Source organism: Pieris rapae, chromosome 9 (assembly GCF_905147795.1).
Source record: "Pieris rapae chromosome 9, ilPieRapa1.1, whole genome shotgun sequence".
NCBI classification, from domain to species: Eukaryota; Metazoa; Arthropoda; class Insecta; order Lepidoptera; family Pieridae; genus Pieris; species Pieris rapae.
Genome location: NC_059517.1, coordinates 10,579,680 through 10,640,627, shown reverse-complemented (window position 1 = coordinate 10,640,627; position 60,948 = coordinate 10,579,680). Strand labels below are relative to the sequence as shown.

The window sequence follows — 60,948 nt, the reverse complement described above, 5'->3', positions numbered from 1 at the left end:
GGAACGATATTCATTTATACATGAAATCTGCTCATCCAGTTACTAATCAATGCGCTCAAATCGATTTGTAAAATGTACAACATATGTAACTGATATGGAATTACATTTAACACCGAATAGAGGAAGTGTTTTAATTAAAAGTACAAATGCAAATGGCATAATTGACCTACGCTGCATTCGGTATGGGTCGCTAGTTTTTGGATCTACGGATAACTTGAATAATTTTCAGACAAGTTAACTGCTCGCATAGAAACCCCGATATTCCCCTCAATAAAGTTCACTATAAACAATCAAGTTCAATATAACAATAACTCCGCGCTACCATCGACAAAATTTTGTGAGAGAATGATACAGTATCATTCTCTCACAAATCAGGCGACATACGCCATGCTACATAGAAGACGCTGCCTCGTCCCACTGTAAATTAGACCTTCAGCCTTACAGAAAATTTTATCTGGAAATCAAGTTATTTTCACCTATGGATTAGTATCATAGGGCAAAGAGCGAAAATAAAATAGATAATTAATAATCAATAAATGTGATAAAAATAGATAAGAATAATAATTTCTCCTCGTGATTTCTCATTGCACGTCAGTTACACGAGGGATTATTTATTTTGTTAATTACTGTATCCGGTTCCTACATTCATATGGTTCTTGAAAAATAGCTCTATATTTATATTATCTCTGAACAGACACCTACTGGGCCGATTAAAACATATTTAACTTTCATCACTTTCAAGAATGCCACATTGTCCCCGGTATCAAATCAAATCAAATCAAAAAATCATTTATTCATATAGGTAACATAATGAACACTTATGAACGTCAAAAAAAGAAATATACATTAAATGATTCTAATTTTACATTTACTGCCAGTTCTCAAATCAAGGGCGTAGAACGGAAGAGAAGAACTGGCAATAAACTCTCCGCCACTCTTTTTAATCGCCAAGATTTTTAGACAACGTTTTAAGGAACTGCAACCATTACACCATGTAGAAACCAACTTGAGTAATAAAGAATAATAAAATAAATTAAAAACAAAGATTTGCCCCTTATCAGCAGGAGGCATGGTGAAATAGGAGCACGCACTTACATACTCGTGAGAACAACACGCAAATACGTAGTATAAACAACTAATATCACCGCATACATGAATTCAAGTACGACCAGTCACCACAAGTAGCACCCGTTCACGAGTATGACGCATGGCCAGCCATGGTATGAGATAAGATATTTTCAACGAAACAAACTTGTATTCAAAAAGCTTATAAAAATGCAATGAAAAATATATTTGTGTAATTTTTGTTCAGCTATATTTAAATAATAAAATAATATGTAATCAAGGTGACTGTTAAGATACTTTATTCAAAGGTCAGAAATAAAATCACGGATATAGAACGAAACGCTGATAAAACATCGAAACTGCCGGCTTGCTTCACTTCACGTGTAAGTTTATTGACATAGAAAGGTTTGCAAAACGATATTCCATCAAAAACCCATCAAAGAATAAAGCGATCATGTGAAATTGAATCCGAGAATTGTCGCAAAAGTTTTTAGAAAACAAAACACTACATCACCCGGTGAATGACCAAGGGATGTTATGTCTACGCACTTTAGATTACACGTGAATCATCAATGTTATTGTCTATTTTCAATATATTAAACGCCGTAACTTTCCTAAGGTTTAAAGTTTAAAAATACCTCGCAATATAGCAGATAATTAGTACTCTAGACAACCTTTTTGTTTTACAGCCAGTATCGGAGTTTTAATGACAAATATTATTAGTTATAATATATACAAATGTAATAAAGAGCAAGATTACTTTTCAATAATTAGCGGTGACGTAGGGTGAAGGGGTAAGGTGCCTTCGCGAAATATAAAGCTTTTGTGGTGCGTACACATATTGTTACCAAATAGCAACTTTTAAACATAGTTGGATATTTTTGTATCTATTTTTCTCTCCACCAAAACAAAAATTCTAAACTTTAACCCTTAAAACATCTAAATTAAATCTTCTAAGTGATTGACCTTACGGTCTCATTTCTATTAAAAACAAAACAGTTAAAATATTGCGACAAGGGATTTATCAATTGTTATTTCCGAAAGGCTTCCTAGAGACACTGCGTTCGCAATTAAGATAATACTCAAAGTTAACAAAACAAGTAAGTGTTTATTAATTTTAATTAGCAGCTCTCAAAACGGATATTATTGTAAGAATAATTTATTTACACTGAGAGCTCGTTGGCTATTTAAAGGCAGTCGTAACCCTCCGAAGCGAACTCGAGATCTTATTATTTCTTTGAGACATGTGGCGAAGAAAATGTAAAGTTTCTGGTAACTCAGCTGGCAACAAGTCATTTATGTTGAGGGTATGTGTATGGTGTTACAAGACAGATCTGTCTTTCATCATACCCTCAACGTATGCAATAGGTATTTATATTACGTATATCTGTTATTGGGGTGTACGCGGGAGTGTCGGCCACTCCCATAAAGGTCAATCCTCACACTGAATCGCGAATCGTATGACTTTGGCATACTCGTACGATTACGTTTTTATCTATTATTATTAAAAGATATGGAAATTACATAATTTCACTGTTTTAACTTTTGCACTTTTAATCTGGATTGAATACATTAAAAAGACGTGCGTTGTAATTCTGAAAAACATTTTATTATTATTAGCGTTATGATTTATTACGTTTTATGAGTTGTTCAGAAAAATGTTTTTTTTAATACACGAATACGAGATTCTAGGTGGCAGGGGAGTGTCAAATCTCCCAATCAATTTACTAAAAAGGGACTTCATTTGCTTAAACTTAGGTCTCATGGGATTGCTATCTCCAGGACCAGGGCATCAGAAATATCCTCATGACATTAAAGGGCGATTGGGAGCTCGCTGGCCGATGGAACCCGCGAAACCTCTTCTAATATTCATGTTTGATAATTCTATGGCAGAATTGTGCCAGCTACCTTCTGTGCTCGAGAAACGTATCGGATAGCGCTTTGATACGTCTCGAGCACCAGATCCCACCGGCTCTTTCGAAAGGCGGACAGTCAACAGATAAAACCCCGTTTGGTAGGTCTTTCGTCGGTCCCAACTGGGGCTTGTCTTCACTCGATTCGAATGCGAGAGTGGCTGAGCGTAGTCAAATATGTTATCTATGTCATGTATCGATTATCGTTTTTTTGTCTATAGGCAGGGTTCGGAACAATAGTCTATGACAGTCTGTCATAGATTAGACCTTGGCTGTTGCGTGGAGTAGTCGTCTTGTATTTTTTTTCTATTTTGTCCCTTGCTATACAATTTTTTTAAATATGTACTAAATCCTTTTTTCTCGCTCCCTAGACCTATAGGCTCCTACTACTGCAGTGTATAAGGCCGCAATGCTACTAAATCCTACCCTATCAAAGATGTTTGATACTTCTAAGCTAGAAACATATTTAATTATATTACCAACAACAATGGAAACTAAACAACAATGGTGGATCGTAGACAAAAGCAGATGCAGACACTATGAGGGATCTAGCAACTACTCGGTACTATTTAAACAAAGTACACAATGTACTCAGATATGCGCCTGCGCACATAATTCATGAGAGTTGTATTGTCATTCATTTTTTTATTTAATCGAAATAGAGTTAAGTTATCGTAATTTAAGGTAAAGAAACAAACATTTATTTGATCAACTGACTTTTATTAATTTTGTTGAATATTTACAAATTACAATTTTCAGGATAACATAAATTGCTGATGACGGTGGCGTTTGTCAGGTACAAGAAATTTGAGGCCCAGACTTAAATATTTGTGGTGCCTTTGATTTATTTCATTTTAAGTCCCAAAAAGGTTCAGAACTAAAAAGATACGTAAATAATCTCGTATCATTTAGATGAACTAACAATAGAACATGAAGTGGCTTGAATATATTCAGACGTGGGTGTAAAAGTGGGGGGCGATCTCCAGAAGCCACTCCTTCTCGATCGTCATCATCTCCCTCATGAACACCTTGTCTCCCGTGCTCTGGACGCTCGCGAACACCACCCTGGAGACATATCACCATTGCTTGGGTATTTTACTTTGCTCGAGACAAACTTATAGTCAGGTTTATTTTAAAATACTTAATTAGGGGTTAATTGTAGAGGGGTGGAAATTAAGGTATACATGTATTTTTGTGTATCATAAAAAAATTAAACAAAAAAAGAATTCTAAAAATAAATTATTGGGTTGGACACTCCTTAACGCATAGGTAGATATATATATATATATAGTTCGAAAGCTAGATTCTCAGACCTACTGAATATGGATAATAAAATTCATAAGAATCGGTCGAGCCATTTCGGAGGAGTACAGGAACTAATATTGTCACACGAGACTTTTATATGGAATTGATGAAATTCAATTAAACAATCGTGTAGTTCTGAAAATAAAGATGGCTCAACCGCGACGGCTGTAAGGCCATTTGTATATAATAAAGAAACATACAAGTTCTTTCCATATATAATTATATATGTATGTCTCGTAGTTAAATAAAATCTCACCAAGTAGGCTGTTGCACGTGAAAGAGGCAACTGTCGGGGCTGATGTGGAGCTTCGCCCCTCGGATCCCCTTGTAGGAGCCGTCGACGCTGAGCGAGGCAGCCTGAGGGAACAGACCGGACACCAGGCACTTCATCACGCGCCGGCTTTTGGCTGAAACATTTCATTTTGAAGTAACACTTGAGTAAGAGTTTGGTCATCGTCTCCCCCCCCCTCCTCTCCCCACTCACCGGTTCCCATGTCCAGGCCTTCGAATACTTTATTTTCAATTTTGAAGTTATCCTTGATTAACTTTTCCAAACTCTTTCTTATTTCACAGGCCTTGAACAATATTAATTGAATATTAGTTTACATTCGGTAAAAAATGTCGTTTCTTTCTGGATTTTCCTAAATTTTGAACCCTTGATTTTGGTCCCAAATAAATCATTCTTTTAAAGTTGGTTCATTGTTAAATTTTCATTTAATTAAAAAAATCATATAAATAAAATCAAAGTTGAAAATGATTTATTCATGTATGAAACACGATGCACACTAATTATCAACGTCAAAAAAGAAATTAGGTAAGAACGTCAAAGACTAGTTTTTAAATGCAGTTGATAAACAGTTATTTCCCTTATATAGACTACATAATAATTTACACCGACAGTAATATAAATATATGTATATAAAATACCTTTTCCATAACTCGGTAATTGATGAACATCTTCTGACACCAGTCCTTGCAGGCCTTCCGTTGCAACTTTTCATCTCTTTGTCTATTTTTCACTTTCGAGTAGGATTCGAATACATTTAAGTACATAATTAAGTCACCTTCGACCACCTGGAATTGTACATATGCACTATATATGTATAACATTACTGTCACATCAATTATACCATGTAACGAAAGCATATAAACCCAAAATTATTTACCCGAGACCCTACATACATCCATGCACATCATATCTTAAAAACTACTGAATCGATTTTGACAATAGATTATTGCCAACTAGATATATGATTTAAAAGTATTTATTTATTTATAATTTTTAAATTAAAAACTATGTTTAGTCAAAACGGATCAAACCATATATACGAAGTAGTTTTTGAAGTAAAACTTCTTTAGACGCATGAGTAAAAATTGTAGGGAACGTCACGAAGATGTGCAGCGTTTTTGTCGAAGAAAGGGGAGAGAGCGATTGAGACCGATGGAGAGAGAGAGAGAGAGAGAGTGAGAATGGGAGATCGAAAAAAAATACACGCTATTGGTAGATGTAGGCGTTTAGTATATTAGAATTAGACAGGTATATTATGTAAACAGTGTGATATCTGACTTCTTAGTAATGATTCATTTACAAAGAAGTTACATTTCTGACATGTGAACATCGTACGCACGCACTTTTTTGGATTAAAAAGAAAATTTGCTTTAGTCAAACAGTATGTTTTACAGTCAGTTTAAATAAAAAAATAAACCTCAAAGTTATTCCGCCTCACTACTCTCGCAGTCATCTTGTCTCTTCCCGCAACCTGTCTGACGAAGACGCCTTCCACCTGAAGCATCGACACTATCGAAAGCATTTCGTCGACGCAACCGAATTCACCTGAAACATCCACAATTGTTGAAACGGAAAATTGGAGAAATTGACAATTCAAAACACTTCACTTCATATTCACTCATACAATAATATTGTCTTGTGTGTAGTTATAACCGTTTGCCTTGTTTTTCGTGTTTTCATGTTCGCCAGTCTAGATCCCACCAGTGAACTGGTAATAAATAAAATATTAATTCACTAAATTTTTATTAAAATCAGGCAAAGTTAGGACATCACTAATATTGATTACATCCGTCCTACAAAGTTCTTACATAGATGACCCCGACGTGATTAAACAACTATTAAACAACAGATACCTAAAATCGCAAGTGTCGACTGGCTTTTAAGATTACTTGATTTTTTTTATGCAGTTAGTTATCACGATGACGTCATTACAGCAAGGTGCCTGGTCAACTTGTGCGTATAGTATTTGGAGTTATACACACACCGCTATTACACAACATCTTGGCGCACATGGGCTTGAGGGGCAGTTCGGCCATTTTGTTCCCGACGGACTCGCTCAGGTTCCCGGCTTTGTCTATCGCGTTCAAAGCGTACAGAGTCTCCAACCCCGACAGAAGACTCTTGGCCGGCGGAGGAGTTGGAAATGTAAATCTGAAAATCATTCAATAATCGATTAAAATATGAAATCAAATTAAGAGGTATTCAATTTTGTTGTCTCATTCCGTTGAGTGATTTTTAATTTAGGTTATTATAATAAAAAAAATGATATATATTATTTTATATTTAGCGCTTCTCATTCCTAGAAATATTATATTTAATAGAATTATGATGAAACAAACACTATAAGCAAATTAAAATCTAAGCTTTAGTATCATTAGATAAATATGATAAGGAAGCGGCCAAAAATAGAAAATCTATTATTATCTAGATTTTGTCAATAATATTTCTTAAATAACATACTCTCATAATGAACTTCGGACGTCCTAGAAAACTTCACACAAATTTAATTTAGACTGTTTCGTACAAGCTATTCGCACTTCAGGTATATTAATGGCAGAAGCAAAGACCAACATTCCTGAACATTCCACTTACCTCAACAAGTTGTGGATGCCCAGAGCCTTCAGCTGCAGCAGCAGCGAGGACAAATCGCTCCGAGACATCTCCGGGGGAACGCTCTCCGGCAACTTCTCGTACTCCTCTTCCGTGTACAGTCTGAAAGCGAACAATTATATCATCGACATATGCAAAAACGCATTTCTCATAATTGTTTGAATAACGAGCGAACCTGTAGCACATTCCCCGAGCCACTCTGCCCGCCCGGCCGGCCCGTTGCGTCGCGTTGTGTCGCGAGACGGGACAGACGGACATACACTCCACGCCCAGCACCGGATCGAAGTAGGGCAGCTTGTGGAAACCGCTATCTATCACTGGAAGGTCAATAGTTATTGCTTAACGTAGTCGTTGTCGGCTACCGAAGTAGAACCATGTTGACATCAGTTGAGACAAGCTGAATTAAAAATTTAAATATTTAGGCACATAACGGTTTATAATATTATATAAAAAAGTGCGTGCGCACATTTACAGAGAAGTAAAACTTCTTTATAAATAAAAAAAATAAAAGAAGAAAAAGAAATAAAGAAGAAAAGAATTTCCATCTAAATTTCTAATATGTAACTAGTAAACGAATACATCAGTTAATAGCGTGTATTTTTTCTCGATCTCCCTCTCACTCTCTCTCTTTTCTTCAACAAAAACGCTGCACATCTTCGTGACGTGCCGTAAAAATTTTACCCTCATGCACCTAAAGAAGTCTCACTTGAACAGTATTTTTTGATATGATAACAGGCAATTCAAACTTAGAATGAGTTTTTTTGAGATTATCATAATGGAAAAAATAAGATAATTTATGAATTTTGAAAATAAAAATAATAATATCAAAACGAGGCTAACCATAAACAATTCCCGGTATGGTAACACTGGTTTCGGCAATATTGGTCGCCAGTATGACTTTCCTGACGTTTTTATCTCCCATTTGAAAAACCTTAATCTGCCGATACAGCGGGAGGCTCCCGTACATTGGCAACACTGTCAGATTCGCCGCTTGTATTCCGCTCGAAAAACTTTTACGATATTTATTCTTCTCGTTATTTTCTTCGGCATATATTTGTAGAGTTTCGAGAGCTGCGAGGATTTCTTCCTGAAATATTATTTATTGTGTATTTTAATTTGTCCTTTTAAGAACATGCAAAGTACTTAGAGCCTACTACTTTGAGATTGTTAATAATCTGCCATGTGTCAAAACTGACGTTTTATTTAATTGTAATATTGGGAGTTTGTTGGTTATATATATATGGTTGGGTATTATCATTTGAATTCGAGAAGATTTTTTGTTAGTTCCTTCGGCTTGAATTAAGGGATTAAATTTATTATTTTAAAGAACTTTTACGAAATAAATTATTTTAAAGATTCCATGGAATATCTCACTTGTGAAGTCAGAAATGCCAAGACATCCCCAAACGGCTGGTTTTCGTGTATCTTGATGACCGTGTCCACCGTCGCTTTGACGTAGTCCGCTACTGGTTCTGAAATTATTCATCAAAGACTAAAATATAAATTATCTATTAAAATTTATACTAAAATATATATCAAAACTCTAAAAATATAATTTATCTTTTAAGTCTTCTACATCAACAAATTACCCACATCTTTTCCTTCTGTTTAATTGTGACTTCATTTATTAATTTCAATTATATGCCTTTATTATTTAACTTCATAACATACTTTATCCTTGGTATTTCATTTCTTTTTCCTTACCGTTAGAGTTAGAGTTGCCTAGAAGAGATTCCTAGTTAGCGATAAGGCCGCAGGTGCGCCTATGTTAAATTCATATTTTAATATATAAATGTGATAAAATACAAAAATCCTTCAGTTTTGTGTCTTATAGCATGAGGTTAAATAATATAAAAATGTGTTGAAATAAGAATAATGTAACCCTAATTTCCAACTCATATAACTAGTACATATTTATGTGAAATCTAATATAACCGAAAAACTATATGTAGCTTTATACATATATGTATAGGTTTTAGGCTATATTAGTGTACCTGTATGTCTGTGATAAAAATTCTCTCAAAAGTTCTACGTTTACGTATTTTCCATTTAAATCATCAAAATGATCACGGTTTTACCTTCCACGTAGAACACGTCGATTGGATGCGTCCTTCCCTGCATGGACATAATAACAGATGTGTCAGTGTGGCTGTTCTTAGCGCCTAAATTGAAGAAATCTTTTAGAAACTCGGCATCCATTGTCGCCGATGAGACGACGATTTTTAAATTTTTCCGTTTCTAAAAAAAAACAATTCCACAAATCAATTATCAGGACAATTATTTGGACGCTGAACCGAGAATTGGCAATTTCATTTTTTTTTTTGTTCTTAAACATGCCTCTTTATTTACGAACAATTTCAAATCAATAGGAGCATAGCAACAGACTATTGCACCCTGTTCCGGTTGAATCAGAGTCATCAGACTGAATCATAAAAAGACCAGAGTCTTCTTTTCATATCAATGATTTTTTTTTGGAACAGTGGGCAAACGGGCAGGAGGCTAACCAGATGTTAAGTGATACCGCCGCGGCCGCCGATGGACACTGAATGCAATCTATCATCTATCTATCGAAGAAAATGTGATATAAGAGATTATTATTCGATTCTTTATTATATTATTTTTATATATCTTTATAAAATCATACCTTAAACCTGGATTACCTTAGCAATTTTCTTCAAGAGCCCCATTAAAACATCCGTCATTTGGGATCTCTCGTGAACCTGAAATAATGTTGAGTAAAATTAATGTGTGTTTTTATCATTTTCTTCCTGTTATGTTAATATCAGTAATTATAGAAACAGCCAATAATCTTTGTAGGCTTTGGAGTCTAACAGTTTATGAAAGCATGGAGTTGCGATAGAAGTCGGTCTATTATCAAATCAAAAGCATAAAAACGGGCAGGAAGGTAAATGTAAAGTTATACCGCCGCCCATGGACGCCCATGGACGCCCACAATGCCAGAGGGCGCGAGTGAGTTGCCGGCCATTAAAATAAAATTTAGTTGAATTAATACCCATAATTAAAGAAACTATTTACCTCGTCTAGTACGATGCACGTGTACTGCATTAGAAGTGGTGACGCGAACATTTCCCTCAGCAGAACTCCTTCTGTCATAAACTGGAATAATTTGTTACTTTTCAAATAAAAATAAGACTGAGAAAACTTGTCCAAACGCGATAAATGTAACATATCAGGATTTCGGATTCCGTTTTTTGTTTTCAATTCTCAAACATCGTCTGTCGATCCTCTGTATGATTGATCGTCTTAAAATCGCGATCCCAAACGAATACAGACTGAATATAGGTCTTTCAATTGTAGTTTACAAAAATAATGACAAGGAAGGAATAAAATAATAAACATTTAATAAATAAGTTGTACTTATAAATGGAAATGAACTCTGATATTCATTTAAATAAACACTAAATTTAGGTTTAAATCATATACATATATTAATAATTAAAGATGGCAAAAGTTAGACGATACTTTAAAAAGTTGTTCTGTTAATAAACACTATTATATTCTATTAGGAAATAATATTTCAATAAATTCAAGGTCGTTTTGGTCATTAATTTTAAATGACATCAGTAACGATTTAGAATAAACGAGCTTTTTGTGATAAAATAATTCAATATATAATATATATTATATGATCGATTGAAATAACATTCAAAAACACCAATGCGGCTATTAAAAATGTTTCATTTTCTTCAATATCTATGTACTTTAACCTCGTCCTAAACATAACAAAAGCAAGTTTTTTTAAATATTTTTTGTCACCAGTCGAGGTAAACGTCTGACTACGTCATTTGTCAAGGGTACTTTGAACAAAAATACTTAAATTATAACAAAGTAGTACCTGGTTAATTTTAAATATTTTAAGATTTCATATGAACTAAATTCATAGGTATGGCAACATTTTGTACCTTTGAAGGTAGAATTTTCGAATAAACCTTTTATTAAATTACAGCAACGTTTGTTAATAAATTGGTCAAGTAGTTTGTAATCGATAAGAATACTTCAAACGGGAAAGTCCCCTTGAACTAATTGTACACTCAACAAAGTAAATAGATAAAGTACAATATTTTAATATGCATATATGTTTATATATAACTATAAGAATATATTAAAAAATCAAAAGCTTTAAAGTAGCACACTAGATGCTGAATAAAGTATGGGACGTAACATCTCAGATGAAACTACACAATCTGCAAAAGATAAGTCTTTGGTTAGAGCCTCACACATATTTTGGCAGTAAATTTATTAATTGTTTTATTGGCGACTCGATAATTACCTGATGCTTTAGGTTAAGGGTAAAGTAAAGTAATGTAAAGGGGTCATTGTCAAATGTAACCATGACCCTATGCCTCGGCTTTCTTTTCCAAAGTCCACTTTCAGTTTTCTATGGCAGTTGGAGGTAAGTTTGTGTTAAGTGAAAGGAATGTATCAAAATGTAAATATCGGATTGACATCGCTTGAAGGGTCAGGTCAGGGTCAAGTCATTGTAAGGTCGGTCGGTCACGACTTCATTCATTACATTCAGATTGAGGTTATTGTCTTTATTATATCATCTAAAGTGACGTAATTGGCTGACTAATCAAAATCCACGTGGCATTCAATACATAAGTTTTTCTATGTAAGATAATCTTTTATGGAAGTAACAATAATGTATTAATGTAATAATGTATTGTAGGGATGGGGTACTGGAGTAACCATTTGTTCAGTGTAAGTAAAAAGCAGATCAATTTGATCTATATACGTATGTAATTAAATAATAATGAGTATGATACTTGGTAATGTACATAACTTTATGAACGTGTGTTCGCAAATTTCTCGAAAACTAAGGTAATATCGAGCGCCACGCATATCACATTCTGTATCACCATTATACGACGAAGGGAACAGTTCAGTTTCATCGAAAATAGCTATACGTACAGGAATTTTCGAAATATAACCATATTCCATACGAAGGCAGTCAAAATTTGTTTTTTTTTCTAAAAAAATAAGCTATAAGTACCACTATGCCTGTATCAGGCGTCCTGCAGGAAGTCATGGCGGCAGAGTAACCAACATCTTCACCGAGTGTAGCCCCTCTCTCCTCAGCGACGCGACACGCGAGAGACACGCACGCCGTGACACGCGGCTGGGTCACGCACACTTTGTGACCCACTTCGTTAACATACTGAAATCAGTTTCAAATTGAAAGATAATAATATGTTTTTACTATAATAAGCATGTACACTGAAATCTATGATAAACTATTGTTTGTCACGGAACAATCTCGTTTGTTACATTACAAATTCCAAAACTTCAGTGGTCCTATCAAGGGATTGGCGAAGAGACTTAGTTCTGCAGCTTACGCGGTCAAAGAGATTCGCTCACTGACCGATTTCGATACAGCTAGGCTTTTTTCATCCTGCAGAATAGGGCTATTCGTGTAATCTATAATTTAAAATGTAGGGAATCGCTGAGAGATAAATTAAAGGATATTAAATATATTACGAGGGAAACTTACCTTTCCCTCGTAATATAATTATGAAAATTATATGTTTGTATGCAAAAATAGTGATAAGTTTACTAGAAAGTAAATCTAGTTGATAAAAGGGCTTGGGAATACTGGGCAGGCTACTTCTAATTAATTCGTTATATTTGTTTTAAAATAAGTATTGTTTGATGATTTGCTTTTCTAAAAGAGTACCGAGAGTTTTTTTACGCCGACTTTTTATCTCGCCTACAGCCATTGTCTTCTTTGCCGATGAGTAGAGATGCCTGCAGGTTCAAATTTAATGACGTTGAAAAAGTGATACCGGTTTATCTTATGTTGCATAATAAACGTATTTTATTTTATATTTATTTAAATAACAAAAAAGTTTTCTATGTTAGTAAAATGTCGAAAAAGTGGTTTCTTAGACGTTTTACATATTATCCACATGAATCTGTATAAAAGAGACCTTGACTTTAGTAAAACTCTCGATAAACTAGAAAAAATCTAATTTGAAACCAGTCAAGGGGTCGTAAAAAAACTCAAAAGTTATGTATTTGTTTGTTTTGTTTATTAATAACACACATAAATTACGTGTGCAGTGCAAAATAATATAAAGTTAATTGGAATTTGTTTAAAAGAACCAACTATGAAATCGTCGTAGACTAATAAAACACGTGTTTGTTGAAATGGTGATTAACATATTACAAAGAATATTGAATATAAGTTTAAAAATTGTAAAAATGAAATTGGTTTTAAAGTTATTTCACGGAATTACTTTACCTTTTGCGTTATTATTGTTTTTAATGTTTACAATTTAACCTGCGTGGTTAACACACGCATTAATAACACAAAAAAAAAAACAATGTAAAACCTGCCTCTGCCTTATATGCATATATTTTACATACTCAGGTCCAAATTTAGGGTTTGAAACTTCAAAGTTTAGTAAGAAAAAAACTTTATTATACAAAAGAATATTTAGGTAAATAAAGTGTACTACATATATCGGAGGTAGGTACACTAGGATTCGCTGTGTCGTGGGCAGCCTCTTCCTATTGACATGTTAAATGTAATGTACTTATGTCTGATATTTTCTGTATCAACATAGGAAGAGTTAACAAAGTGTTGTTTAAGATAATTACTTAATGTTACTAAATTCTGTGTCTCTCTTCAAGATAATACCAAAATTCACTTATTATTGCCTGCAATCACTAACGTTATATTGTACCTTGAAAAACTAATTTTAGATATGGAAATATGAAATATGTCTAAATTCCGCAGGCTATAACTATGTTACTCTCTTCCAATATATGCTTATTGGAGATAATATCATCTCACAGCTCATCATTTTAGGATCTCTGCCATTAAGTTCTGGAATAGTCTACCCGATTCCATACGATTACTACGGCTAACTCCCTAACTTCTATTAAAATTCTTGTATTTTTATTTAATGTAACGAAATGTAAATAAATATGAATATGAAATATCTATGAAGATATCATGTGAATGGAGTCGTCGTAAGAATTTACCTGAGCATTATTGATGTCTGATCATTGCAGCTAAAGCATTTTAAATATTTTTTTAATTTCATAAAATAAATAAAATTTTATCAATGCTCAAATCAAGTATCAAACGTCTATTGACTACTTGCGTTGAAATACTTGCGTTAGCTTTAAATACTATTATTGAAAAATTATTTAATTTCATACAGGCATACAGTCATAGATTATGAGGCATATACTTCAGGTGCAATTAAAAGGTTGATAAAATCTTATGAAATAAGCAGTATGTTAACGTTTTATCAAACACCTGTGCTCAGTAATTTACTTCTAATAATTTTATAGAACTATCTCCTATAATCATTTTCCAAACAATCATATGTGCACAAAAAAATGTGCCAATAGAAAACAAATTTTGTAAATATATCGAGGTAAGTCAAACTTGCATGCGGTAACCACTAAGCTGAATGATCGATATCGAGTTGTTAAATTTAAAAAAAATATATAGATATATTTTGTGCTTTTATAGAGACGTAATCGTGAGCTTAGGAATTAAAAACATTTCGTTAATATTAGCCGAATGAACTATGAATAATAGGATAACAATTACCAACAAAAATAGTTACAAATTGTAACGTATACCTAATTATAACGTAAAGTGGGTGGCAGTTTCCTATGTCAAAACGATAATGAAAAACATTTATTTTTCCTTATTATTTAATAAATAATTTAACAATATCCAAAAATAAATTGTTACTAATTGAATCTGTAATGACAATGAACTGGTCATGTAACAAAATACAACAGATGGCTATTAATGACAATACAATAGAAGAGAGCATACAGCAAAAGTGGGCAGACCAAAGAGATGGTAGACTGATGACTTGATATAAATAGCAGGAAAAGACTGGCAAGCAGACTGTTGGCAAAGATGAAACTTGAATGGAGACACGTGGAGTGTGGAAAGTCTTTACCCCAGATCTGCTGATGAATAACTAACTATTAACTAACTTGCTTTTAACATTTGAAATTGAACTTAAGCATATGGAAAGCAAGACTTTTAATTTTTAACTAAATGTGTTGTTAATAGACGTGTCAAATTTTTATACATTTTTTGAGGGAAGTTAAAATTCACAATCTGTTTACTAGCACGGGCGGGTTTTTTTTATGGACGGGCATGAGGCACGAGGATGATACCGCCGCCCATGGGCACTCTCTATGCCCGAGGGCTCGCGAGTGCGTTGTCGACTTTTTAAGAATTGTTTCTGTCCTGTACGGACCCAAAGAAGAATTGGTTCGTAAGTAATTCGTTATCTTTTTCATCTCATAATTTATTTATAATAGATAAATGATTTTTTTACCGTTTATTACGCACACGAATTACTGTATAGGTATTTAAAACAACCTAATTCTCTCAGGTGTAAGAAAGTATATTCGCACGTGTTTCACGGAGAAATCCATGCTTGAATGCTCGGCTGCGAAATGGTGCTATTGAGGTATTTTTGTAGTACCTAGACATTAAGAATAAACTCCACTAATTAAATACGCAAATTTACATTTAACTCAGCATAAATGGTTCCGACATATTCAAAATGTGTGATCAATGTATATGTTAAATATAACTTTATATTAATTAGTTTTATACTTTGCTTGCCAAAGCAAAATGAGTTGATTGTGCATAGTTACAGTTAGATGCTTGCAAGAGAATGGGATACCACCATTAAAACCTGGAGTTACAGATGGCTAATTTTTCTCTCGTCCCTTACATAAGAGAAAAAATCTACTTATAAAATTTATATTCCAAGAACATACAGGACTATAGGACATATAAGATTTACGACTATATTAGCTGTTTCCTACGAAGCACAGGTTTTTACACTCCTTCCACGTAGACAACGTCGCATCTTAATGTTATACATATATAATGGTTATTACATATAACAAAAATCTAAAAGGTTAATGCTCCCACAAAAGTGGAGCCTATAATCAAGTTTTTTTATTAATAATTGCAATATAAGTGAAATGATGAAATATAACGGTTTTTTCAATGGCAGTTACTTTACGTCGATGATTTTTCCAAACAAAAACGGTCAGTAACAAATACGACTCGCATATCCAATACGACGTAAAAAACACATAAATCAGGCGACTATTTTATAGTTAGTGGTGCACGATTTGCTAAATAATAAAAAAAAAGAAATATATTTTTTTAAAACCACCTACATTAATTACATAACCACACGAGTGATTGACACTACTAATTTAAAGTAAGCATTAGAGAAACTTTAATACTCAACGGGGCAACAGCCATTTCGGTTTCCAATTATTTATATTTAGGTATTTTATTTCATTAAAAATATGTTAAAATATGTAATGAGCTCGCGACTCGATGCCCCAATAAGGCACAGAAGGCTGATAACCTACTTGTCTATAATGAAAGTTTTGACTATTTTATTAATAGTTTTGTTTATAATAAAATAAATAAAATTGTAAGACGTTAAAAAATATTTTTATTTATTTTTTTATTACTATTTGACAACACTCGGCTGAAAAATCAATTCCTTTATATTAAAAATTAACCAAATGTTTTATTTTATAACAGTAGGTACATTTCAATAAAACTATTATTTTAATTATCTTATTCATAAAACATAATAAACACTAGCACTGTATGAACGAGTACGATTTCTAAAACGCTAATGTCATAACTGTAATTCAACTGCATTTCAATAATCGATATTACAAATAAATCACAGATAACGCTTTAATATTCTTAACACTTAAAACATAGTACAAATAATCCATCACACACAGAAATTAATACTTGACTTAACTGTTTAGCATTTCGCGTGGGTGGGGCACGGGCATCATTACCACTGATTTTCAACATAATTTTGTCTGTGTGTTAGAATTATTAAATGTGATGTTACGTGCTTCATTAATTGATTGTATAATGTGCAGTAGATTTTATGGTAAATCAACATTCGTAATTATATATACACAACATATATCTATCTCTTGTAATCGAACACGTGTGCAAGTTCATGATAACACTTAAATCTGTTTTGGATTTGATTTATGAAACACGAAACGCAATTTCGAGAAATTTGTAGCTTTATTAAATTTAACCGTCTGTGAATTTTATCATAAATATGCTAAGTGTGAACTTTGGACGGACGCTATCTAATGCTCTTTTAGAAAAACTTTTATCTCAATAAATTAATAATATCGTGAGCATTTCAATTAAATTATGGTTGATAATTTTACATCGCACAGAAAATTTAGAGATTAAAAATAATAACAAATTTCTAGAAGAACACATCCAGGTCACTTTTTATTAATTTAAATATATTATAAATACATAAATTTCTATAAACGTTATTCGTGTTAGGTTAAGTTAGGTTAACACGAATTTATAACACAACGTTTAATTAAAATCTTATTGTCGCGATAATATGTACACATATATTCTATGTTAACAATATATCTTCAATTCCAGATTATAACACATTATATAAGATCAATGTGAATTATGTTTAACTAACAGCGGAATTTATATATGAAAATCGGGCTATCTTAGAAATAATAGTAATATATAGTATGTGTTAGGAAGTACATGTTTAATAGATCACAAGTTAGGATAGGAAAAGTTTTACATATAAACTATCATCCCTTATCAATGGGGTACTATCTTCATCAAGGCCAGCCAAAGATTGGCACTTTTTATTAGACAAACAGCAATCTCTCTAAAAAGGATGAAAATAGTTTTACATTTTAGAATTTGTACATTAATTTTGTTGTTTTAATTTATTTTTGGACATGTAACTAATAAAATATGTCTCACATTAATAGAACCAGGTAGTCGGTCTCGGATACCGGGATATAAAAACCTGATACCTCTACAAAAATCAGTCAACATTCTAGCCTTGTAAACTTCCCATTGTTTTGGCACAATGGATTACTACTTCACAATATCACAATATTCACCTTGAGAAAGAGCTTTTAACAAGCGTCGACAAAAAGCTAATCAAAAATATTGTTAAAATAGCTATTTTGAAACAAGATGTCAAACAGGCATTTCGCGAAATAAACATTGCGTGTGTTAAAAACGTTCACTGGATTATTTTATTACCTCCAGGGGAAATTAGAAAAAAATACGTTGAATGGTTAAATAAAAATTAATATACCTATAAATTGTCACGTGATTACATTGTCATAGCTAAATTATAATTCTGCTTAGAGATGATAGTGACACATTTTAATAATAAAATTTAACTTGTGATAAATGCGTATCGTCAGGGCCTGATTAACCCTTAGGATAATTAGGCTGCAGCCTAGGGAGCGACCATCTACTCTAGAGTCTAGAGGGTCGCGGGCGCGCTTAAATCGCGTCTTCGCTAGGGAAGATGCTATGCATCATATCTGCAATTTCAACTAGACCGATACAAAATACTAAATGAAATAAGAACTGGAAACAGATGGCAAATTGTATTATTTAAATTAGATTAAGAATCGATGGTAGGTACCATCTCCAAAAAAATCAAAGTAAAAAGACCAAAATAGAACAACTATATCACACTGATTTAGGAGTGTGTTTGGAATGCGTCCATTCATTCTGCGACACCCCTGAACCCCAAAGGCTTTGTTGCAATTAATAAAAAAAATATTTCTTTTATGTTCCCGAATGAGGATATAATATTATTAATTTTTTGACAATGGGTGTAACGAATTGCAGCGGCGAAAGGTCTTTTACAGGACTTAAAAGAGTAAAAAGTTACTTGCGCTCCACACTTCGCCAAAAACTTCCATAGTTCTTCCTAATGTAGGATAGAAAGGGTTTTTTTACAGATTATTAAATTAAAAAAAAAAATAAAGGGGCCAATCCAGATTAATAGCCTAGAGCGGTCGGAACTCTCGATCAGTCTCTGCGTATCGTCTATGGTTTAACTGTCACAGTAATGTACTTCGGCTCGGGTACATGAGAAATAAATAGTACAGACTGTAAAGCCAAACTATAACAAAATAATACAATAATTTATTTTTAATCGCGTTACACATTTGAGGTAAACTGTTATAATTACCCGAATTATACTTGTCAAGGTCATTTAAAGTGGATTGTTTAACAGATTATTAAAAAAATAATAGTTTACCTACTATATATAGCTCTTAATCATTCTTACAAGTTACATACTATCTCACATGGACGTTTGCTTGTTGAAAATTCACAATCAGTTTCTATTAATTTCTCATACATCTAACCCATTGACGACAAAATATCTTATATTTTCGGTAAAATACTCTGAAGCCGCAGCAGCAATCACTAAGCCAATGTAACCGCTGTAGTGGACAGCTTTCAAGAAACCCCACGTTTTATCACAAAACACTGCTAAAGAGAGCAAATGAAGATAACTGTGCGGGTTGACTATCCGCCACATACCCGTCGCCACATAGAACTTTGTAGATTTGAAGGCTGTTATTCGCCTAACAATATCGTATTCAACGCAATTTTCCAACAGATTTTGATATAAGTCAATATATCTATTCCAAGCGAGGGAAGACAAGAGCATCTGCCCGGAAAATAGACCTATCACCTGAACAATTCTCTGGAAGGACACTTTAGTTTTGTATGAAATTCCTATATCAGTCGTATGATCTTTCTCGATATCTTCACTCGAGTTAATTTCCTTTAATTGATGATAAGGCAAAGTGCTCACTGGTGTACCTTTGTAGCCACGTCTCGGGGGATTATTCTTAAGATACAACATGATCCCCACCATCATACATATTACCCCTAATAAATCACAAATACCGTCGACCCAATACCCCAATGTCCCGACTTCCGATCTCTCCCCTTTAATGTGCTTTCTTTCCCTAGCCACGTGACCGTCGAGGTCATCTAAAAACATTCTTATTTGAAATAATATTATTCCAATACGCCGAGCAGCCAAGTTTTGACAAGTTAAAAGTTTGGCTCCAATGAGAGCGATAACAACATGGGTGAACGATATCATGTTCGGTGTCAAAAATAAAAGTCTATCAGATATTCCTAAAGCTATATCCAGAATCGAGCATAGCGGTCCATAAATGTAGTGATTTATGTGATCGACCATGAGTGCCTTCACGGTCGGGTGACACAAGGGATTAATGCTGCATGGGATCCAGACTTCGTCGTCATAATTCCTATAAATACTCTTGGATGTCGAGGAGTCTTGAGTGTCATTTTCTAATTGTTCAAACTGGTCCAACCCATATTTTTCTATCCGTAAGTACAGAAGCGCGTCCATAAAAATACAGTAAACGACGACTAGTAAGAGTAAAACTGTGAGAATTTTACTAGCTTGAGACGAAGGCCACATCATATTGTAATATATAATATTATTCGTTCACGCATGTGCAGGTTTATTTCTAGCCAAGGACAAGATTAACACGGGTTACGTCAAAAATAAAAACTTCTGCTGCTTCCCAAACGGTAGAACGGTTTACACAATCCAAATTCCGTAATCCCATTTAAACGCGTAGGCACGACCGCACACGTACTATTTTCGATATCACAATTTATCGTTCGTAAAAATTAACATGAATTGAAGTCCGTTCCGTTCTAAATCTTAATCCGTTCACATATAACACACAACTTTTTTATTATCGCACTGCACATTTCCTTCGAAACCCGCACGACTCTCGTAAAACAACGGCATTTATTAGAAGTCCGTTAAATCGATGTCAGCTCATGGAACGAGTTTACAATTTTATACGAAACTTGTCGGCTAAATTTGCCCGCTGCTTAGGTAAACTTTGAAGAAGCTTGTTGAATGTCTGAAGAGTATCGACAATGTTTACAGAATAATTATGGATTTGCTGGAAACGAGCGAATACGACAACGTGCGTGCGCATACCGCGGCCGCGGGCGGTAGAATGACAACAAAGTTGAAAGTTTACAAATTACAGCAGACGAACAACAATGAATTACGACCCAGCAGTTTAACGCAGACTGTTCAACATTTTCCAAATTTGTAGAAACTAAGAAAATTTATAGGCGTAATACAAGGCGTTACTAATTAAATATTTGAGCATTAGCCATTATTAGGATTGCCACAGAATTGTTAGGTGCATTAATATCTGCTTGGGTTCAATAAGCATACTCCGCTATTAAATTTTGTTTAAACAGATGTTACAGATAATTAAAATAGAAAAGGTAATGTTTGCAAGATAAATGAAGTAATTTTAAAGGATTTTTTGAAAAAATATTGATAAATATTTATTCTAAAACTGCATTTAAAAGGTAATGAGCATAATTTAAATAAAGTTAGTTAGTTAAATCTTTATAAATAAAATATTAATGATGGTCTTACGATTTTGGTGTAGGTAATAAAATTAAATCTTAACAACATCTATGGTAAAAATATCAAAATATTAGGAAACATGATGCAGGAAAAATCAATCAATAATGAAAAACAAATAGTAGTTATGTACACAACTTTTGTTTGTTTCAGCAAGTGAATATTTTGATTATAAGTAATAGTAGTTATATGATCATACCTCAATATAAAAGTCTACACTTTGTAAAAAAGATAAAAGCAGGTGTAGTAAATAATAATTAAATCATTTTAATATTGATTCATAACTTTAATGCTAAAAGGAATTACATATTTCTCACAGATTGAAAACTAAAAAATAAATTACATATATATACTACTTACCTGAGGCACTTGAGTAGACTTCCCACAGCCCGTTTCACCAATTAATATCAAGGTCTGATATTTCTCCAACAAATACAATATGTGGTTTCTATATTGAAAGACAGGGAGCCTCTGTCTTTGTGTTTCTAAAGGTAAGTGGTGATATCGATTATACACAACATTAGTTTTAGAATCTGTATCTGTCGTCAAGGCTGTATCTATGTTAGGGTTTACCAGTGTTTCTATCTCCCCACTTTTGTTTCTAACTGGGTAGAGAATATCATCAGCTGAAAAAAGTTTTGTAACTGAACATATGGACTTGTGATAACTAGATGTCAATATTTTAAAACAAAAAAAATATTAGAAACATGTCCATGCAAAGTAATAACACCTCTTATTTATTATTATATACATACAAGCTGGTAAATTATGCAATGTAAACAAAACTCAATTTAAGTGTAAACCACTTAAATTGATCCAGGTATGGAGGAACTTTAATTTGATTTATATAAATTAATAATCACTCTAGAGACATGTCATTGTTTAAAGTACTTTAAACGAATTAAGTCAATTGTTTATATAATAAATGTAAACAGGATTATGAACAATGATGTTTTGACTTATAATTATTGTCACAGGCTAGGCATAGAAGGCTTTTCTAATAAAAATTTTTCAATTTATAACCTTATAAAATAATTATAAGAAATCGACCTTAAGACTAAAGATACAGTAAACAGTTAGTAGTAGCTTAGTTTGCTTGTAGTGATGATGTGCCTAATGCCAAATATTACATACCAGGTTTTTGAAAAATCGGTTTTCGTGAAATCATTTTTGGTGTTTAATAATCATTTAGTAGTCCAACACGATTATTCTGTAACTTAAGTATAACTCCTGGGTGGACTGGTAGATGTAACTAAAAACTTTATTTCGTATTTACATTTTCTCAAAATGTTCAACAAACAAGTCGAAAAATATGCAATATGTCTGTCAAATTGTCTTTTAGTGTTAACTACTTCGTTTCTTAAATAGTAAATATTTAATAATAGTAAATGACTACCATGCTGTTTATTATTGTTCAGTGGACATTAACATTTAACATCAATGATCAATCATCAAAGATATTTTAAGGGAATACTTTTTTTTTAAAATCATTTATTCGCCAGAAACAAGTCCATAGGCATAGGGGAATACTTTATTTCAGTGTTGCCAGATGGTCTTGACGTAATACCCCTAGACTTATTTGATTTCACCAGTTGAGATAGACCCTCCTCCGCCCATTATCATATTTAGGACCACGTGGCTTGAAATCTGGGTCACCATGAGAACAACCTAAAAGTCAATGCGACACTATATATATGCGGTACATAAATACTTTTAGTAAAAAATAATGATCAAAAACCATAAATTACACAAAATATATTATATTTTCTTATATGTATTACTGAATTTTAATTTAATTGTAGTTATTTGTATTTAATTAATGTCACATCGTTCTGTGACAGCTTAAACGATTATACAATTAGTAAGGTTAAGCACGCGGGTCCTATTCTTAGGATGTGTTCGTACTTCAATTAAGTTCCAAAATCAGAACCATAGCAAAAAAACTGTACTTGGCGTTATTTTGAAATTTGCCCTAAAAAACCCCCAAATATTCTTTCCCCCTATTCTGCTCCTAGCTCGGTTGAAAAACCCGTAAATGTAGGGAAAATCTGATCTGGCAACACTACAGTTTAACTAGTGTTGCCAGATGGTTTCGGCGTCATAACGATAGACTAATTTGATTTCCGCCCAACTCGGTAAATCAAACAATATTGAGTTTGAAATTAAATCGTTTGAATTCGATTTTAAATCGTGTGATATATTAATTCTAATAGAATTGACCGTTATGTTGGACTGAGTGGTTGTCATATTATACTTTATTTTATATTTTTCTTTGGTACTTAACTGTGTCTTCTTTATAGGTGTTTCCAGTATTATACGGCGAAACGTAGCTGAATGCATATCGAATATGGTTATGTTGATGATGGTGTCTTTCACACCTGGTAAAAAGAGGAGGAGAGGGCAAGAAGCATCAACGTGTGCACTTTCGATTTGCTGTTGATTGGGAATAAAGTAAAGGAAATCTATACCTACAGTAGTAGTAGAAGGAAATTCTAACAGTAATAAAACTATTACAAATTACTCGTCAAGATTTGATTCTTGATTTCAACGGATGAAAAGACATTTTTTATTTTACCATGGATATCAAACTGGACCACAACAGTATTAATCAACACCATTGCAGTCACAAGGATATCAAACTGGACTGCATGCCGAGTTACCATCACCACCGGAAGCTACCTATTCAGCGAACACTACAATATTTAATGATGATAGTCGAGAAGAATTACAATTTTGCCTTGGTGTGAAATGAATAACAGATTAACATTATTATAAAATTTGTATTACTTTCCTCAATGTAATACCAATCATTTCAATTGAATCTAGAGGGTTCCTGAAGTTGGTATTCACCAAATAATAATTCAAGTTGGCCATTAATTCTAATAAAATTAAAAAAATTTTTTTTAATCTAACAACAACTCCCTATATTCCTGCATAAAAACTGACCATCACTATTTCTTAATGCTATAAGAGGAGATATCCAGAATCTTCTATGGTTTCTAAGTTTAATTCGGCGCTGGCGAAATAAAAGCACACGGTCGTGTGTGTCCATTGCGACGGCATATACCTATACCTTCTTGCATAGCGACGTCCTGCATAGACGCAACGCAGACAATGCGTCAATCAGATGAGACGCCGCACCGCAACGCATCAATAGGGTTCTCCCTTTTCTATCGCACGTATCAAATAAACTTTTTCATTAAAACATAACGCTTTTCATTTATTGACCATCTTGACAGCTTGTTTACGACTAATAATATACGATAGGTGACGATGGTGCGTTTTGTGACAAATACCAAAATTTCCTACGGGCAATGTAATCTAAGAATAATGGCACACGTGTTAATGCAATTAGAAATTTCGGCACCTCAAACGGTTAGTTTTGTAAGCTGATTATTAAAACAGTTAAGTATGTTGTTGCTGTCTAAATATGAAAATATTTCTTCGAAATGAAGAAAGGCTGTTGCGTTTAACAGACTGAATAAATGTATGGGTTTGTGTTAAATTAAACGTTATAAAATAAAAACGTCATGGAATTATAAAGAGTTTACACGTAGTTACAATAAATTTAAAAACCTACTTTAAGGAAAAATTAAACTGATACCTAACACTTTTAAAATATAATTTTAATTTTTAATTAAATCGTACACACATTCTTATGTAAAAATGCGAGTTCTAGTTAATAGATTTTGGCGGTACTACATTATTTTTCGTAATAAATGGTCCGACTCCTAAATAATTAGAGCTAGAGAAATGTGGATTGGAAAATGGGTATTCTATAGACCTGGTATTTAAAACTTTAACCGGTAACTCGGAGGTTTCTTCGTTGAGTGTATTTGTATTTGAAACTGTAGTATTTATTACTTCTTCCACTTGATTTAAAGCCCTTTTTGTAGCGTTTAGCATTTCTTCCGGATTTAAATTCGAAGCTGTACGTAGTACGCTTTTTATATCATTTTCTATCGTTGCTTTCTTGTCTCCCAATTCATCTATCATCTTAGCTTTCACTAACGCACCGTTAGTAACAACAAGTTTAGATATTTCCTCTTTTGCTAAATGTTTTAGATCTTGCGATGATTCACTGATATTAGCAACTTCAATTAACTCTCCATATAATTCGGTCGGGCTGTTACGTAAGAATGGTCTTTTTTGAAGAATGTTTTGGACGTTATACTTATACGTTTGATACGGAAGTCTATACTTGACATAGTACAGAGGCTTATAAACAAACGATTGTGGACGTTGTAACGCAAACGTTAGCTCAACTATACCATTTTTATTAGGTGCGATGTTCAATTTAGCCCCATTCGTCATAGCTGGGCGATACAAATCGATCAACTCTTTAGAAATATTAGGATTTGCAAGTGTGTAATCTGTTATTTGAGCTCCTGTTTGATAATGTGGAAATTGATTTACATTTAAGATATTATTCGGTAAATTTGTCATGCCGCGATACTGAAAAGGATTTTGTAATATTTCCTGATTTTGATGCCAATTTGAAAATTGCGGATTAGAAATTTGTTTTTCTATAAACGTATTTGAAGTTTGAAGTTTCAGATTAGGGTTGAGAGGTGCAGTTGGATAGTATTGTTTTATTCGGTTAAAGTAGTTCTGATTCAAATATTGTCCTCCATTTTGACTCACTTGCGGTTGCCCTTGGTCATAAGTATACTTTACAGTTTGAATATTCATCGGAGGCTTCATATTAAAACCATTACTTTCATAACTAGGCCGTACACCCACATTTTGATCAATATAATGAACATTAAAGCCCGACTGCGGTGTAGGTATATTCCTGTTGACGTCATTGTCTAAAAAAATTGGAAAGTTTGCATTAAGGCGTAAGTCGTTGTCCCATGGTATATTGCCTGTCTGATCCGCAATATTCTTATTCACTTGTGTCGCATCTCCATTATTGTAAACGGGTTTCATATTGAACTGGGATGTAAACAAAGGAGTCGGTGCAGTGTAGTTGTTTTCTAGTAAAGTGTGATTTTGAGTTTTAAAGATACCATTCGGATGGTTCATTACGTCTTGAGGGCCTGGTATACTCATATATCCTGTAGGTTGATTTAAAACCGTCATAGCCTCTACTAAGCCCTGACCTCTCGTTAAGTCATTCCAATTCCCCGTAATATCTCCATTATTTACTGTTGAAACTAGGTGTCCAGAATGAGGCAAATTTTTATTTACAGATACAGACGTGTTTGGTCTTAAATGTTGAAGAATATTCCATAAATTGTTTTTATCTTGAGGAATCGGTAATCCATGATTTTTAATCATGTCAATGTACTTCGGCCTAAAACTCTGAAGTATAGTCAAGGGATCTGGGTTTTGGTTGCCATTGTTCACTTTATCATCTTGAACCTGTTGAAATAAATTACCTTGCGCTGAAGGCGGTAGAACACTGGGGATATTATTTTTAACTTCTGGCCAAAACGGCAGGCTTTTGAAGGCATATTCGGTATTCGGCTTATAATTTTGGAGTAAGTTTATTACATCACCGTTTTGTGGATACGATCCTAAGATATCAATTATATTAGATTGGTTGGTTAATTGATTCGAGGACGGTAAATTATTTATCTGCGACAAAATATGTGGACCTCGCCAAGGTGCATTTCCATGATGCAAAATATTATTACTTTGTACATTGCATTTACCGGATTTTAGACAAAAGCTATTCATTTGTAGGTAAGCAGTATTAATGGCATTAACAATTGCTTTGAAAAGTGTTTCACAGTCGGGATGATTTATTGTTGGCAATTGAAATTGTAGGCCTATACTTCCCTTTAGTGTTTCTGGTAGAATTCCAAAATGTGAATCACTTCTGAGCACCTCTTTCTTCTCTCTGTGATTGAAGTTTTCAATTATTGTCTTCAAATGCGATGTATGGTTACCGGTGATTTCATCACTTCCATAAGTTGAGTTTAAATATTGAATCGTACTGTCTAATACTTCTTTGAAATTATCTGGACTTAAAGTCAAACTTGTATCATCAATTAAATTTTCTTTTAAGTATCTTAATGTATCCAGTAAAATCTTATTGCTTGGACATCTACTATTGGAGTTTTCATAAAGTTCCTGTGGATCACGATCCTATAAAAATCAATAAATTTATTATATATGCGGCAGAATTAAATTTTAAGTGAAATACACTATTTAATAGTCGTTGACGTAAACTTTTCTTCGCTAGAATAAAAAATACCTCTTTCTTTAGATAGACCGGAGCAACACCCATGAAAAAAACAAAAAATCCCAGGTGCATGATGTTACCTAGCACTTTAACCACGGATGAAGCAAAAATACCGCCAACAGGCCAATTGCTAGAGTACTCGTATCAGCGTGAAATCACGTATCATAATTGCTACAAATTCGCGACTGGTGTAAGTAATTATAAAATCACAAGCTCAAGATTATACCCCTCTGATATAAAAATATATTTTACATTTCAGTATGATTTCATGTTATAAAGAATATCATTGCATAAGTATTCAAAAGGGATAGTCGTATTGGTAAGAAATAAAACACAAAAATAAAAGGATTTGACTCTGTTATTTTAGGTTAAAACAGAATAGAATTATAATATACTCTTCTGAAGTACTTTTTCAATACTTAATTCTACTAATTTGTTTGCTCTTTTAACACAGGATTCAATACTATCTGTGTTGATTTTCAAAAGTTCTTCTTGAACTTCTTTTTTAATAAGCTCTCTTTGTGTCTGACGAGAGATATTTCTTTTTTCTAATTCCATCTGAAGATATTTCATTCGTTCTATAAGTTCTTCTGCCAAATTAAGATATCTTTCTTGTTCACTTGTTATATCAATATCGTTTGCACTTTTGTGATTCAATATTGCCTGCAAATATTTTTTAAAGAAATTTGGATCTTCTGTTATACTTCTAGTGTTGTCGTCATTGGGCGAATGTTTTAGCTGCAAAAGCAATTCTTTTAATTTATCTAATCTATCCGTTTTTATGCCCTTTCGAATAATACCGTGGCCAATATTTGGAAATAGAATAAGTAATTGCTTATAAATGTCATTTTCTTTCTTCTGCTGATCAGTGGCAGTTCCATGAGTTATCGTTTCTATAATATCGAGGAGATTATCTTCGTTATTTAATTTATTTTTACCCACTTTAGAGTCATAGATTTTTTTAATAATATAATCCATCAATTCCTTTTCGGTATTTTCAGAATGTTGCATTTTATTTTGGCGATGTCTTCCAATTGAGTTTTTGATTTTGGCTATTATATCAATAATTGTGTCTGGCGATAATTTATCGGGTATACGTTGCTTGGTATCCTTAATGTCTTGTTCTACTTCCTTATTAGCGATTTCGTCTTTGATTACATGTAAAATAGAATTTGAATCATTTTCTCCAGATAATTCAGGTGTCGTATTGGAATTTTTGAAATAATTTGTTAAAATAGCTTTAATATCATCATCTACTACATAAAAATTATCTTTTTCAGTGGGGATAAATGTATCGTGGTATACAGGGTCAGACATTTTAGATTTTTCTGATTCTGGAAATACAACGTAAATTAGGAATGGCTTTCCGTTATTATGATTTAAGTATTCTTCTACAGGTATATTTGAGAATACAGGAACATTTGGATCTACTTGTTGTAAATATGGAATGCTATCACCCATAACATCGTTTAAAATCCTTTTTAAAGTTTCAAAGTCTAACTTCGTTCTTAAACTATGAAGCTGTGTCCTCTTTTGATTTAAGATATCTTTGCTCTTTGTCATGTCTTTAATATTGCCGGTTATAGAACCTTTAACAACTTGAAGCCCTACTGGGTTTAAAAGATTTCGATTGTCTCTTTCTGTCTGTTGCTTAGACTTTGCTAAGTTATAATCGATAATTGTCCCGAGTATGCTGTCAGATGTGTTTTTTTTTGCTTCATGGATATTTTTCTTAGCAGTAACATTTGAGACCACTGGATTTACACTTTCTTTTGTGTAAACTTTAGAGGGAATTAATAAATTACTATTTCCTTCTATAGTTGTTATAATTTCTTGTGAATTGTCTTTGTGTACAATGTCTCTTAAATTGTTTAACGATGTAGACGTTACTGTTGGATCGGTAAAAACTTTTGCATTTACTGACAAGTTTACGGTGGGTGTTTCCTTACTGGGCTCAAGTTCATTTATCACAGCAAAATCTAAACTTCTTGTTACATCGGATATCTGTTCGTTCTTTTCACTATCAACTTTATCTGAACCATCAAAAATATTCTTTATGACATCTGAAACTGCATTTGTTGGTGGGTCAGTGTCAAGATTGATAACACCAACGTTAGCGTCCTGTAAGAAATAAATATTAAAATTATTCATCAACTAAAACAACTGGTACATTTTATTATTATTTAACTTACCGATGTCATAAGCAGTTTCCCCAGATCTATATCTATATTATCATCAGAAATCAAAATCTTTACTTTGTTTATTATATCCGAATTTACTTGTCCTTCGCTGGCTATGAATTTGACAAATGCAATAATAAGATTTTTAATGCGGTCTTTTGCATCAACATTTTGTGCTTTTATGGCATAATATATATTTTCAGGCACTTTATACTGTATAAATAAATTGTGTATTGCTTCTTCAATACGAATTATATTTGCAAATTTCAATCTCGAATTTCCAACGTTTTCGTTTTTTTCAATTACATTTTGGCTGGGATTTTCGTTTTCGTCGTAGTAAATGACTAATTTTCCATTTCGAATTTGTTTACCGCCATTTGAAGCCGTAAGGTTCTGTATAATTTCATTTAATATATCTGCATTTAATTCTCTTTCTTTAGTTCCAAGTATACGTACAGCACCGTCGGTCTGTATATTTTTGTTTGTTTGTAAATGTATTTCATTTTGCGATTCAGACTCAGGATATACACCTTTTATTGTATGGAGTAAAGTAAAATCTGTACTAGTTTTGTCTTTATCTTCCAATTTCGATGTTCCCACAGATTCGCTTGTTAACATTTTCATCAGCTGATCATAGTATCCACCATCGTGAACTGTTCTCGCCTGGTTGTTAGGTACGCTGAAAATTCTTGAAATCGTGTGCTTTACTTTTCTGGATTGTGTTTGAGATTCATCACTGGCGTTTCTTGCATCCTATTATAAATAAATAGTTTAATATTGAAATTACCTAAGTTTCTGTCATAAACAACAGATTTTATTAGAATATTTAATTCTTACCAAAGGATTAGCGGCACTCAAAACTACGTTTATAGCGAGTACGTAGCACAACGACTTCATCTTTACAACAACAAATTGATCTGATACTAGAACAAATATATAGTCTGTCACACGTACTGTGAAAAATCATGAAAAATCATGACATGGACGTTTAAACTAAATTGCCGTATAATTTAGAATAAACAGAATTTTCAGCCAATTACAATTTATTATATTGTTAAATTCTATACAGTGGGACGTAGGTATATGTTTGTAAGAGTCACAAAACTGCAGATTTTGCTTTATACAAACAATTAAATACAAAAATTAGCCACACTTAACAATTACAACAATTAGTTTGACTGAGTCGAATTAAATTAAACTAATTGGCGGCTACTGGTGTCGAAAAATGCATTATTTCATATAATGAAGATACAGAGTTAATCTTTCTGAATCACACTAAAACTGCTGTATCGGGTTTTTGAATGAATTGATGATGGGTTGTGGAAAGGGTGATTTGCTGGCACCATCTAGCGATTGCTTACCGTAACGAAATAACATGGTTCCTCCACAAACTTAATCTATTATCTGTTTATGTTATTTTGCTCTATCTTTCTTAAATTCTAAAATAGTTTCGAACTGCTGGGTCCTTGAATTAAAACACAGCATGATAATCAACAAGTTTTATATTAGAGACATGTTATAAATGTGCAAATTTTACATAAAATATTTTATTTTCGTTACGTTTTTTTGAAGTTACAGCTATTTATAAAATCAAGTGTTTATAACACATGTATAAACTTAATATCTGACACTCTATTTATCATTGGCTCACAATAAGCATCTTGACCATACCAAGATACAAATAATTCATTTATTTGTAAAATCTAATACTTTACAGTATTGTCAATAATAGATAATGATTAAAAGCTCAATCAAAATGTCAAGTTTGACATTTTGATATAACTTATTATGTACATGAGCATCTCTGTCTAGAGTACAGTACTTTCCTTATATGTTACTGCACTTATGTGATAAAGGGTCTCATAGTGTTAAAACAAAAATTATTTGTATCTTTTCACAACTCGTATGTTACTGGCTAACACAATTAGCATTGAAAATCTCGATCCAGTAGCCATCCGGATCCTGAATGAAGGCCAAACCCTTCATTTTGCCATCCTGGGGTTTTTTAATGAACTTCACATTTTGCTCTTCAAATCTGAAACAAAATTAATAAGTAAAATTGATTTTATTATTCTTCTCATAGTGCCATCTCCTTGCGAATGTTGGCGTTGTCAAAGCTAGTTTAATTTTAGATGCCGCGTTTCTAATCAATGACCTTGTGCTTTCCAAGCTATTGTCTTAGGTTTTTTAAGACCCAACCAAGATATGCATCTACGGCCAGGCTTCATTCTACCTGCCACTGCTTGTATGATTAGTCGAAGAAGCTCGTATTTTTTGGAGTTACGTAAAACGTGTCCGAAATACTCAAGTTTCCTTTTTTTGACGAAATTTTCAGAAGGTGTTCTGCGCTTGTCTGATTTTTGAGGTTTGATCTCATTTATATAAGAAATTATAAAATTTGTTAAACTACTATTTCTCAAACTCAGTTTCAAAACCTTGCTTGCATAAGCTAATCACTAAATTTATATCATACAATACATTTAATACTGAAACATAATGATGCTTAATCTATTGGTAAAATAAACTAGACCAAATTACAATTAAATAATGTCATGTATCCACAGCCTATTGTTTTATCTTTGCTGAGTGGTTTAGTAATTATTGATAAAGAAGGGATTTCTAAAATAATAAGCTCATTTACTGGAAATCTATTATAGATGTTAGTGGTAGCAGTTACCTAGCGCAAGCAGCATCAACATCGGGGACCATGATTCCAATATGTCCAAACCCACGAGGATCTGAGTTACCATTGTGATAGTTAGAATCATTATTCTCAGTGCCCCAATTGCTGAAAATTTATATCATAAATAACTTATTCTTGGGCTTCTGTGGGAAAGAAACCGACTGACTCAAAAACCTAATATAAACAATTTTATTAATTTTATTTATAACTCTTTAAATTTAAATCAAAGATTTTTTATAAACACTTCGATGGTAGATAAAAAGGTCAAATGTGATAATATTTCTTATCACACCATGATTATAATTTAAAGTCTCCAAATTCATAATATATCTGCCAAAATAAATGCCACTATTCTACTCAACTATTATATTTTTTTTAAATTAATATAAAAAATATCATAATTAGTTCATTATGATTAAATGTCTACTTATTGCAATGTTCAGGTGTGCGCATTTGCAACACTTACTATGTTAGCTCCAAAGTGGCTTTTCTTGACATAGCCCAAGAAGTCCTTTCTTTTTCATCTAATGGTATTTCATTGGAGTTTTCATATCCCATGAAGAATAACGAGAACTTCATTTCTGGAAAATGAAGCTGTTTTAATAAGGTCATACCAAGTACTCCAGTGTAGAATGGTATAGACTTTCGTGGGTCCTTGATGCGGTACATGGTTTGTTGAAAAATAAACTCCTGGAATAATTATTATAATAAAAATTTAATTTTTTTTATCAATGGTTTGTTTTTGTAAGAAGACAAGTATTGTAAGGCTAAGTAATGTATAAAATAATAGTAGAAGGTTTACAAACCTTTGTAGCAGGATTTGGAGTTTTACATAACGCCTCGATTTCTTGGGGTGAAAGTCCCTGGTTCGCCATGGTTCTAAAAAATAAGAATCAAGGATTGAAATCTAAGGCAAAGTTTATTTTAAATACATTTAATCGGGTTATTTATTAAGAACTGATATAATAAGTGTATTTTTACCAGATATTTTAAGGTGTACACGTTATTAATAAATTGTGGTCTATTCCAAGTAAAATCTGTTAATAAATTAATGATCGAACTACTTACTCAGTGAAGCGAAAGATAGGCATTTCCTATATAAGAAGTTACTCTATGAAGATAGGTAAAAAATTAAAAACACCGACCACCGTTTTAACTTTAATGTCACTGTCTAACAAACCTTTATAGTTTATGCGTCAACTGTCAAGTCAATGGAGAAATCATTATTGTTAGTTTGACCTAAGTAATAAACTATTCTTGGTTTAAGTATATGTATTACATATAGATCTATTAATTACTTTTTTATTTATAATTATGTATTAGCCAAGGTTTACGTTAGTAATAGAAAATAAATTACATAAAATTTTAATATAATTGCGTATAATATTCTACTTTACTAATAGGGAACTTCTCAATATATTGGATATATTTCAACCAATGTTGATTCCTGTTTTGTCAAACTACAATAACAAACATTAAAGAGTTGTCAAAGATTATTGTTACAGAATAATAATTGTAAAATGGCTGAAATAGCAAAGTTTTTATTCACCTCTTTTCCTATTTTCCACATAAGCAAACTCACAGCAATTAGCATGCACAGCAGTATGTAACAATACCATTTTTACTTACAACAACTTAAGCCGGGTTCACATTTGTAGCATGTTGACTTACACGATCAGTCATATCGTATCTAGTATTTGTATCATAAATATGGACACTCATTTTGTCCATGTCGTATTTTTAAGGCGTATCTTGTAAAACACGCGTCCATACATATCAAATACTGTATCATGTCAGTGGATCGGCTTTCGCTTTACAAATATGGACGCTCACTTTTCTTCCGATGTATCTTTTCCTGAGGCGCGTGTCTTTCAGTGTACATTTCCCTTCTCGTATTCGGTTCAGTCTAGTCTTCGTTCTCAAAAGGTTTAGCCATGTCAGTAATTGCTCACAGTCTAGTGGTGACTTGCCCCTGTTAACACCGATCGTGATATGCGTATCGGATACGAGGTGTATCAAGATACGCGGTTAGTGCGGATCGGGCCGTATCAGATACGTCATGTATCATTATGCGTCCAAACTAGCAATCATGATACGCGCCGAAGCCACGCAACGGAGATACGATACACCGAAATGCTAGAAATGTGGACCCAGCTTTAAATGTATTGAGAGAACAGGAGTTCATAATAAATAGTTTTAGATAAAACAAATTTTATTAAAACACCAAATTGGGGTTTTTATTATAACAGTTTTTATATAAATATATCAATTCTTCCATCCAAATAAGATCTCTTTCTATGCTTGTAATATACCATTCATATGCTGCTATCATCCTTTCTTCTGTTAAATTATCAACAAATATATCTCCAATTATGCTTATAAAATCTCCTTTTTTAAACTTCAATTTGTTTTTTTCTTTCTCTTTAATTTTTTTTAACATAAAAGACTTAGTTCTAACCCTCCTATCTCCAATTTTATAATTTTTAACATTAAGTTCCTCAAGCTCATCTATGCAATTAGGTGGTAATTTATTATTATTTTTCTCACTGTTGCAGTAGACTTGTATGTTTGCTGTGAAAAGAATAATTCAGATATTATTTAATGTAAATTATATTTGCATTTCGTTTTTATTTTAAGAAATTTGTTATTTTCTCACAAATTAGGTATTACTTATAATAAAGAAACTGTATGTATGACCACTGGGCACATAGGGTAAACATACGAGATGTGGCACAATCTCATAAAAGAGAAAGATCTATTGAAATTAACTGATGTTTACGAATTCTTATTTCTTTATTAATATATACAAAATATGTTTTGTATGTATGATTAGTATAGTAATGGATGGTGTATTTCTTAAAAAATTCTAAAGTTAAAATCTGATAACAATATGCTAATTTTATACCTGTAGCGTCGCTTAATTGAATATAACTAGATTTAGTCGAAGCATTAGATACTGATGTAATCACCCCATGTAACATAACATTTTTAAATGGTTTGCCAAATATTTCGTAAACATATTTATTGTGCTCCGATTGCTTGGCCCGAAAAACATCTTGTATGTATATTTTAAGAGGAGTTTTCTTGTAATAAGCCATACGACTTAGAAATGCTGATGACTAACAAAACCTCAAAAACTAAAAGTCGACCCTCACAAGTTAACACCTCTTTTGTACTTTTTTTACTAGCACTTCGTAAAGCGTAGTCTATTTTTATTATTATTAGTAATCAGTAATCACTAATCAATAAACATGTAACTAAAATCCGTTTTATTTTCAAATTTCGAACTTTCGAAGTTAGAATGCAGCCTGTCAAAGTCAAGAGTGAGAGATGACTTTAACTCAAAGTCAATACTGTCAGTGTCTTTCGGTTAGCTTTAATCGGTTTGTTTGGCAGTAGCAGCAAAGATATTATGTGAAATATCTATTATCTTTATGGTTATTATAAGTCGCTGATATGTTATATAGAAACTTAGAACTATTAAGATTAAGTTTTCCTTGCCAAATTTAACAGTACTGTCATATTATTATACAGTTGTTTTACAATTTACTTACATATTTTATGAAATTGAACCGGTGACACAGCTTTTATTTATTACAATTTACAATTATCAAAAAAAATATTAAAGACATACTTACTGTTATAAAGTTGTAAAACGTTCAAGTTCAGACTTAATTGAAATTCAATACTTTAATTTAAACTAGAACTAACAGTTTTATAAAACAAGTCGGTGTGTACAATTTTCTTTTCAAATTGAGAAGTTACCTACATTTTATTTTATTTTTTTCACTTGGAAGGAACATTGCATTTCTACATATTGGATATTAATTGGATATCATGTAAAATATAATTTAAGTTTAATCTTTGTACTAAAAAATTGTTTAAATTCGATTGCGTTGAATGCTATCCATAAACATATAGAGAAAAATCTTTCACTACGATTCCTGACAACAAATAGAGTGGCAAAGAGTGTGAATTTTTGAATTTATGAAAACGTTATATATTTTTACCTGCAGGTACATACATATTATCGATCATTACACCACAACCAGTATAGGTGTTAACACAATAAAATATTTCTCCTTTCATGGTATATTATCTGGATAAATTTACCAGAAATAGTGTCATCAGTTCACCAATAAGTATATTATTTCTGTAGTGCAACAAATCTGTTCAGCGGGTTGGTCTCGTAAATATATTTAGTAACTTAGTAAAAACTGTAGACTATAAAACTGCAAGTGTATACGCTATCGGAGATAAGCTGCGGTCTATGGACTGTCGATTATTCCCAACGATTCCGCTAGTGATGTTATAGTATCGATAAGTTTTAGTTTAATGATCACAGGCGTATATTACTGCAAACCTACATAATAGTAATATCAATTATTTTGTTGTTGTTGCAGTCATTATTTATTCAGGGCGAAATAATACACTAAACGTATGTCAAGTCTTATAATGATCTCTGATTAATCTCATATACGAATACATGTAACGATAGCCACCTTGAACAGCCTTAAGTTATTGAACATGACTGGAACCTCACCCCCTTATAAAACCTAAATCAGTGTAAAGACTCTTGGGCCGGGGGGTTCAGTGCACAGGCACTAATTAAAGATTTAAGTTGGCACCTGGTAGATAGTACCGGTGCACCCAGAGCTTTTTAAAATTTATATAAGAGTATTTTTATTTATTTTCTATTTATTAATTTTTAATTATTATTAGGTGCGTTAAGAAAATTCTATATTTTTTCAAATATAATCACTTTGCTAAAGTTAAAGAGACTGACGATTGATTAAAGACAGAAGGACACTATAATATGTAAAAAACGGTGCAATTGTTAAATGACGTTCGGAAAAATCACAAGCCAGGTTGAGTAAAAATAAATAATTTATAATAAAAAATATCGATGTATGGGACATCACTTTGAACGAGCTAGTCACGTGCGCTGAGTCCGCTGGCGAGCTGCCAAAGGAGATCCGGCTACATACTGTGACGAAAATATTTTAAAAATTCACTTTTGCACTCAATTTTATGCTTATAAATTTTTATGCGCAGCGTATTAAAATGAGACTAGAATCCGCAGTTGGAATGCATAATTTTAATCAAAATTATACATTGCAGTTAAGAATCTCCAAAAATTGTATTTTTGAGAAAATATAATTAACGAATATATTAATATATTAACCTAAAAAGCAATACCATTTAAAAATTATTAAATTGTATTTATTTAATGTTTGGTCCCATTTAATATAACGCTGGCAGCATTTCCTTGCTGTATTGCGATACTTATTATATATTATTAGTTGAGCGAGGAAAGAACCAGCTCTGGGGTTACCGGTAGAGTTTACCAGGCGCTTAATTACATCTAGAATTAGTGCTTGTGCACGTTGTTAACCTTACAACATAAATGTCTTACTCAAAAGTGAAAAAAATTCGTAAAAGACTTTTATTCGTATGTTGGAAATCAATAAATTTTGATAAAAAGCTTTTGAAAAATACTAAAATCTAGGAAATGTTTTGCTTATAACATCCCAACACAACAGTGTTATATCTTCCTAAAGTCATTCCAGCTCCCATCTCTCGTAACATGTAGACGGAACAGTTTTGACGGACTGCGCTTAGTTCAGGAGAATTTTGCCTCAAAGCAGGTGCTTTAAATTTGCAACCAGCTTCCTAATTAGCTTACTACTTGTGAGGTAGAACGCTTCGAGATAATTTATAGCCAAACTGATCTCGTAAGACAAGCTGGAGAATAAGTGGCTCATTAAAATTCTTTTTATCTAAGTTTAAAAATGGCGTTTTGCTGTTTTTTTTTATAAATGCTATTCCTAAAATAGTTAACGATCGTTCTTGGCAAATTTCATTTCCTGGCTGGTTCACTAATGCAATAAAACAGAATTACATAATTTATAATAAGTATTAAATTCTGTATAAGTGATTCGAGAAGGTGAAGTATCAGATGAGTCTTCTGCTCGTTTTCTAAACTAATTTAAAATCTGCTATTTAATGGTTTCGGGCACAAGAACAATTAGAAATTAAGTATAATTTTATGTAATTTATTCAAATATTTAATACACAATAAATAACGAAACAACATTGTTTTCTTATAATATTTACAAAAACTTTATCGCAGCCCATCAAAAGTAAAATGAACTGTCAAAATTTAAAAAAAAGCAACATTTTCTAATCTATTTGAAGCGTAAATATTTATTTATTCTATCAATATAACTGTTAGATAATACAGGCTTTGAATTGATCCTGTCATTTAAATTACTCAAAGACGATGCAACATACGACGCTGGAGTAGAAGTCACAAAGCCTTGATTTAATCCCAAATCATAGTTATAAGAGTTTTTGTTACCTATTAATACAAAATCATCTGCAGATAATGATGATGGGCTGTTTATTTCAATATTTTTGTAATTTGGGGTTGTAAATAAGTGTTTTATTTCATCATACGCTGGCCTAACTGTTGTCGACGAGGACTGGGTAGGATTCACTTGGAATAGCTGTGAATTATATTGAAACGGGGCGGTTGAAGTGTACAAACTCTGTTGATAATATGGTGCTGCTGTTGTGCGAGTGATTTCCTGATATGGGGCCACAGTACTTTCATAATTCTCTTGAACATAGGGACCTACAGTTGATACCGGGTTATATAATTCATTTTTATAATTTTCAGCGGAATAATCGTAATATTCCTTAGAATCATACTGATTTTCTTTAACGGGTATCTCATCTCTATAATTAATTTTACCGAAATCATAATTGGTGTTGTCTAAATTGTTTACGTTATAAGTGGGTGCCGGTTTGCTGTATTCATTATGTACGTTGTCCACATAGTTGACATTGCTTTGGTATATAGGGTTATCAACCGACTGTTCGTCATATCTGACATTGGCTTTATAGCCGTTGTCATCGGCCGTATAGGAGACGATTTGCAATCTTCCATCGGGCAGTCGAACCCTGTACTCGCCGTTTGTAGAGGATCCCACGCTTTGTTGTTTGTGTGAGAAATCATCGCCGTTTTTCTGGTCCTTAACTATGTACGAAAAGGCATAGTTTTGTCCCTGAAAATATTTAAGAGGATTGTTAGCAAATTAAAATCAATGTCCTGATACATTGATGAGGAAATTTCCTACCTCACTATAATCTTGCTCTGACGATACACCTGTCTTGTATTGTTCTCCTGGTTGTTGATTCTGAAAATTACGTACCTACATTTAATTTCAAAGTAAAATTAGCTTGGCATCTGCACTATAATATGTAGGCCATAAACAAAATAGCCCATAAATTATTATTTTGTAAGTATTAATATCAAACAATAAAAAATACACAGTCACGTAAGGTCATAAGTAACAATATCTTATGGCATTTGTTTAGCGACAAGAGATCTGGGTCATTCAGTGTTGTGGCTATCCTGACTTGCTCTTTTGATTGACGACTACGTAGGCCACGAAACTATGGTTTTTTATTTATTATTTTCTACGTCAGTTTTATAAGAAATATTGAAAAACTTTTAGTAAAGCAACATAGAACCGAAAACTTGTATTAACCAGTAATATAAGTTACTATTTTCGCAACCATACGCAACTTTTCTACAACCTTTGATAATATTATTTTATAGGACTAATCAAATTACCTTCCCGGAGCCCAAGATCTTTGTGTATGTGTCTTGAGCTTGGCTGTAATCAGTGTCATGATTATTTGTCAATATTTTGCCAAGAACGATCATCACGATGTTTTCCTTCACCGTTTGAGCGAATGTCAAATTGCAAAACACTTTAATATATATTTACGCAATGCTATTTTGAATATCACTTTTACATTTAGTGGCCTCACCCCGGAAATCCCTTGATATTATTTCTCCCCTTATAACTGATTGATTAGATCCGGACTGCGAGTGACGGCAGGTGTTTTGTTTTTCTCGATACTGCCGCTTCATCTCAACATTTTTTACTGAGAAAAAGCTCTTTACCTCTGATTAAAACAAATAGAGGGGACGCTTTTCTTCTAAGTTATGTGCCCAAAAAATGTAAAGGCGAAAACTGTATTGCGTGAAATGGCCTTTATACAATGATTTAAGGTGTTCGCTTTATCTTACTATTAGTTATTATTTTATTTCATGTGTAGTTTATACATTTTGTATAATATATTTATTCTAAAACTGAAATTTCCTGAATAAAACTTCTTCCTGTCCCTAATAAAATCATGTACTGCTCCTATCGTTGCTGTGTTGCTTTAATCACGGAAATCGGTATAAATCGCTAGGAGTCTGGTAAACCTGGAGGGATTTTTATGAATTTGAAGCCAAGTTCATGAATGGCAGACATCGCCGCTGGCCTTGGGCGTTATTTTGGGGAAATTAAATAACTTTAACGAATTTGCCACGGTTTCCTTACGCAACTTTATTATTTGTCCCACGTACGTAAAGTCCCCGTCATAGTACCTCAATTATTCGATTATTACCGTCCTTATCCATCACAGTAAAAATACATACAATGATCTTACCGGTGGATCGTATTAATTTTCTTCGGAGTTTGAGATGACGCTCTCTTCCTAATTTTCGAGCTTTGTAAAATTCTCAGTCTTGTTTGTTTCTGCACGTCAGTAGCATTCTCGGTACCCAGCGCTGACACTTTTTTCATACCCAAATCATTGTGTATAGTATTATGGACTTTGCTATAGAGATCTTCTGTTAAAAAACAGTATCAAGACGATCGGCCAATGCAGTGTTTTTAACTTTTTAACCGTAGAATATAGAGGAATATCTAATGTTGTTCAACTCATGATTTACCAGCTCTGGAGTAAATATTTCTAGTAGATTTTATTACCGCGCGAAATTTTATAAAATTTAATGATCTCGTTCCGATACGATGCAAACATCGTCTATTTGAAAAAAATAATTGCGAGATATTACGAGTACTATTATTTCTAATGTCTTGGTTATGTCTGATGATATTTTTTATGCTTTTTCTTTCTTTTTCAAGGAGAATGTATCACTAATGTTGTAGTCACTTACATTTTAAGTAATTTTTATTAGTAACTTTAATGATTTTACTTTTCACTCTTACCGTATAGCCTAAGCTATTGTAATTTCCGAAACTTGGTCGATACGTCACGGGGCTTATGTAAGAGGAATCGGCTATTGAATTGTTCAGTTCACTCCTTGCTATGGACTCTGCCAGGGGACGAGAAGTTACCACTAGTGGAGGCTTAGGGGGCGGTGGGGCATCGTTGGGGAATAAGACTGGCCCTTTCCTGAAAAAAAAAAATCAATTTGTCACACGACACTTTTTAACAAAGAGAACTTTTTGTAACGAGTTTTGAGTATCGCATTTTTGAGATAAAAATGGTTGCAGACTGATCACCTACTTGACGCCAGAATATAGGATTGTAGCGCGGTTATGTTTTGGCTAATATAGCCAAAACATAATAATTTATAATATAAATTATTATGTATAATAATATATATAGTTATGTATGTATGTATAAGAATTATAAAATAATTTAATTTATAAAGAAATATATCTTTTAATTCAGCACCAAAATGCTTTCTCTGTAGGATGAGATAAACGAAGTAACAACAAGGAGAACTCAACAAATCTCTCTCAACTCTTATGAATCTGAATTTAAAAAAGCTAAATATTAAACTTAGTGAAGAAGCAGTTAATATAAAATAAGTAGCAGAATGACAAGTCAAAAATAATTTATTCATATAGGTGACACAATGTACACGTCAAAAAAGCAATATGCATTAAATGCTTCTAATTTTACATTTACAGCTAGTTCTCAAATCAAGGTCGTAGAACGAAAGAGAAGAACTGCCAATAAACATACCGTTTATAAAAGCCAATAGTTTAAATAAGTCAATAATGAGTACACCAGAAATTGATATAACTATTTGTTAAATTTAGCCCTAATCGTGATGATTCGGAGTAATGGGCCATTACATGGATGCTTATATATCCTAGATCAATGAAGAAATAATATCGTGTGTGTTCGGGGTATTTGTTGTGTTTCCCCAAGGGAGTCAGTGCGGAGTAAGTTTAAGGAATTAAATATTATGACGCTATCTGGTCAATATATTTTTGAAGCCTTGTTGTATGTACATTGTACAACAAACTTTAAACGATTTTAAAACAAATGACTTTCACTAGCATAATACTCGAAACGGAACTAATTTTAGCGTACGACCAACCAGACTCCAGAAGATAAAACACTCCTTATATGGATTTTTTTTTTACAACAAACTCCAAAGCGAAATTAGAGAAATATCATGAAATAAATTCGTTTTATCTTTCTCATTCAACAAACATTTTTATAAATTTGACTAATTTGAAAATTTTATGTTTATGTTAAATATCTCATTACATTTGGACATAAAAGGGTAATAAATGGTATAACCTTTTGTTTATGAACTATATGTATTATGCACATATATAAAAATAATAATTTCAGATAACTTAGACTAACACATTTCTTTCATCTCATTATTTTTAGATATTTGTTTGACATTTTTAATATGTATTTAACAACATTAAAACATTTTTAAAATGCATTACATTGATAAATTCGTAGTTCATCAAGTGTTATCATCAACTCTATCCAGCACTTTAGATCATCAAAGGCTAATGAGAAATCGATATGACTATTGGATGTCCAAAACATTTAACTATTCAGCTAAATGACCGTACCGACCAGTTTAACAGTACCTGTGTTTACACTCGCTATTGTGGTTAAGGGGTGCAGCCACTGTCCAGAATTTGACGAAATTATTTTAACTACTTCTATTTTAGTAACTTAAACAAGTGTTATCTTATAGTTTGTAGGGCGCCACACCAGGGGAATCGGGTTCGATTTTAGAACGCTTTTGTTCTCCGTCACTCTTGGGTTGTGAGGGTCACACGGCAAGGCATATTAGGTTAGAGACATAAAGATCAAATATATCCAAATAATCCTGTGTCGGTTATATGTTTCTGCCCTTTTGTTTGAATGCCTAGAGGGATTACAGACAGTATTTTGAAACGGATTTGGTTGGATTAGTACGCCACAAGATTACAAAAAACAGCCCAATTTTTTGGTTATTATTTGATTCTAGTTTCGATGAAAAGTAAAAACCTTAATTAAAGTATACATATTCATTACTTACTTGGTAGGTTTCGAGCTGACTTCTTCAAGATACTGTCTTACTGGGTTTGAATGGTAATTATAATGAGTCGGAGCAAACTGATGGGATGGGTTTGGTATTTCTTGACTTTTTACCAGCGCTATGAGGATGAACAGGGTAATCATTTTTCTGCAATGAAAAGTACATTATTATACTCAACGAAGGAGCAATTTTAAAGAATGGCGGGGCTGAAGATTGTGAAAAAGAGAGTGTCAAAGAGATCCTTGACTCATGCGTTCCACGCCCTAGATTTTGACTTCTGATTATTATATAATTAATATTTATTGGCATACTACAATAAGATTTTCATTATTAAATCTTATATTCTAAGAAACCGAACAAAGGCGAAATATTTGATACAAAACGTTCCTTGACTACGGTAAAAAATACAAAATGTTGGTAATAAATAATTTGCAAACGTTTGAAAACAAAATATCGTAAACATCAAAAGGGATATCAGAGTTCAATAATCCATCATCCCTAAACAAAACGGCATTTTCACAGGCGGAAACAATGGTTACCATGACAACCGCAAGATGGCGGACGCCGACCGCGTTCGCACGACAATCATGCAATCCTGATAGTGATTGTTTTTTATCATACTTTTAAAAGACATTGATTGTGTTACGGAAATAAATTAGAGATACTAAATATTTTCCATTAATTTTCTAGGTATGATTATTAAGATTGTGGATGGTTGGCATTTTCGGCCCTCCAGATATCGAGGCTTGCTTTCTTACCTGGCCTATATATCAATTATTTTTTTGCTATGGTCATGGCTAGCACTTGCTTGTTCAATAAAGAACTATGGTTAATAAATAAACCGCAGGTTTTCTTGTGACATCGTCTCAAATAAATAAGCTCACTCCTAGAAAAAAATTGCCACTGACTCGTAATCGTGCTTTGTTCTTCATATCACACCAACTACCCCAAAAAGCTCAGTTTTGTAAAGCCTTGACTTGTTTAAGCTATCGCGGAATATGCTTGCGTATTAAGAATATCCATAGCGCTGAATCCCCTGCATCATGAACACTCCCTACATCACACCCTCGCGTACATACCCTCACTCACCCTCACCATCACACAACACAGCCGAATTAGGTATTAAGTATTAATTTTTTTCGTAAAAAAAAATTTTTTTTGTATATAATATGTATTCCATTTTCAGCTTTATGTTTAGTATAAATGTTTATATAATAAGCTTACATAATAATGTATAAATGTACATAATTTATGTAAGCTGTGGAAAAACGAAATAAGATAGAAAAGTGGCATTATTTCAATTACCAGAAATGATTAAGCGTGATGCTACTGGTTTGATACATTATTTATTCACTACTTGTCAGTGTCTTGATAATAAAATATGAATAATATTTATTAGTCAAAAGGTTCGACATTTACATGAACGTGATTAATAAAAAGAACTTCAAAATGTTATCTGTGGCAGCAAAATTGTTGTTGTATGACTACAAAGAATCCGTAGGGACATCCAAAGAGTCTTTATTCATTTCGCAATTTACTTGTTATTCGAACGAGCCGAAATACGAAATCTGATATTCGAGCGTAAGGAAATTATAAACGTACAATATACGATGCAGTCAAGCATGAGTTATTATTGTGAAATTGAGTTGATAATCTCATGGGATGTTATTTAGGAACATGCGAGTTGACTTCTGTTATATATAATTTATATTATTAATTACATAAAGAAGTAATAGGACATTGATTAATTAATGTATCGGTTAACTAGAATGTGTTATAAATGGTTTCCATGACATTTTACAACCAAATATTTTTATTTAGCGCGTTTCTTCGTCTCAATTATGGTACACTAGTAGAATTTATTAAACTTTTTAGGTTTATGACAATTTATAAATAAATCATAACCTACAAATGTATTTATATATTGAATTCGTTTGATGATACTGTAATTTTGTTGCTTTTATTGATCCGCTCAGCTCCAGCCTACCCGTCAGTAACTCCCTAAAGCTTTTCGATTTTGATCCTAACTGAAATGTTGTGCATTTGTACCATGTGAGTTGTGACCTAACGACCAGTGGTTCTACCACTAGTAGAGAATTGTATGGAAATAGCATAGAAAAACTTCTGGAACGCTGACGCTATCACTACTGGAAGTTAGGGTTCACCAGGCGTCTGCTTAAATAATAATTGTTTACAACTTTTTTTAATTGAACATGTTATAGAGATATACATAGATTATAGAAACAGGTATAGATTATAAATACATTCATATTTTAGGCGAATTATATCGATATTACATACTTACACCTTCGATAATGTAATAAAGGCAAGTTATTACCGTTATGTGGCAATTCAAGAATTCACGTAATAATTTGGGTTAAACTTTCGCTGATATTTTTTTAATTACAATGCGTTTCCAATATATACCTAAACGAAACTTGATTATTGCTTAACAATCATGTAGGTTTCATCTTAAAGTATAAATAATTAATTAATGAATTTCAAAGATATCACTTTAGTATGGATTGTTTCCATATTTCGTGAAGAGTTTCTTTTAATAATTTAAGTTAATTATAAATGTATTTTGGACTGAAATGTATTAATTGTCTAATAGTAGTTAAGTACTATTTCGTCTATTTGTCTGTATTTTATCAACGAAAAGAAAAGTCAACACATGCCAAGAAGGTAGAAAGATACTAAACTATAATATGCAGGGACTTAAATTCGTCTTACCAGTTATTTAAAAAGTAATAATAATACTTATTGTTTCGTCACAAGCCTTTAAAATGTAGTTCGATAGTTCACAACTAAAAGCAAATCACCAACTCACAATTATTATCGCTGAAACGTCACTGTCAAAATGCGCGGGAATTAACAATGACAGCGCGGGATAAAATAAGCGCTATTAATACAAACTGCATAGAAAGTATATTTTGCAAGTTTGTCGCATACATGGTAGAAAATTATCAGGTATTTATCAGAATAAAAATTATAGTATTAACGATTGTACTGTTTCACGTCATGTAAAATATACAAATCATATTTACTACTATAATTACAGCTTATTGTTATATTTTAGTGAAATCAACATTTTATTATATTTTTGTAACACAAATAGTACATGATATTATCGACGTATTTAAATTAAATACGAAATAGCAGATGGACTTTGGTTTGGCATACCCTACACTACCATTAATCCATATCTAAATTTTATACGATTTTTGGTTTTTGGTATATCAGTAAAATACTATCTTCTTTTACAAATATTTAATGAAGTAATGTTTAAGTATATCATGATTTTTTGCTTCAGTTTTTCGCTCTATAAATCAGTTTTAGAATAGTTAAACCAATTTAATTTGAATAAAGATTGTAGTCGAAATAGATATTTTTTTTATACATATAATTTCTTTTTTTGGATTTAAGCGCCCTCAATAAAATTTTGTGAGTTGTATGGTAAACTATTTGTGATTTAGATGCAAGGAATTTTTTTTCAATCTAACCACACGTTGTTTCTAAATTATTTGTATTGCCTATAGGCCTTTCGTTGGTGGTATAAATCGAGGTATATACTATTTATTGTTTTTGTTGTATTAATTGTACAAACTATGTATAAATTTACTCTTACTGACATTTAATTAGACTATATTTTCTTATACTATATATTTTTGAGGCATAATTATAAATTGTACATATTTCTGTTAGGTAATCATATAAAAATCCCCCTATTTTTAATTACTACTAATTCAGGAAATTCAGAGCTTTCTCTTAAAAGCCACTTGTACTTTAAACAAATTAACTTACATGATCACATTGGTAACGATTTATTCATACATTATAACCCTTAGTAATCCGTACAAAATCACTGTAATCACTTAATTATCGGAAACTAGCGTTATCGAGGCAGTGTTGAATAATTGGCGGGAAAACAATAGTTCCCATGCCTTGTAACATAAAATTGTTTGCTTTGTATACAAAGGCGTACAGATAGAGTTTAAAAACAGCAAAATATGCAGAGAAAGTGTATATTTTATAAACAAAAACATTGTTTAAATAAGATCAAATGTATTTATTTTTTATATTATTTTTACATAGTTTTAACTTGTACGGTATTCTTGTTGTAGTTAACTTCCGAGTAAATAAATTCTGCGTCGAATTAATGTTAATATTAAATTAGTAGTCATAATTCTCGCTAAGTATCGAATCTTTAAGACTACTTACTTACAATAGTAATAAACCTTGTAATATTCTTATAAAATACAGACCAAAAATAATCTAAAATTGCAGTTTCATTGACGTATGATATCTTATCAATATATAATAGAGATTAATGGCTGAACGATTTAACATTTTATGCATCGTTGAACCATGTTTAAGCGACTTACCGTGACTTTATTAAGTTATTACTTAAAGACATGATTTATTTTAAGTTGAAGTCTGTTTATTTTTATTTAAAAATTTTTTTTTAATAAAAACATATGTTTAGCCACAAACCCAACTGATAAGTAAGATATGTCCTATTGGAGATCAGTAGATCAGCCAGTCTAGGAAATCCCTATTTTACCACCGCTTAAATTAACCCATATTTTACTGCCCCGTTATAGGTTCTTACAGGCTGCCAGAGTGCTGGTTGCCAAATATTCATTTTTTAACTGAGATATTGTGATCTTGCTGTCTGCGACTATTAAAATATGATTCAGGGCTTTTCAAGCAAGAGGTCATTGACCCATCTTAAAAAAACTATACAATGCAAGATGCATGCACAGTAACAAAGACGGTATCGGAAGCAAACTGGTCCACTTCAATCACGAATCGGGTGCACGATTTCATTGTTACATAAATGATTCACCTCTTCCTAATTGAAATATTGGATTATGAAATTGAAACTCTTATCTGCCTTCACTTTTTCTATTAATTGAGATAAATTTGAAACAATCGTCTGGATAATATTATCGAGTAATGAATATTAAATATCGATTATCACCATAATTATGAATACATATGTACATTTATAATTATAGTAAAAACGGCTAAAGACAGCCTGAGTTGTGGAACGATGGATACACCCATTTCATGTTCTGCCACGACGACAGATGATGATAGATGTAGATATTAATCCTACAACAATAATAATTATTATTATTGAACCGTAGGCAGCTAGATATCCAGAAAGTATAGAAAACTCATCGTGACTGGCTGAGTGGGGGGCACCAGACCTCGACGCCGATCCCCTACTCGTTGGACCGATCAAGTAAAGGCCCTTACAGGTCCCACCACAACCTACACGCAGAGGCTTGCCGAAGACAGGGTAGAATAACTTGTGCGGAGCGATCTTCAGAAATGAAGAGCGTGACTGAAGAGAACTGTGTAGGTTAAATATTAAATACTTATCAAGAATTGAGATCTATAGCGCAAAGCGTTAGCCATTGTTTTCAATATTGGCAGAAGTCCATACAACGAAGGCCTCAAAAGTTTTAGACGGGATACTACTTCTATTATTATTACTAGTTATAGTTTTTAACTAAATAGGATTATACCGTATATATACAACGAATTACATAAGTAATCACCACATAACCATTTATTTTATCATATCAATCAGCTCCTAATCAAACTGATTTAATTAATGAAACAATATTTTCAATATTATCCTACATAATTATAATTAAAAATAGTTCTTGTGGCTGCGTACCCTTAACGCTTGCATTTACTCGCTAAGCGACGAACACAAGCTCTGGGGTCACCGGTAGTACCAGGCATCAACTTAAATATTAATTTAACCCCACGGCCCAAGAGTATCTACTCCAAAGGTAATCAGAGTTGAAGAAAGGCAAAATATTTTCATCCCAACTTTAAAGCTTGTTGTGTTGGAGGTTAGACGGGAATAATGTGTCCACATACCACATCCCATACCAAAGTCGGTATGGGTATCTTCCAAGGTATCAACGATATCCCATCCGGTCGCTTGCCATCGTATCTAGCGCTGCCTGTTGGCTTCAAAATGGCTGAAACATTGTCGGCAACATAGCAAAGTTATAGCAATGTAAATAATTAACTTTGCTAATGATGTATGAAAAACACCTTAAACCCCGAGTCTAACATTTCGTAAGGCTGTCAGAGTCCTGTCTCTATTATTGTATTGGCGTTGGCCCAAACTTCACTAACTAACCTGGACAAAAACCTCGCCATAATCTATATAAAAACATCATTACCTTCTTGGCATTACTATTGGGCCCAAATTGGCTTTTTAAAATTGTCTCATATCAATTTGGCTGCGATCTTTGAAGTTGTATAACGTATATTTGTTACGTCGTATTTTTACGGAAAAAATAACGTTTATATCACAACATACAACGACCAATATTTAACGCCCGAACCCAATAATTAATCTACAATCTTAGATTGAGATCAGATCGTGACTAACTATCGATCCCCTATCTGCGTCCCAATAACCAAACTATGCACTTTTGGCGACAGAGAGAATGTAATTAAACCAAATAAAATAAATAAAACACCGATCCGAACTACCATGGATAGCTTGTATCGACAGACGGCTATTATAATCCGTCGATTGCTTATTGGCACACTTTTAAAAATATTTGGAATAAGTTGTCTATCTGAGATGGTAAAAATGGATTGAGATAGGTTATTGGGTTTTGGCGTTATACTATTTGTTGGAGCTATCGCGGAATATACTTAAAAATCGTATTAAGAATATCCATAGCGCTAAGTCAGCTGTATCATGAGCACTCCCTCACGTATGCTCACTTTCACACCACAAATTCAATATTCTGTATTAATTTTCCTTTCGTAAATATTCGAACCTAATAATATATAAATTAAGTTTTATTCCATCTTTGGGTATAAGTTTCGTATAATTGTTTTTTGTTGTTTATGAAATATGTTAGTAGTAGGAATACGAAATAAATATATAAATTCACTTACCTAACGTATACAAATCTAAAACACATTGAAATCTAAGCGAGTCCTTTGAAGGAATCGATTTCATGTGCAATGAGGGGATCAATACGTGACCACATTCAGATGTATGGGAAGTCACTACATCAAATCTTTTGTGGAATACGATTTTACACTAATTTATGTACACAAAGCAGTGTTGGCCTAGTGGCTTCAGCGTGCGACTCTCATGTCTGCGTTCGTAGGTTCAATTCCTGGCTGCTCGCTCGAGGGATGTAGGAAAACATCCTGGAAACCGGCTTGCCTTAGACCCGAAAAGTAGACAGCGTGTGTCAGGCATAGCATAAAATAGCATTAATAAACATTTTATTAAAAAACTTGACCTTACTATTCTGATAATCTTCTTCTGTCACGCTCTTCATTTCTGAAGATCTTGTTAAAATCGCTTGCTAAAGCCGCTCAATTCAACTTGCCGCTTTCACAGCACTCTATCCTCAAATTTTTTTAAAGCATTAGGGATGTTGAGACCCATATTTGTCATAATTTGGTGAGCCGAATGGGTAGGTAATCGGATCAACCCCAACTAATGTCATCAATCGTCCCTACTATGAGTATTACCAACTTGCCAAGACTATTCGATATTCTCTTGGCTCCTTAAGAACCCGCGTAAATGATAGTCGACAGTCTTGTGGTGATCTATAATATTGAGAATGGACTTATTGGTTAGTTTAGCAGTCTATGGTATTGCCAACAAACTTCTTCAACACCACATCTAATCGAGATGTAAATAATGCCTCTAAATTTTGCCAAAGTTAATTTTAACTATAACGCAGTACAATTGCTGCGCTGATATCACATCAATAAGCACTTGAAGGTACACGAAGTTTCTCTTTTATAAAAATAGATGTAAACCAGTCCCCTAATAAGACACGTATGTACGATACATGCGCTATACATAAAATCGCATAAAAATACCGCGGCAAGGAGTTCTCGTAGAGATACTAAGCACTTTAGAGGTTATACGTGATCGTGCATAACTGTACGGGCGGGATAGAGCGTCTGGATGTGTTTGGTCCCACTTTTCAACCAAATACAAGTCCAGTGTTACACTTTGAGTGCAAAAATAGTTAAATGTTATCAAATTGATTATTTATATATTTCGCTTATACACATACCTGAAGTTGTTTGCGTTAAAACATTTAACACATACTTAAACAGATATTAAGTAAAGTTTTTAAGTGATTATTAAAATGTATTTTTAGGTTAGGTTTATATTTCTTAAACAAATAAAAAAATGCTTAAAAGTTTGTCTGATGTTTCATCTAGTGTCCCTATATCTGTATAATATCGAACAAACAGCAATTTTAATATCCGTGTCGTCATGAATGTATCGTTTTAAAACAATATGAAATCTATCTGCTATTGATATTTAAACATTCACTAACAGTCTTTTGAAATATAACTAAAGATTTCAAACCAGAAAACCACTAATAGCGCAACAATTTTTCAAATCTGGGGTACAGATATCTGCATCATTTACGAGATCTTTTATTTCTAATAGAAGGAAATGAGCCTCCTGTGCCCGAGACACGCCGACAGCTTTGCATCTAAGGCATGTCGCTTTCTTCACGATGTTTTACTTCACCGTCTAAGCAATGTTAAATGCGCACATAGACATAATACATAATCCATTGGTGCACGAGTTTCGAACCTAATTACAATAGTATAATTATACCAATAAATATTATACCAAGTAAGTACAAGAATATTATATGAAGCAAATTTTATAAAATCTAGAGTAAGTAATTATAAATTGTGTCGTGTAATTTAAATTAAATGTTTCCGACAACATCGCAATATATTAAAATTAAGGAATGCAATTCCTTGATCGCGAGATTTGAACCCGCCAGATCTTGTGGCATTTTTAGAGATCAATCCCGAAGCTTGACATGACGAGATCTCGTAGGATTAACGAGATTAAGTGGTTGTTAATTTATTCAATGAACAAGCGTCTCTGAGCATCGAATATATGCAACTGCAGCAATATTATATTTGAAAATCCCTAGATAAGGCTAAAATGAACGATCTTGCTCTCGAGATAGCATTCCCTAAATACAATTTTTGAATATTAAAAAACAGTAATAATTTTGATATAATATTAGTATGACTTTCGTAAGTACATATATTTATATAACACTAAGTCTCGACTATGAATAATAAATAAAATATTGTCGAGATCGTTGCTTAGAAACACGCTGAAAGAATGTTTCTCTAAGAAATCTTAAAGACATTATTAAAAGCACGTCTTTCAAATACTTTAGCAACAGTTTAACGCGATTTTGAAATAATACGAAAATAAAGCAAACTAGCCGTCTCTTAACTCTGTAATAAGTTTAAAGTCGCACAAATCCTTTTTTGACGGTCTTATTCTCGCTGAGATACATATTAATATTGTTGTAAGTATATATATGTGTATATATATCATATAATATAATTTATTCTAAACATACAAAAATATTACGGTATTAATAATAATTGAACATTGATAAGAAGAAGAAAATAATTTTACCAAATAAAACTTTGCCCCCGTGGCCGTATACTTTTAGCACACTTGAAGACGTTGAAATAGTTAACAATTTAAGTAAAATTTAATTGAATCATATTCATATAAATGATTAAAATATAGTTATAATATAATAAAACATTTATGAGAAGAAATAGGGAGTAGTTACTCCTTATTTCTTAAAACTAACAATTCTTAAGAACCATATTGCATTTCATACTTAACTAAAGGTACTGGTAAAAAACTTTACCCTATTAAAAATTCCCTCTCTAATAAATGTTTTTTTTTGAGTTCAGAATAAGCCTGTTGTAGAGCGGCCGTGGCATACTAACTGTGTAGTTTAATACATGCCCCCAACTCCTACTATTCTAGCTTTTGTTTATTCCAACATTGTTGAACAATAAATATTCCACTTCTTAAACACTTGTTTACCATATATTGTAAAAGACGGTCAGTAATCGGTAGCTTTTTAAGTGTAATATATGTACATTATATATACATGTTTTGTGGGGGTGGGTTTTAAAAACCATATCATTATTAATATCATAAGATGTTGTCAAAAAATGTAACCATTTCGATAAACCTTTCTTTCCATCCTTCCCTGTGGCAGCGTTAAAAACTGCCACAGGGACCAAACATTTTATAATAGTTTAAGTTCTTTATTTATCAGATTTTAATCGATTAAAGCTCCTAAGCCTATGATATTTAAATATATAAGTATTGCCTATATACAGTATAAGCGTCAAAAGCATAATTTATCAATATAACGCATGACAACTCATACACGGGCCACTTCTCTGAACGATAGATTACAGAAACTCAATATGGTCCTTTGTTCATTGGGGCGAGCCAATTCGGGTGTCGGCCTTATATTAGCTACTGTATAAGTCAGATTCCTCGCCGACGCTTCGGTGTAAGCGCCCGTCTCTTTACATTGTCTCTAGTGATGTGTTAAGCTCGATAACATTTCACGGTAATCTTTATTAGTTTGGTATGTATTCATAAATGAACGTTACCTACATATATAGACATAGACATAGACATATTATTTATTGCAAAAAAAACACACACACATAAATACACAACACAGCAGTAATCAAAGAGAAAAAAATTAAATAAAAGATATAAAGAGAGGTACATTATTTTTTTCCTTTTCCCCTTCGGCTCGTCTCAAGCATATATTGCGTGTGTGCTGTGGCTGTAAATGGCCCTGGCTCAGCATTATGCTGAGGAGCAGAGTGTTCCACAGCGCTGGTCATTCTGCCAGAGACCACATCAGCTAGTTTGCGCCTCAATCGCAAAAAAAAGAATATATTAATACTCAGTAGGAAATGATAATAATAGTATTATTGAAACTTAGCAATATCGGTAACAAAGTCTTGTGTAATATGGTGTGAAGTAAATAGGTAAAATTGAAGGTTAAAATAAGAAGAATTGTTAAGTTTTATTATTACAATTTTTTTTTTTGGCGGATTAAAAACTAGATTTCGTGGGATTTTTGTTGAGTTAATAGATAAGTTTTATAGCTGCGACTAAAATTAGACTTTAATTTAAGACTCTTCAGCGGAGGAGGGATATCATTCCAACACTTCGTCGCACTATATTTAAAACTCCCACGAAATGAAGCTGTCCGATGCTGGGGAATGGCGAGCTCCTGAGTACAACTCCTTATTTGTTGCTTATATAAGTATACACAAGATGTAGTACACATCACTCTCAAGAGTAACTTGTAGTACAAGAAAAGAGCGTACCAATTCTTAAAAGGCCGACAACACACTCACGAGCTTTCTGGCATTGAGAGTGTCCATGGGCGGCGGTATCACTTAACATCAGGTGAGCCTCCTGCCCGTTTGCTCCCTGTTCTATAAAAAAAATAAAAATAAAACTCTGCAAATAAGTAAAGGTTATCTAACTGTGTGTTAATTCGTCCCAACAAATCTTGAGCATTCAACATTCAAAATATAATCGATAAATAATGTTATAGCGTGTTATTTTACGTATTTGGTTCTGTTACAAAAATATATTTGTAGTATTTTCATGTATGTTAACAAGTTTCGCTTGAGAACAAGAGAACTGAACTACATAGTTGGTGTGACAGAGCAAAAGTATACCTAAAACATTTAAAATAATAAACCGACATATGTTAATAAATATAAAAGAAAAAAATTGAAAGCTTTCAGAAAAAAGTGGGCAAAAAAAACCAAAAATGATAACGATCGCACCAACCCTAAAATCTTACCATAGTTTGACTTTAATTAAAACGATCCATGAACATAGATAATAACAGATTCTCTAACCGATAAAATGGCGCATCACTAAACCGTTTGCTCGGCAAACCGCATTTTGTTGAAGTCACTCCGTGGCGTTTCCGAAATTAGATTTGTTCTGTGCGCTGTAATTCTGATTAAAACCGTTCTGAGGCATCTTCCGCGGTATTCTATTATTTAGATGATGTGTTACATTGTAGTTTACATACTCTTAATCTAAATTCACCGCTTACAAGGATTCAACCAGCTAAAAAGACCCACGAGAGTTGGAATCCAGGAAGTTTGAGGACGATTAAAAATCTGTTATAGACTACGTAAGTGTTTTACCAGAAATATTAGATTAGATTCATTGAACTGGTGGGATACAGTTGAAAGAGTAAAAATAAATAGCTACGTTTAACGTTGCTTCGTTCTTTTAAAATAAACTAGGTCTAGGCCTCGGCTCCAGATCTGTATCTGTTTTATGTTCATTTGTCAAGCTTATAGGCAAGTAGCCTCCTGATATACTCAGTTGACTTTCGGGTCCAAGGCAAGCCGGTTTCCTCACGATATTTTTTACCGTTCGAGCGAATGTTAAATGCTCCTTGGGAAAAATATATCATTGGCAGCCGGAGATCGAATCTACATCCTCAGGGATGAGAGTCGCGCGTTCAGGCAGTGATTAGTAGAGGACAAACGAGTAGTGTTGGCATAAATAAAGAATATATTCTCAAAGGCCGGCAAAGTATCTACTAAAATGGGTGTCCATGGGTTGCGGAGACTGCCCCTTTTGGGCATAGGGTCATTTGCCCCACTATTCTACAAAAAAGAAACATTTATTTATCTATCCAATTCGTTAATCGTGTGTAGGTATATTGCGTTTGTGACAATTCAATACCAGGGTATTAGAGAGGCTGGGAGTATCGTATTTGCGTGCCGTTTATTGGTTAATGCGATGCGGATTTAGACTGTTTTGTCTTTCGGCATAAACTCACAAACATTAGAGGCCTGGTTAATGTTGCGGAGTCAAGCTGTACTTGCTTTAAATTGATTAGAGACAAATGAGTATAGATGAAGAACAATTTGTTCAACACTTTCTGACACCTCCTTAGGAAAAGAAAATGTCTTATGACGCGGGCTCCGGAAGTTTTTCAGTCAAAAAAATTCTTGAAATTAAATGTTGACTTAACACGCCACGTACGGTGATGAAACGAGACAGGAGAGATTGACCCAAACAACTTCTTCTGAACACTCATTCTACTCTTGTATGGAGGCTATACGTCTCTGAGTAGTGAGAGAGAATCAAACCGACTTGAATTTAAATTTGAAAAATGGTCTAAACAAAGAAGCTGATATTTGGGAGCACCAGCCCAGACATGTTAGCTATTCCATATGAGGTCGTACCGAGATCTAGTTGCCATTAGACTTGGAACGCATTTTTTTAAGTTTTAAAAACTAATAACACATATTTTGTTATAAATGAATGTACATATATACATTTACCTCTGGCAATGACATGAAGCGAGAGAGGAATAATGAAAAACTACCCTATATCTGACGGTCATGACAGATATGCGCAATCTGAGCAGTGAATTGAATAGAGTCGTCCTTAGAACTAATATCTCCAACGTTCTAATCATTTTAGCTGTAGAAGGTCTAGTATATATAGTTGACGGTTGTTATTATTAATACAAAACATTATTTTTGAATGTGCATGCTTTGATTACAGGAAGGCGTTTGACGTCGTGAATAATGACATACTGTTATCGAAGTTGGCCAGTATTGGATTAATTCCAAAACTATTACAATTTTTTTGCTAATTATCTGAGAGATCGCTAGCAGTATGTAGAGTACAAAGGGTGTCAGTCGGAACCATACTACACCAAATCAGGCGTGAGTCAGGGCAGCAATCTAGGGCCATTGCTTTTTGCAATAATGGTGATGCCTTCTTTTTGCAGACGATCTAAAATCACTCCTACTCTACTCTGTGTGTTGGCCTACTACGTATTGAAAGTCTTGAGGGGTGTAGTGTGCAACCCGAGTGTACTCCAAAAACTGGGTTTTTTAGTACCTATGGGATATGTGCGACGGCGAAGGCCTAGGTTATTTGCGATACCAAGGGCAAGAACCAGTCTGTTGCACAGATCCCGTTTATCCAGGACGTAGCGCCTACTAAATGCTGTCTACGACACTATCGACATATTTGTATGTTCGCAGAGTTAATTCACATTAGCGATATTGTGTATATTATGTGTTTAATTTTATATATGTACCTTCTTTGTTATATTTTATTAAATGTTTATCTACATTATCGTATTGGCATAGGCTGTAAGGATAATGTGTAATAAATAAATATGTAATAAATAAATAATAAATAAATAAATATATCGAAACCTTTATTTAAATACGGTTGACGCTACGCATGCATATTTATTTCTATTTTTTGTAATCATTTCAATATTTATAATTCTGATAATCGACGAAGATGCAAATCAAATTACATGATAATCAACTTGAAAAAATTGTTATGAACAAACCCCACTTTTTTGTTTTGCATATAAAAGGCGTTGAAATTGTGTGTAAAAAAGTGTATTTGGCTCCACACATTTCCTATGCTAGCTCATTACTCCAGCAATAAACGCAGCGTTTCGTGGATGGTATATAATTTGTATCCTTTGATGTTACCACTGAAATTGGGCCGAGTTTAACCCCACCTTCCCCTTTTTATTACGTCCCTCTTTGACACCGAAGACAATTTGAACGTTAAGACGTTATTCTTTTGATAGTATAAAGTAACATCTTGACAAATTTTACTGTATTCTCACTATCTTATAAGCATATATTTAATAATTTATTCTTTTAACACATTGAATGCTTAAACAATGGATTTAATGTAATAGCCGGACACCAAAACTTTTTGTGGCGAATTTTCATTAAGTAAATTTTATAAATAATAAATAATATATAAATATTTATATGAATGTTTTAAAATATGTATGAATGTATATTATTTTTTTTTTATCAAAAAAAACATTATCAGATCCGAGTGGTCGGCATCAGTATATTGGGTGGCGAATACTCGGATCCCAGAGCTAGGGATGGTTTAAAAAAATGAATGCCGAGCTCCCATGGATCCGAGTGGACCGTACCGCTACTATGACCCTGCTCCACTATCCTTGTCACTTTTCCGGCACCATTAACACGATTTTCAGGAATGCTCTTCATTTCTTTCATGCGAAGGTAGAAGAAGAAATTTATTCTTTATATACCGAACAAGAATAAACTGTTAACGAAGCTTGTGGTTACATTACGGTGTGATATGCAGCCGGGGGTCAGATTAATTAGTGAAGGCACAGCAAATCTTCGGCTATCCATAATCCTCATTGTATCGATACAATCCTATTATTTGCTATTTCATTTGACGTCAAACTTGAATAACATTTATCTTCATTGTTCCACCAACGGCTAAGCTATCGGTATAATTCTTGTGGTAAACGGTACTCTCAATTTAGAATATATTTATCACGAGAAGATATTAAAAATGTATAAATATTATTAATTGAGAGATTATTTTATGCAGAAATCTCTGGATGATAAAAACGACTGTATGTTTGATAGGCAAGTGGGCAGTAGGGTCACCAGATGTTAAGTGATACCGCTGCCTTTGGACACTCAATTCCAGAGTGATGCGAGTGCGTTGTTGGCCTTTTTCTTGAATGAACCTTAGCCGAATTGGTTCGAAAATACATCAGCTGGTTCCACATAGTGGCGGTGCGCGGCAAACTTGTTTTAAAAAACGCTCAGCTGTGGAACTACGGTCAAGGTGATACGAGTGGAATTTCATTAACGTCAGATGATGAAACTTAGCTGCAGGTATTTTAATCGCACTCTTCTGAACACTCTCCGTGGCAAATGCAGTAGAAGATATAATACATTCTTGCTGTAAAATAATCGGTATTTATCATTGAGTAGTTAGTTAGTTGTTACTCGACAATGAAAAAGCAGTCGCTAAAAGATAGTATGCCACTGCCGGGTACCAGGAGGTCATAACCCGTTAGTAGATTGTGTGTGAATTCTTGAACAAAGGCCTTACATCCGATACAGTCTAGTGCGGCGGCTAACGAACAAATATTTGTGTGTCAACCTGATTGTACCAGGCGTACAGATCGCAAATACATCTAAAAACAATTTTTATGGACAAAAAATTGTTTTAGTTTCGGGGACGTTTGTATTCTGTTAACAAAACAAACATGCACAAAGTGTTTTACAGGGAACTGGAACAGTTTATATCTAATAAAAGATTTCTCTTTTAGTCATGTTATAATTGTTTTTTTAGAATATATTTAACATAACAGTATATTTATTGGTAAAAAATTTATTCGTGCGTTTCATAAAATATTATATATTATGATGCGTGATGATAATTCTATATGCGTACGCAGTGAGTCTTCATCACGTTCGGTTTTGAATCATATTTCTCCTCTCTCCAAGTCTTACCGGCTCTCTGCTTCATCTGCGTTACGACACCGGTGCCAACCACACTTTCGCTTTCAAATCAAGCACCTTATTGGGAATTTTATTTCAATCTCTTTGGAGTGTATGCCATATCCATTGCATTTGCACTTACTTGCGTTGCTGTCTGCTGGCTAATCGGTAAATTTGTAACCCTCTGTTTAAAAAGACACTTCTGAAGACCCCGAAAATTAACAAAGAATGTTGAAGCATTGATGATTTTTCAAAGAAAAAAATGATGTCTGCCTTCTGTGAATTTCAAATGTCTCATTTTTAATATTTTCGTTTCACCAGCATTCGAAGTCCTAAAACATTAAATGAGTTATATATCTGACCAACTGAGCTACAAAGGTGTAATTGTAAATAGAGAGTTGAATATGCTCCCAATCATAGAACTCACAGCACCAAAGCCAGTGCTTTAGAAATATTGGTAAAATTGTTTTTTTTTTGCAACGTGTACACATTCTTTGACAAAGCGGCAAGGTGCCGACAAGCCGGCAGTTAGTTAGCTCAGCCTTTTGTCATCTCTCGATACATGGAATTTACGAACGAACGAAATATCTTTATAAACGGCACAATGGCTGCCCGCAAAGGCTTTGATGGAAAATTGGAAAAATGAGGGAAAATGGGAGGAAATTCCGCTAGGGAGCAAGTGTTTTACTTTACCTAACGATTAGATTGTCGACTGTCAAATGACATTCTCAATAGGAGAATTTTTACTAAGACTATTTGGTAACAGTTGTAGGTGTACGAATATACATGTATCGGTTTTACTACAAAGATTAAAATAAAAAAATATATGTTTATTATGGAACATAAGATACAGGTATCACTTATTCCACGTCATTAAAGTTGAATCTGTAGGCATCCCTACTCATTGGCAAAGAAGATAGTAGGTGTAGTGTAGACTGATTATGTCCTCGATATTACATATATATGTCATGTATATTCCAAAGAAGTAAGTTTTAATTGTAGCAACAAGCGCACTTAATTGATACACCAGT

At 33.0% G+C, this 60,948-nt stretch overlaps 6 protein-coding genes across 11 annotated transcripts; all 6 read right to left on the bottom strand.

The window, feature by feature from the left end:
- Positions 1-3,684: 3,684 nt before the first annotated feature.
- On the bottom strand, positions 3,685-22,934 carry LOC110992876 (probable ATP-dependent RNA helicase DHX35). Of its 3 annotated transcripts, none has more exons than XM_045629663.1 (17): positions 22,894-22,922; positions 22,632-22,749; positions 21,858-22,123; positions 12,197-12,361; positions 10,219-10,299; positions 9,843-9,902; positions 9,261-9,420; positions 8,557-8,654; positions 8,023-8,269; positions 7,358-7,499; positions 7,165-7,284; positions 6,557-6,723; positions 5,990-6,117; positions 5,211-5,357; positions 4,768-4,858; positions 4,540-4,690; positions 3,685-4,043 (listed from the first exon to the last, which is right to left on the bottom strand). In XM_045629663.1, the coding sequence occupies exons 2-17, from the start codon at positions 22,663-22,665 to the stop codon at positions 3,929-3,931; spliced, it is 2,172 nt and encodes a 723-aa protein (XP_045485619.1). In that variant the 5' UTR covers positions 22,666-22,749; positions 22,894-22,922; the 3' UTR covers positions 3,685-3,928. The 3 variants fall into 3 exon arrangements, with proteins under 3 accessions (XP_045485619.1, XP_045485618.1, XP_045485617.1); XM_045629662.1 differs by having other exon boundaries at positions 22,632-22,756; positions 22,894-22,910; XM_045629661.1 differs by having other exon boundaries at positions 22,632-22,934.
- LOC110992867 (ceramide phosphoethanolamine synthase) lies at positions 16,654-21,294 on the bottom strand. The gene has a single exon (XM_022258847.2). The coding sequence runs from the start codon at positions 20,517-20,519 to the stop codon at positions 19,407-19,409; it is 1,113 nt and encodes a 370-aa protein (XP_022114539.2). The 5' UTR covers positions 20,520-21,294; the 3' UTR covers positions 16,654-19,406.
- Positions 22,935-25,102: 2,168 nt separating the features above from the next.
- On the bottom strand, positions 25,103-27,957 carry LOC110993304. The gene is made up of 2 exons (XM_022259514.2): positions 27,703-27,957; positions 25,103-27,593 (listed from the first exon to the last, which is right to left on the bottom strand). Exons 1-2 carry the CDS (start codon positions 27,760-27,762, stop codon positions 25,173-25,175), a joined length of 2,481 nt encoding a protein of 826 aa, XP_022115206.2. The 5' UTR covers positions 27,763-27,957; the 3' UTR covers positions 25,103-25,172.
- Positions 27,958-28,030: 73 nt separating this feature from the next.
- Positions 28,031-33,696, bottom strand: LOC110993112 (lactoylglutathione lyase). 4 transcript variants are annotated; one of them, XM_045629660.1, is made up of 9 exons: positions 33,678-33,696; positions 33,622-33,641; positions 33,360-33,432; positions 33,020-33,243; positions 32,548-32,658; positions 31,778-31,905; positions 30,708-31,703; positions 29,883-30,623; positions 28,031-29,811 (listed from the first exon to the last, which is right to left on the bottom strand). In XM_045629660.1, exons 3-6 carry the CDS (start codon positions 33,426-33,428, stop codon positions 31,779-31,781), a joined length of 531 nt encoding a protein of 176 aa, XP_045485616.1. In that variant the 5' UTR covers positions 33,429-33,432; positions 33,622-33,641; positions 33,678-33,696; the 3' UTR covers positions 28,031-29,811; positions 29,883-30,623; positions 30,708-31,703; position 31,778. The 4 variants fall into 4 exon arrangements, with proteins under 4 accessions (XP_045485616.1, XP_045485614.1, XP_045485615.1 ...); XM_045629658.1 differs by having other exon boundaries at positions 30,708-31,905; XM_045629659.1 differs by lacking the exon at positions 33,678-33,696 and having other exon boundaries at positions 30,708-31,905; positions 33,535-33,641.
- Positions 33,697-34,747: 1,051 nt separating this feature from the next.
- On the bottom strand, positions 34,748-35,869 carry LOC110992800. Its single transcript, XM_022258771.2, has 2 exons — positions 35,459-35,869; positions 34,748-35,124 (listed from the first exon to the last, which is right to left on the bottom strand). Exons 1-2 carry the CDS (start codon positions 35,649-35,651, stop codon positions 34,769-34,771), a joined length of 549 nt encoding a protein of 182 aa, XP_022114463.1. The 5' UTR covers positions 35,652-35,869; the 3' UTR covers positions 34,748-34,768.
- A 2,795-nt stretch (positions 35,870-38,664) lies between these two features.
- LOC110993012 lies at positions 38,665-46,576 on the bottom strand. Its single transcript, XM_022259066.2, has 5 exons — positions 46,439-46,576; positions 43,706-43,852; positions 41,628-41,814; positions 39,696-39,755; positions 38,665-39,623 (listed from the first exon to the last, which is right to left on the bottom strand). Exons 2-5 carry the CDS (start codon positions 43,846-43,848, stop codon positions 38,742-38,744), a joined length of 1,272 nt encoding a protein of 423 aa, XP_022114758.2. The 5' UTR covers positions 43,849-43,852; positions 46,439-46,576; the 3' UTR covers positions 38,665-38,741.
- Positions 46,577-60,948: the final 14,372 nt, after the last annotated feature.

Excerpts from the sequence above, each read along its gene's own strand:
- LOC110992867 (XM_022258847.2), bottom strand. The coding sequence starts at position 20,519 with ATGATGTGGCCTTCGTCTCAAGCTAGTAAAATTCTCACAGTTTTACTC.
- LOC110992876 (XM_045629661.1), bottom strand. The coding sequence starts at position 22,665 with ATGATTTCACGAAAACCGATTTTTCAAAAACCTG. Across the intron at positions 7,500-8,022 it reads CATACCGGGAATTGTTTATG|TGATAGATAGCGGTTTCCAC; the intron begins GTTAGCCTCGTT and ends TTGACCTTCCAG. Across the intron at positions 7,285-7,357 it reads GCTCGGGGAATGTGCTACAG|ACTGTACACGGAAGAGGAGT; the intron begins GTTCGCTCGTTA and ends GTTCGCTTTCAG.
- LOC110993304 (XM_022259514.2), bottom strand. The coding sequence starts at position 27,762 with ATGCACCTGGGATTTTTTGTTTTTTTCATGGGTGTTGCTCCGGTCTAT. Across the intron at positions 27,594-27,702 it reads CGGTCTATCTAAAGAAAGAG|GATCGTGATCCACAGGAACT; the intron begins GTATTTTTTATT and ends TGATTTTTATAG.
- LOC110993112 (XM_045629657.1), bottom strand. The coding sequence starts at position 30,767 with ATGAAGTCGTTGTGCTACGTACTCGCTATAAACGTAGTTTTGAGTGCC. Across the intron at positions 30,624-30,707 it reads TGAGTGCCGCTAATCCTTTG|GATGCAAGAAACGCCAGTGA; the intron begins GTAAGAATTAAA and ends TATTTATAATAG. Across the intron at positions 29,812-29,882 it reads GGAAACTGCTTATGACATCG|GACGCTAACGTTGGTGTTAT; the intron begins GTAAGTTAAATA and ends TATTTCTTACAG.
- LOC110992800 (XM_022258771.2), bottom strand. The coding sequence starts at position 35,651 with ATGGCTTATTACAAGAAAACTCCTCTTAAAATATACATACAAGATGTT. Across the intron at positions 35,125-35,458 it reads TCAATTAAGCGACGCTACAG|CAAACATACAAGTCTACTGC; the intron begins GTATAAAATTAG and ends TTCTTTTCACAG.
- LOC110993012 (XM_022259066.2), bottom strand. The coding sequence starts at position 43,848 with ATGATTACCCTGTTCATCCTCATAGCGCTGGTAAAAAGTCAAGAAATA. Across the intron at positions 41,815-43,705 it reads GTCAGCTCGAAACCTACCAA|GAAAGGGCCAGTCTTATTCC; the intron begins GTAAGTAATGAA and ends TTTTTTTTTCAG. Across the intron at positions 39,624-39,695 it reads CAGAGCAAGATTATAGTGAG|GGACAAAACTATGCCTTTTC; the intron begins GTAGGAAATTTC and ends AAATATTTTCAG.